The sequence below is a fragment of the Aplidium turbinatum genome, chromosome 1, assembly GCF_918807975.1.
Source record: "Aplidium turbinatum chromosome 1, kaAplTurb1.1, whole genome shotgun sequence".
NCBI lineage: Eukaryota > Metazoa > Chordata > Ascidiacea > Aplousobranchia > Polyclinidae > Aplidium > Aplidium turbinatum.
The window spans coordinates 56,258,599-56,320,069 of record NC_137472.1 but is presented as its reverse complement, the minus strand read 5'-3'; the positions used below and the strand labels follow the sequence as shown (position 1 = coordinate 56,320,069).

The following is a 61,471-nucleotide window of genomic DNA, read 5'->3' as shown; positions in this document are numbered from 1 at the left end:
ACGGGAGATGGTAAAATCTAAAAATCACAAATAATGGATTTTGATCGTTATGCACCTGGACTCTTAACTTATAAGAATAAAATAAAGGAGGCCAGGAGGGTGGTCCAACCTTGTCACCCGAGCCGCGGACGGTCTGAGAGCTCACCATAAATGTCGGATTTTTCGGAGCAACATCTACAAGTGTTAAAATACATCTATTGTTTACGTAAATGCATTGAATTATACAATACAATGAAACAAGACAAGCACAAATGAAATTGAATGAAAAACATGATTTTGTACTGTAGATTATCCATCAAATGTATTATTCAAGCGCCCCAAATGATGCTTCAGATGACGAAAAAGAGGCAAGGAGAAAAGCTCGAGAAATGATAAGAAGAGTTTTTGATCACGACTATTATGTCTACATCGGATCTAAAAAGGTTCCTGAAGACAAAGTGTCCGAAGAAGAGAACACTGAAGACGTTAACGCTGTAGAATCAAAGGTTGATATGTGGATAGTAAGTGAAATACCTGATTTATGACTTTTCATTTGCATATTAAAATGTCAAATAAAATATTATATGTTTATTTTTTTTATTTTAAGGGAGATCATGAAAGCTTTGTTCCTTTGTGTATCATATTAATGTAATAATGAATATATACAGATCTAGTAAAAGGGGGGATAGCTCCCTAAAACACAGAAAGTAACTATGTTCATGGTGTATTTGCAGGACGGATTAATTTAGACCTATAGGCTACACATCATTGTATTGCGTTGAAATCACTTCCCTCCTCCATAAGGCAACATGCTGGATCAGCCCCTTTGATGTATGCGGTTGAAATTAAGCTATCTTAATTTTTTGGCCAGATAGCATTGCACTTTATTCAACGTCCGCAGACGTTGAATCAATGTAAAAATGACGAATTTTCTTGTTTGGGTAGCCTGTACTCTAGCCTTGGTATACCTTCGTTCACTTGTATTAACATTATCAAAATTTATTTCTGAAACTTGCATATTGTTTATTCAGGAGGAAGAAAACAACTCCTTTGAAGAAATCTTCAAAGGTTTGGAGGACTATTGGGCTTTCCCGTTAGAGGCAAGCACAACGCGATCCATTGGTTGTTTAGCGTTCATTTACAAGACGATATTGTTCGACACATTAGACCAGTGGTTCCCAACCTTGGGTTCGCGGACCCCTTGGGGGTCCGTGATTACCTTGATGAATTTTAGAAGAAGAAAAAACGAAAAGCGATCTTTTTACTTTCATTTTTTTCTTTAAATGCAAATGTGTCAAGCTCAAGCCCGCGAGAATAAACTGTACCGGTATGCATTTAAATAAATCTATGCTGCTGCCTACAGTGTGTACATTGACCTTAAACTACATCTGCCACAACGCATGTCGATTGCAGTCAGATCAGGTTGGCTCGTTTATCACGTAATAGAAAGCATGCGGTGCAACCAAAGTTAATTGAGTTTCAGACAAAATTTAGGTAGGGGTCCGCAGAATTAATAATTTGTCTAAAGGGGTTCGTGGCAACAAAAAGGTTGGGAACCATTGCATTAGACGCTTGCATTCCGTACTCGCGTTGGTATGATTACAGTTAACAAACAGTTTTCGTTTTGGGAATATCGAAAAATTTAATTTTCCGTATAGGACTAGTAAGTACAGCAAAGAATTAATCACAACCAGTAGCATGTAGCTAGAGGTGATTGTAATAACTTTGACAATAATATTACTATTTCATTATCATTATTACTGTTGATCGAAGTATCGTGTTGGCGTGAGAAACAAATGGCGACTTCAATACAATATTTGTTTACTCTAGTAAGTTTTTCCGCAAATAAAATAAATTTAACCTAGAATCAGCATTAAGTAGCTCATGTTGTACAAACATTACATAACGCAGCATACAATGAGCCTATACCAACGGTGGGCAAACTGCGGCTCGCGAGCCGCATGCGGCTCTTCAACATATTTCTTGTGGCTCTTGTATTGAATCGTAATATTACAAAAAAATTAAGATTATGCTTTATAAATATATTATCTCGGACTGTCAACCAAGCAGTGGCGTACCTAGGGTATAGCAGGTATGGCTCGAGCCATGGGCGCCACATTGATAGGGGCGCAAAAATCGGTTAGTATAAATTAAAATTTGTGACTTAGCCTACATTGTCTTCAAAATCTAATGTTTGGTCGAATACAACACAAAGATCAAACAAGAGTCTCTCTTTTACTGTAGCCATTGTTAAACAATGGAATTGTGACTTTGCAAAGCAACATTGTGCCTCTCCTGGTTCATTTTGCGTTCAGTCAGCAACAATTGGAAGTTTAGTAAAGTCGCTGTAAGCAGCGATTAGTTGAAGCTTAGAAGTAGTACCAGAACTTACTTATTCATTTTTACAAGAATTTACAACTTTGTAAAATCAAAACATCGTGCAACCTTGACTAATGAACACTTGGAAGAATTAATTCGCACAGCATTAACAACTTATCGGCCAAACTTTCAGAGATTAGTGAGTCAAGTACAAAACTCATACGGATAAACAATCGTTGTGCTTTTATTGCTGTTATGTTATGTCAAATGATTTTGGGGTTCGCTGGTGTTTATGGTTTATCCGCGAGCGGCTCTTTCTTTGAACAACTTTGCCCACCCCTGGCCTATACACTTTAATTTTTCGAGACCCAATTTCGGCTTTCTGTAAACTGAAATCAGCTGCAAAACTTTCAAAACATTGGATGCCGACAATACAAACTGACAAAATATTCTGCCAGTCAGGAAACAAAAACAATATAAACTTAGAAGCCTTAGTTTGTATGCCAACACTGTACATCTGTTATTGTTTTGAATTGTAAGCAATTAAAAAGCGATTACATGCTTGATTTAAACTTTCAGTTATTTTCATTATTGTTTTAAATATATTTTCAGGAAGCATATTTTCATTATGGAATGCAAAGTATAAATCCAGTTGAAAATTACGTATTTTATTCCAAAAGTGGAGACGAAGAGGTGAAACCTAAACGGATCAAAAGAGAAGAAGTCTCCCATATGCTTCCAAAGCATTTTATTGCAAGTTTGAATAACAAGTTTACTACAGTTGAAGTATAAGGTCTATGACATATCGGCTTACCGCACAATCTGCCTCGGTAAAATAAGCGTCTTATGTTAACCTGGCCAAGAAACTTAAACGGCAAGCTCCATCAGGGGCGTAGCCAGCAAATCATTTTGGAGGGTCGAGCATATAATTGTTATTGCACATACCAGTGAGCCCGGCAATGAACCGTTGAAGGGGTAGCACCCAATGGGCGGTCTCTCTTACAAAATTGTAAAAACAACATCTTAAAATTGCGCATTCTGAACATACTTTTACCTTAAATCAATATTAAAACTCTGTTAAATGACGCTGTAACAGAGGGTAAAAGCAACCTGAGCTTCTTAAGCTACATGTATGTTGTGATTGGTATCAACTGCATAGCGCAGTCAGTTTGAAAAAAGACAATTAAAAAAATAACTTTTCAAAAGCAAGTCCATGCAATAGCACCAGTAATTTTTTTCCTATCGATCGTGTATTTCATAATATTGTGGTCTCTTCTTTACTTCGTGCACCCGTTATTTTGCACCCCACTTTGAATAAAATTGTAAAACCTATAGAACATACTCATAAAATTTCTTGGCGTATTCCAATATCAAAATATTGTTGTTTATTTTAATTTTCAGGATGTTGAATTGGAAGTATATTGCAAGTCAAAAGAAAAAGTGAAAGAATTCAAGATGAGGTTCAATGAATGGAAAAACAAGTAACGATACATGTTATTACGTGTCACAATGGTCTTCTTGGTGGATGATTGAAACAATGAACAAACAATATTCAAACGCAGTAATATTTCCAAGAAAAGACACCTTCAAATTATGCTGAAAGGGACCGTTAGTGAATAAATTGGTTTTCAAAAAATCAGTGCTTGCCAAACATTTTCTTTTTCAAATCTTCTTCTTTAAAAATAGATCCCCATATTGTTATTGCGTATATGGGGATGCACAAACGAGTGATATAACTGAAGTCTGGTTTTCACAAGATTAGAAGATTTCAATTAAGACAAAATGCCCACGGACCGAACAAGTTTCGATTTCAGAGCATCGATGTGGGGTAAACGAAAGTTGATGGTCAATAATTACTCCTAGATATTTAGCATGATGGACTATTTCTAATTTAACATCGTTGTAGAGAGCATGAATTTTATCAAGATTAGGCTACTGCATTTGTTTTTTGTGTTTTTTACTTTAGGCATCTGAGTTTGCATGGATAAAAACTATTTACAGTTTACTTACACAATTGCTATTATCCTCAAGTAATCAGAGGTAAAAATCACATAAACGTTACGGAATAGCTAGCCCTGGAACCAAGCATAGATAAAAAGAAATATGCGGAAGCTAAGTAAATCTTTTAGAGTCCATTGGATGTTCCAATAATAATCACCTGAGCACCGAGGCTACGTACGGAAAAGTAATTCAACTTTGTATATTTTGAGTGTATGATACAGAACCAAAACGTGATGTAATAGAAGAAAATTGACAGCAGTTTTGAAGTCAGCACACCAAAATCCGGCTAAATTAAGTGAAAAATCAAAATCAACAAAAAAATTATCAAAATTGTTTCCCTGTGTAATCCAACGTTGTTCGATACTCCGTGTAGGATCATAGTAAAGGCCTTGATAAGAATCGTGTTTCTGTTTATTAGCCCAATTAATATTGATGGAATGCATTGAGAGTAGTTCGATAATGTAGGTATGGGTATACTCGCCGACGCATCAGTAAGAATGCGTTGAAATTCTTTGACTTGTCAAGCGCAGAGAGCAATATATATCTGCAGTGGACAAAGCGCTTCACAAAAAATAAGCAAAATAATTTGTAGTTCTTGTTTGAAAATAACGGTATTTTTATTTTAGATTTAATGTGTCATAGACATAATTGTGTCAGTGAAATTTTGCAATTAAACAGATCCATTATTAAGCAGCCTATGGTTTGCATACCAAAGAGACGCGGCAGAAAATGATCAACATACTGAAAAGTAAAAGCAAAACAAATGCTACATTGTAAAATCTTGAATATATTAACAAATAAAAGAGGAGAATAGGATTACTGTGGTATGAAATCGAGGAAATGTTTGAGGGATTTGTAAATCACATTAACGCAAACCTTCATTTTTGTAATTTGTAGAAGTTTTCATAACTTTTTTTTTCTGTATGACAGCTTGATAAAAAATAAAACTGCATTAGGCCTAGTTGTTGCAGCTGTTCCTTTGGAGTTTCCTTTTTTTTGTTACGCGTGCTATCGAATAGAATAGATCCATATTCTATATTATACCTTTGATATAGCACATGTATAGAATCAAAAATGAAAATAATTTAATTTTCGAAACGTTTGCTGAACGTTGGTTTGTTCTTTAATTTTTCACTCATTTCCACAATTTATATAGTAGATTCATTGTTATTAGTAAAATTAGTAAAAACGTAAGAACTTATAACAATACCATTTCTCAATTAACATGAAGAACACCCAGCAGAAATATGACCACAACAAATTAAAAATTTATATTTTAAAATCTCATTGCCAGTTGGAGTTGCACTCTTGAACGTGGAAACTGATGAGCCACCAACATTCGCCCTGTTAAAAGCAGTGATGTACGCGTATACAAAAAATATTGACGCCGTCAACGTAAACGCAAACGTTCGAAAAACCATACGCCGTATGCGTCAACGTAACTTGTAAAAAAAAGTTAGCGGCGTCAGCGTCAGCGCATACACTAGCGTAAACTCATTTTGTTTGCTAGGTTCCAAACATTCACACGGTATAAACCACTCGAAACAAACAAGTTTTATTTGGAATTTCCACGAAGAAACACAAGCATCTGAAAGTGTTCATCTGACGTTTTTCTGCGTTTTAGTTTCGATATGTCTTTGCCTATTGAAAACATTCTTTCAACTGCAGCGCTGGAAGGTATTGGCGTGTTTTAGCGAAAAAAATACATTGAAAAGTATACGTTGACGCTAAAAACGGCGAAAACTTTACAGCGTAGCCTCAAGCGACAACTATCAAAAAAAAAATGTAGCCGTAAGCGTTATCGTAAACAAAAAGTCTACACCGCAAGTCTACGGTGTAGAATTTGCGGCGTATACGTACATCTCTGGCTAATAGCCATAGAGACTATAATATATCAAACAACCATTGATGCCATTTTTGTAAACTCTTAAAACGGCCTGCTTTGAAAATTAAAATAAACAAACAAAAATGTTAATATAATCAAAACAGCAGCAACAAGCAATCATTTCCATGAACTGAATTGTTTTGCTAACTGCACAGATACTGAGATTTCGAATTTCTCACTCGGTGGTATATAGAGCATACAAACGAGAAAATATAATAGAACAGCACAACTGCTTTGTTTGTAATTGGTAGCGCTCTTCTTTGACTCATTTGTATGTAGGTAGGCTACTTCACCGGATATCCTCTTTGCAGACAGAGCAGAGCTGTTGTTTTCTATAGCCTACGCTTTGTTTTGCTTTCTTTGAATGCGTAGGTTTAAACGTAAAGATGCAGCTTAGTCTTCTGTAATGTAACCATACCGTGGTGTTATGAATACACTGTTGCAGGAAATGACAAAACAACTCAAGTTTTAAAACTAAACTGATTCTTAAATCTTGATAGCAGAAAAACAACTTTAGTTTGGTATCTTCTTCGCTTTATAATTTTTTCTTTTCCACCTAATGGGTAGAGGGCTCAGCTTTTTTACGACCTTCGAGCAGTGGTGGTGATTTGACCTAGATGTTTGGGGGCAGGTGTTGAGCAGACATTAAATTGATTCGTCATCCAGTTCGTGTAGATCACGCACACCATTTAGTGCATGATAGATAGCACCGTTGAAGACGGTGTGATCTGCAATATATTCCTCCTTGTTGCACACACAATATATTCAATATATTACTCTTTGTTGCACACTCAATATATTTCTCCTTGTTGCACGTTTGCAACAGAAGCTATACTCTCACAACCGGAAGTGGTAAACTAAGCAGGTTGTTACGCCTTAAAAATGGTGTCCCTCAGGGATCTGTCCTGGCTCCCTTTCTGTTTAACATCTACACACACGAACTGCCAAACACGGTGTCAGCAAAGTACACCTATGCAGATGACTTGACCATTCCACATCTGTCGAATGTTTGGGACACACTAGAAGGGATTCTAAACCAGGACATGTCACGGCCAAATATGTTGCTATTTGAGAAAATTTCTAAGAGTCTTAATTGTTACAATCATAGCCATAACAAACCTGTCATTTTCTAACTTACAGACGTATGTAAAATAAGCAATATTTGCATCTAGACAATTTTTGGCTTGTTTTGGCGGAGATTAGATATGTACGTTAAGCACAATTTATGTAATAATAATGTAAAATATGTAAGATTTTCCAACTGCATTCTGGAGGTAGTCTCATAATACAGTCGTTAGGTTTCTTGTATAGCAGGATCTTTCACCAAAAGACTTATTTTTCTTGCAAAATTAAACTTGGCGAAAAACAAAACAAACTAAAATTTAAATTGGCACATCAAATGAACAGCTTACAACATAGAATTCACAAAAAATCCTTGATATTTTAATGGAACATGCAATTGCACCAAACGATACTACCTCCAGAGTGCAGTTGGAAAGTCTTACATATTACATTGTTATTGCGTAAACTGTGCTCAACGTACATACCTAATCTCCGGTTAAACAACCCAAACATATGTCTAGGTGCAAATAATGCTTATTTTACTTACTTCTGGAAATGGGAAAATGACAGGTTTGTCATAGTTATGATTGTAACCATTCAGACTCTTAGAAATTTCTTCAAATAGCAACATATTTGGCCGTGTTTTAGTAGGTCATGCCAGGACATGTCGACACTTTTGGCATACCTCCAGAGATTAGACCGAGCTGGTGCCACTACTCAAGGGTGGTAAAAAGCAGAGCCCCTAGACCTCTGGAGTGGCGAAGAAGGTCCACACGAAGAAGAAGACCGTTATGTCTAAAACTGTGCACAATTTATGAAAATCCTCGAATTCATGCTAATTAAGTAGGCTAATCTAGGCCTATTGTATTATTGAAAGTTCAATGTTTCTATTGATGCTTTCAAGAATGGGTAAACACAATAATGGTGTTTTTATTTTTGCTAATTAATTGAAGGTAAACTTTGATTATAGATTTTTGGCGTGTGTATTCATGATAAAACATGTTCAAAATCAACATATGTGTTAGTATTTCGTAATGTCATTGTCGCAGTGCAGATGTCCGTTTCAGGTTGGGTAATTTCCAGCGTGGGTAATCATTAACTGAACAATAATTTGAGACTATAGAGCTACTACAGTTAAATAAACGTTTTTTTAATTTAAAATTTACTATAAAAAAACAAGTTTTGCTATATATTGTTTCAGTTGTAATTTAACAAAACACGGTATCAGCAATAATTTGGCTACTGATGGCTTGGCTTAGTTTTCACCAGAACGTATCATTTTGTGGAACTAAATGCTTAGTAAACTGCCTCATTCAGTGTTTAACTCACTACTGAGTCTCATATTTTCTAAATCGTGAACTTGAATATCACAGGAATGTCTTCTGAACAACAGAGCACGAGATTTACTCAAATTTATAAGCAGAAGAAAATAGACGTCTTCAGTAGACATGCTGCAGTAAATGTGATGGTATAGGATATAATATACACAAACCTGTTTTTCTAATTTTTCCTTTTTATTCTAAATGCAACAGAAGCTTGCAACAAGATCAAAGCGCAACGTTTACGATTTGTAAGTGTATTTTTTTAATGATGCATCAATTCTAGAAGATTCAATTCTTTTTTAATGATTCATCAATTTTTTGCAGTTTCAAAAAATAAACAATTAAAAATAATTTTATTGCACTGCTGAGTAAAATGAACCCTGGAAACATGACAAAACTTGTGGAATCGGCGTCAAATATGCCACAACAATGCAGAATCCTTCATGCTTCTGAAAACTACCAGACAGACGTTCAAACAGCGTTTATGCAGCCCAATACTTCTACGGAAACTAATTTCAAAGTTCATATTCCAACTGATCAAGCACAACTGATCATGCTCAGTCCAACACAAGGAGCCTCAGTCCACAATGAAGTGGTTACAACACAACCAATAATTACACAGGCCAACAAAAAAGATAAAAAATTTTGTGTCTGCAATGTAAGATGTGATTTGGGGTATATTGAGGCTGCTGATTTCAAAAATCACATCAGATTTTACCCATCACATCAGGTTTTTGAGATTTTTGCATGATATTTTTTCTCATAATATTGGCTTTTTGGCCGAATTTTCTCTTACTGTTACCGTTTTATAAAACCTTATGAGCCAATAGTGTTTGAAAATTTGTCATATTCATGGAAATGATTTTATTTTGTAACATTTGGAGATGTATGATGACACCATGACCACTGGAGTGACCGACCTACCTTCAGAAGGTACACTAGTCAGAAGCCCCCCTAGCTAGATGGTCCACTGGTCAAAAGAGTCACCTAGACCATCTGGCTAGTGGACCATCTGTCTATGGTAGACCATCCAACTTATATACCTTCTGAGAACTGTCCATAAACCACCCCTTACAGGCTGGGTTACATTCACTTTCTCCTGAATGCTTAGTACCATTCTACTTTTTGATATATAACATCGGTTTTATCTTTTTCGCTCAACGTGGAGATTTAAGCTTATGTGAAACTTGTCTATGACTCATTCTTATTTGAATTTTCATGTATTCAGATTTTTTCATATTAGCAAGGTATTAATTCTGTTTTTGGTGTGAATAAGTAGCAGAATGACATCTTCAAAAAAGTGTGAAAATAAGCCTGATGTTCTTTGTTACATATGTGGCAGTTATAGGCTACTGTTCCTAACCAAAGGCAAACCATAACAAGTTTTGTGAAACAAGCATATCTTACATACTTTAAAATTCGCCTAGGTGATCAGGACAAATCATAGGCTCCACACATGCTGCATGTAAAGCTTGTGTGGAAAACCTAAGACGATAGATCAATGGAAATCCTAAATCCACTCACAACATTCACAAAAATCATGCAAGCAAAAGTTTGTCCAGAGTAACGTTTCCCAAATGTGCATGTGAATTTCCTTTTTTCTGTAGAATTGAACCTATTTTTATATGTCTATTCTATTCAATTTCTTCAATTTTATTTTTCTTTGCTTGCGCAAACATAATAGTGAATGACATTACAAACACACAACTGTACCACCAACAAAAGGAAAAGATGGCAAAACCAAAAGGTTTAAAATATGTATTGGGGATTTGCAAAGCCACCAAACCTACTTCTTAACACGAAAAAAATAACAATGTAGCCTACTCTTGTAAAAAAAAATGACGTTGAACGTTTAGTGTTAGCAGATAAACATTGAAGAATTAGGTTCAAGTTACCATACTTCAATAAAATTAAAAATAATAAAAAAATAAAACAGGTCTTGAAATACCTCAATGTTTTCATTAATATTATGTTTGTATCTCTTGTGTAGACTTTAGACTTTATCGTGATGAATTTAGACTTTATCACAGACCTTGTTGACAAAAAAGAGTTCAAATTCCATGAAATTCCATTAGTCTACCAATATAGATCAGGAGTCGATTTTACCCATTTTTACCAAAACAGCATTCAGATATCATAAAATCCTGATGTGATACAAAAAATCTGATGTGATTTTTGAATTCAGCACCCAAAATATACCCTAGAATGACATTTACTATGCTGACACAAAAAGTGTGTTGGCTTGTGTTATGCATTTTACAAAAACTTCAGCCAATGGAGTGTTTTGTGCCACTTGCAATGATGTTGTTTCCACCGTGACGAAAAGTGAATATAAGCCAGATGCTTATTTTTGGTGTTTTTGTTTTTTCTGTTTTGCCAGCCCATTGTGTTGTTGGGTACCGTTTGTGTTGGATGACATGAAAGAAGTCAATCACAATTGCCAACGCTGCAAGAAAAAATTGGGAACATTTCGACCTAAAACCTCTTGCCAAAGTGGCAGCATCATTTTTTTGTTTCTTATTATTGGGATCGTGTCATCTGTGGTAGCTATATATTTTAAATTTATAAACTACACAAGATACTACTAAAAGAAAGATTTAAAACACAGCTTGCTGACATGTGGATAATATAAATAATATGTTTGCAGCCATTTTAAAACTATACATTCGCTGCATCTTCACAGCTGATTACATCTTTTCTTAGAAATAGTACAGAAACTTGCGGGGCTTTAAATTCTTGTGTAAAAATTTTAATCGCACCCCAGACAACAATCAACCGTTACGTTGAATCAATGTGAAAAGCCGTTGGTTTGTTGTCTGGGGCTATGTACAATTGTACATCTTTTTAAAAACTATATTGTGATCGAAAATTTACATTCTATGTTTCAATGTGCTTCTTGAGGTCAATCAAAGTGTTTTGGTGATTACACATCAAAATACTGAAGTAAATATATTGAAAGTGTTCGGTATTTTGTGGTACAGAATGACCTTGATTGAAACGTGCTTGCCTTTAAGGCTTCAGGTATAGAGATGTATATTAAACGTTTTTTTTTTGTTTTTTTGTTTATTTTACCTATTTTGACATTAAATGTCACAATATGTAGCAATTAAGGTAATCTCATTGCAATAACACAACAAATTATTCATCTGAGGACTCTGATCTTGCATAACTACTTCGTAGCAGACAAATAGACTCTTACTACATCAGATTTTTGTTAGTTTCATTAAAATTTGTTCTTGTTCCCAAATAAAATAAGTTTTCATCTTTAATGTTTGTTTTGTATCTTTCTCCTGCATTGCGGGAATATGGGTAAAACTTTATTCTTGTCAGGAAAAGTATTATGAAGCATTTATTCACTCTGTAAACACTGAACAGTGCTGAAAAACTCCACTTTAAATGAAAAATTTCTTCATTCAGGTTTGTAGTTACTAAGTTAGCAATAGTCAACATGGGTGGTGGGTATTTGAAAGAAACATTCACCTAAACCTTTTCTGACAAATGCACTTACTTTTGACAGCTAAAAATATCAGTGATAAGATCTCTTGCATTATGTCACAAATGATCTGCAAGAAGCATCAATCACAACGTGTCTAAGACCTTACAACACACGAAAGGAATACTTCTGTTTCAATATTTATAAAGCTTATACATCGTTGCTAAGCTATCAGTTAACCCTTTGAGGACCATTAATTTTCCCGAAAATTTTTTTAGGTAGAATTTGTTTGTATACACTTCAAATGTCATATAAAAAACATCTATCAAAAAAAAATTGAAAAAATGTTTCATATGCCGGAGATATCGCATGGGACATATATGTCCCATCGGTCCTCAATGGTAATTTTTTATCCGCAATACTTAAACATTGGTTTTTTAATTTTTGCTCTTACAGTGACTGAAAAACATGGCTAAAAACACAATAGACAGAAGTTTTACAAAACAAATTCTTCTGTTTCATATGCAGGCTTTGTATGGTATGACAGTGTATGTCTACCACTACCAACCTGTGGTAGCCTACCACTTATAGGGTAGGCTACAGCATTTACTGCAAAAGAAGTAACTTTTAGGATGCGTACTCCTATGTATGCAAATTTTTGTACTGTAATTTCACAAAACAACAAAACAGAACATTGTAATACACAATGAAGAACATTAAGGGTCTAACAGTGTATCATTGAAAGTTATTGTAACATGCATTTACACTTGATGATAGCCTACATTCTGAAACAGTCACTGCCATTCATATAGCAAAGAAAAATATTGCACTCTTCACATTTATTGTTTGTCCTGTTTTCTAACTTTTTAGTTATGCACAGTAGGCCTACACCAGACAATTGACAGTCTAGGCTTACAGGTGCACCAGTAGGCCTAGACTTCTTCCATGTCAAAAAAATGGGAGCTGGAACATTCTCTTGTCAGTAACTGGCTTTCATTGACATCATTGAAGAATGATCTACCACATATGGTTCAGCTTGAGATGTGTGACCAGCTGAACTTTGTTCTAGAAGTTCAATAACAATCTCAACTGGAAAATTACCACCATTGTTGACAACATTTTTAAAATCATCTTTCAAGAATCCAATATCTTCTTCATCAAGCACCGAAACATCTTCATCATCGCCATCATTGCAATACTGAAGTTGACCAATCGATTCTTCATCCAAATGAAACATTTTTTTTTGAGCAATAGATGGCATTTTAGCAGTTTGCTGTTGTGTATGTAGTTATGTAGCCTATAATAAATTTCTGAATGAATGAAGTTGAAATATACTTGAAATAGGCTAAATCATATGAAAGATTAAGCACATTATTCGCCAACAGCATAAGAACAGCTTTGTAAACTGCATAATAACAGACTACTCTGTAATATACAGATAGCCTATTCTTGACAAAACATAGGCTAGTGTGTGCAAGGGCAGAACTTTTAGCATGTAACTGTACAAACTTTAGTGGGCTATTTGGGCAAATGCACTGATTAAAGATGTGCAGAGAATTGAACTTGTGGATGTATGAGATACTTTTTTGCATTGATAATGCTTGCTAGTTATTTGCAGTTTAGCAGCCTAAAATAGTGAATAGTCCTAATTTAGCTGTTAATGTTCTTTAATCAAAAATTATCATCTTCAATTGTCTGCAGAACTTTCAGTTGGCCTAACCATTGTGTTTTTATCCTGGAATATAGCAAATACACAGTCTCTTAAGAAACATAAAAAAATTACCGTTGTGGACCGATGGGACACATATTATGTGATGTCCCATGCAAACAAAATCTCCTTTCATGCCATAATATTCGCTTCTATCCTAATTCTAACTGGCATGCAACAACAAAAAAATCTTACAGACCACATTGCAACCAAAAAAGTTTTTTTTTTTAAATGACATGAAAATTTCTCAATTACGTCACTAAAAAAATGCACTTGTAACCTCAACTTTTCGGTAAAGACTAGAACATCACACAACTAAGGCGAAAGAGAAAATTGAATAGAGTGCTGTCTTTGTCATGAGTAACCAAGGGAGGTGGGGGACTTATATACCATTCCCAGGTATACAACTCCCCCCCCCAACCCCCATGGTAACTCATGACAAAGACAGGACTTAATTCAATTTTTTCTATTGCCTTAGTTAAGTCGTGGTTACAGCACAACCCGAAGTTGTTTCCTTCACAAAGTTTTCAGCCGATGGAGTGTTTTGTTTCAAGTGCAACGATGTTGTTTCCACAGTGACAAAAAGTAATTATAAACCAGATGCTTATTATTGGTGTTGTTTGTTGTGTTGTTTCAGCCTAATTTGTTGTTGGCTACCGTTTCTGTTTGACAGTATGAAAGAAATGGGGCACTATTGTCCACGCTGCAAGAAAAGGCTGGGAACATTTCGACCCAAAACTTCGTCACAAAGTTCTGGTGTCCTTATTTTTTGTCTTATTATTTGGATGGTATTAAGTGCTGTAGGTATATACTTCAAATTTATAAAGTATAGTCAGCGTTGGAAGTAGCGACTAGTTGTGACTATTCGATAGCGTTATTCGTTGCTTTCTGAATATCGAATGCTTATTCCCATTCCTTTTAAAAATAAATATCGAATGCGCGTAATTCACTGTTTTTTTTATGCAAGCAACGAAATCATTATTCGTTTTCCACTAATCGATATTTAGGAAAACTGCTAAATCATTTTTTGAACGAATTTACGAGATTTAGTTTTTGGATTACTACCCGACCTAGTCCCCTTCCGGTTTTTGAACTTTAAAGGATTCAAGAAAATTTTGCGGCAACACAGTTCAGAAAACACGGTCCATGCAAGTGAGGAAAAGACTAGAACATCACACGCCCAGGGCGAAAAAGAAAATTGAATTGAGTCCTGCCTTTGTCATGAGTTACCAAGGGGTGTGGAGGAGACTTATATACCAGTCCCAGGTATAACCTGTCCCCCCACCCCCCATGTTAACTCATGACAAAGACAGGACTCAATTCAATTTTCTCTTTCGCCCTGGGCGTGTGATGTTCTAGGCGTTACCTGCAAGTGAGAGTCGTTAACAGTGTTGCCAACCTTGCAGTTTTCCCGCAAGTTTGGGCTTGTAATTTTCGAGATTGCGTTTTTTTTTTAGTTTGCGGGTTGCTTGTTTTTGGGCTTGTTTTTTGGCCACTGGCCAGTCAAATTTTTTTAACTTGTATTTGACACTGAAGTTGCAAGGTTTTTATTGTAGTCAACATTATCCCTTCTTTTCAAGATAATTATTGCCTGGAAAGGCCTAAACAAATGTCATTCTTGAAATAACATTATGTATGGACTGCAAAAGTTTGTAGTGAAAATTTTGAACTGCTAACTGCGTGCTTTATGCTTATTGGTGTTGGTTGCAAATTATATTGAGCTTGTTTTTGCTTATCTGTGATGTTAGTAATTATTTATTATTTTTGTTTTAATTATTTTTAGTAATTGCTATTAGGCTAATTGCTTTTTTTAAGTATCGATAGCGGAAAGTCATTGCTTTTTTGGGCACTACCGAATAGTGACATAGTCATTGCTTTTTAACTAACGACTTCCAATCTTAGTAGGCCTATAGCAGATAGGCTACCACTAAAATGAATATTGAAAACACAGCTTGCTGACATGTGAATAATAGAAATTAATGCATATATACTGCCGTTTGTTCGCAGCAATTTTACAACTATACTTTTCCTCATCTTTGCAATTGATTTTTTTTTTTTATAGAACTGGTAAATAAAACTGGCGAGGTTTTAAATCGTGGTACAAAAACCATTAGCCTACTCGCTAAATGCATTTACTTAAAAAATGCGATAGAAAATCTACATTTTATGTTCGTGCTTTTTGTGGTTAATCAAAACAATTGGTGATCACACATCAAAATACTGAAGAAAATATCTTGAAAGTATGCTGGTGGTTTGTAGCACAGAACAACCTTGACTGAAAAGTGCTCGCCTAAAAGTTAACGATGGCCAGAATTCAAACAACGTTTTAGTTTGCCGTTTATAAGTATATATGTATAGTAGGGTGGCTCATTTTCCTTGATGTTCTTTAAAATTTTTGTCAGTTTGGAAAAATGTTCCATTTTGCTCACTGATATTTGTAAACCAAAATTTTTTGTTGGGTTTTGACCTTTGACCCTGGTTCACCCAAGGAGAAATTCTGAATTTTTCTGAAAAATTAGTAAATTTCGAAGTGGTTTAGCAGCATCTGAAGAGAAGATTTCACAAAATTTAACCACGTGATTTTGACGTCACTTCCTCTGTTAACTTCCACGTGGAACATCTTCACCCTACTCCAAGTCTGAGAGTCACTAATAGTGCATGCTTTTATGCTTTCTCACCTTAAACGGCCAAAGCATTAACAAAACTGATCAAGTAAAATATCTTGGAGTAACGATGGACCACAGATTGAACTGGAACGCCCATATATCTGACCTTTGCACAAAATTGAGTAAAGTATGTGGCATTGCTTACAAAATCAGATACTATGTCCCAATATCCACATTACGGTTAATTTACTTTTCATTATTTCAATCAAATCTTCAATATTCAATAATTAATTGGGGTAGGGCCAACAAAACGTTAATACACAAGGTAGAAGTGATTCAGAACAAATTTATTAGAGCCTGTTTGTTTGGTGACAGGAAAACCTCGACGACCTACATGTACAGCAAATTTCAGGTATTAAAAGTGTGTGACCTTGCAAAGCTGGCATATGCACAGTTCATGTTCAAGTACGAAAATAATTTTTTGCCAGCATGTTTCTCTGGCTACTTTGTTAAACTAGACGACATACATCAACATGATACAAGACATAAGGCTAAAACCAGATTTTTTCTTCCCAGGTTTGAAACAAACTTTGGCAAAAAAACACTCCATTTCTTGTGTGTGCAAGTGTGGAGTGAAATTTCACACGATATAAAAGATTTACCGTTCCAATGCTTTAAAAAAAATGTCAAAAACCAACTGTTACATGAATATACATGCGTACCTTAAGTGCTCAATACAAAGGATAACTTACCTTTACAGTATATCATCATATCGTACTTATTAATCTTTGTTCTCTATAGTTAGTATCAAATTGCCCTGTTTTTGTATGCTTTACATAAAAATTGTTGCAATTCGGTGGTGGTATTCACGTTTTTCCCCGTTATTTCAAGAAAACTTTCGCAAGTGCTGTAGCCTATTATAGCACACAATCACTTATTGGTCGTTGGTTAATTCTTGGTCGCTGGTTTGAATCTTCATCCTCGGCTTACTCAGTTTGAGGATGCAGATTCAAACCAACAGCAGTTGTTTTTCAATCTCAGTGGCGAACCTTTTTATTCAATGAAGTAGTGTGCCTGCCTCTGCACACTATTGTGTATGAATGTGTAGTTAGATTTACTGTGATGGGGTGGTGGCTGACTAGATGACTGCTTATGGTCTTTCGCTACCATCCTGATTGCGCCATAATCTAACCAACAGTTGTACAATGCATTGTTTTTGACAACTACATTTTACTCTGATTGTTTGTTAATATATGGCGCTGTTAAAACAAAATAAATTGACTTGACTTGACTTTTAGTGTCATTTTAGTTGTTTTTACAGCCTTTTCGCAGTCAGTGAATCTATAACATAGACCAACAACAAAATTTTGGCACAAAAGATGAGAGTCATTTTAAAGTATTTCAGGGCCCCTGATTCCGAAAATGCACTTAGTTTTTTCGAATTGGCTCTAGTTTTCGAGATATTCGACAATGAAAATATTTTTGAAATCGTTTCTTAAAAGCTTTCAATTAGCAAATTACTGATTTTTAGCCCTGTTTACCATTATGAAGTCATAATTGCACTTGTCTAGTTCAATTGGTTGATATTGCACGAAAGTTCAAAACGCAAGCAAAGGTTGAAATGAACTGTGTAAATTTAAGGGAGACATAAATACTCAATGAAAACAGTTGTGAATCAGTAGGCCTACATCACAAGAAAAATATCCCGAAAGTCATGTGTTTATGAATGCAGCTTTATATTGAAAAGGTAGGCCTACTGAAATGGATACTTGTACAAATGAAGTTTTATTCTAAGCCTTTGCTAAAAGTCTAAGACTAAGTTTTTGCTGCAAGAAGTTTTTTTCTGGTCTATAGGCTAAATAAATGGCATATAGGCTAATAAAATATGCCTTTGACAAGTAGGATGCTGTACAAACAACCCCGATATATTTTGCTGCATGAGGCAACGCAGAGGACCAACGCATTCTGCGATAGATACAGCGCTATATAAAAACAAGCATTATTATTATTACTTTGACATGAAGCTGGGTGATCAAGATAAGTCCTGGGTTCCTCCTAAAGTATGCAAACATTGCACTCAAACCCGTTTCTGGGCTCAAAGCTAAGAAGTTCAGAGTGCCATGGCATAAAGAGAGCCGTGGAATCACCATGAAAATTGACAATTCTGCACGGTGAAGATGTTCGAAGGAAGTTGGAACATCATGTTTACATGGAGTGTGCAAGGCAGTCATTGCATGGACGTTGCTATTTCTGTTTTTTGTTTGCCCTCTCTAGTTTCAAGTGGTGATTTGCTTGAAACAATAGGAAAACGGGCATGACTGAGAGTAACCTCAATACCTTCAGTAATGTTTTGGAGCAAGGTCAAGTTTTTTTCTCCAAACCATTTGTATCACTTACTGTAGTTAAAGATTTAGTTATCAAAAGTAGCAGCTGGAATCTTGGCTCGTCATCTTGATCAACGTGGCATTCTTGATTACAACCAAGGCCAAGATTACGTTCTTCCGCAGCAAGGATAAAATTCTAAGTAGCTACTTTACTGAAGAACATAACTTTGTATTCTGTAATTATATAAATGGCCTTCGTACCTTGATGGGTGTTGCTCAGTAGGCCAATCATAATAAAGAGTTGCGTTTGTTCATCGATAGCTTTGTTTTGCTTATTTGTCTAGTTTGTTAAGCAAAACAATGTAGGCTATGCATTTTGTTTGTACTTAGTAGCTTAGTTAGTAAGTCTGATACTGTTGAAGTCAACAAATATATTAATGCAAAACGCAAGTTAATATTCTACATCTTGTATCCTCAGGCTTACTTCACATCATATTTTGATTGTTACTAGGCCAGTAAACGTTAAATAGCTGTTTGTTTGGGTTGTAATCAACGTGATTGGTTCCAAATAGCGTTTATACAACTCAAAAATACAACTCAACTCAATCAACACGACGTTAAATCTATAGGGGCTCAAAATTGCGAAAAAAATATTTTTGCTGTACCGGTAACTCAAAAACTAGTGCCAATGCGAAAAAACTTATTGCATTTTCAGAATCAGGGGCCTCGAAATACCTTAAAATGACTCTCACATGTCCTGCCTTTATATAAAAAAAAGGTTTGTTGGCCTGTGAAAATCGACAAACATCGTCAAATGATTTAAGAAACTGAAAGCAGTAGATATTTACTACGTGAAGGGTGCACAAAGAAAATCATGTCTGAAATGTGGTAGAATTCGACAGTTTGAGAGTAATACACGTGTCAGTATTCATGGAGTTGCTAATTAAACCACTTTGCTTGATACAAGTTTGTGTTACTGCCTCTTATTGTGTCCATTAAGATGCTAGAATGCATTAGAAGATAGCGGGTGAGCAGTTTCAGGGATAAGCGAAAATTCGATATTTTGAAAAAATTCAAACCAAGTGAACCAGGGTCAAACGTTAATATTTTTTTGTGAAATTTGGTGTAGGAGATACATTTACCAAAAGGAACAATATTCCAAACTGACGAAAAATTTAAAAGAAAAAAAAAATTTTTCCGAGATTTTGCGCCAGCCTAATGTATAGGCTATATACCAATAGCAGCTTAATTTGGCTGTTGTTTGGTGTTGGCTACATCAGCGGTCCCCAAACTTTTTCCTATCACGCACCGGTTTGAAATCAAAACAACCTTGCGGACCGGCAATAGGAAAACGATGTTTGGTTGGTTTTGAATCTTTATCCTCGGACTGACAAAGCCTTGATTGGTTATTCCTGGTAGTTTCGCATACTTGTAGAGGCTCTTGACGCAGGGCCGGTGGGCCGGTTACTGAGATTTACAGAGTGAAGTTTTCCGATTGTTGAAGAGTTGTTTCCGGGGAATTATTCCATTCACTAGTTGCCGTTGAATGGAGAACAGTCCTGAAATGCGTTGCTCAATGCTGAAGCGCACACCCCGAGAATCGAACTTGCGCCGCATGATCTTGAGCCTGGCGCGTGGTTCTAGAATCGAGTTATACTTTTCCTGTTTAAATCGAAAACTTGATCTCAGTGTTCATGGTCATTTATTTTGTCCGGTCTATTACGTTGTGATGGATTTAGCTATTTCCGTGGTCGTTTTTTTACGATTTGAACTTCATGACAACGGTTTTAGACGTTTCATAATCAAAATTAATTTAAACTTTGTATTACTGCCACATTTTTGTGATTGTCAAACTGTAAAATGAATGCCATTGTTATTTATCAATTTATCGATTCCATGTGTTTTCATTATGTTGAAATAGAACGATGTTTCATACCAAACCCAACATCACAACACAACACTATCCGTGTGGTTTTAATTTTTTAAATTATCCGTTCTATATCTAACTGTTTTGTGTCTCTGTCTCGTCTGATCTTGGCACAGTAGCTTTGTCAGGGGTCCAAGGGGTGTTTTTGTACCTTGGCTATGGATAATTTTAGGGTGGCGTAACCTTTCCAAGAGGCTTGGAAACTTGAAGAAGCCACGCGTATTTTTTGACATATTGCGTTTTTATTGGAATTGTCTTGATTTGGGGCCGGAGGATTTCATGAGTAACCGGTCAAAATTATCATTTCAAAAGCCCCTGATATGGCATATAACATTTCAGTCAAATCCTACACAACTGTTCATTTGTGTATTACTACGCGTGACTGCCCAACCATTATAGGCCTTAATCACTTTTCATTCTCCACCAGGTCTCGTAACCTGTTTTGATATGGTCAGCTTTACGAAATGTTATTGTTTCATTTCATGCCATTGTCAGATGACTCTGCTTTTCAAGCGAAGACGCAGAACTTCATTGTAGGGAAGTAGCCACGGTGGCTCTTGAGGGCAATCACCCATAAATTTTTATCTTGCCCCCAAAAAAATGTTTTAATTCGATTATACGTTTTAATATTATTGCAATACAATTCATGTTGAATGACGTTTGCTCTACTCAATAGCTGCCTTTGCCTCCCCCAAAATTTTCTTTCTCGCTACGTGACTGCTTTACTGTATCTTTTATTGGATCGCATGTTGTACAGTATATATTGCCTGAATGTTAATAATAAACTTTCAGCCTTTTGTTGCCACTACGAAAATTTTTCGAGCTCACGGTACTTCAAAACTAGGTTATGAACCAGTTTTACATTGATTGGTTAAGAAATTACACTAAGAGGTTAGATTGTTGTGCAAATGCCAGCATTTGATGAATGCAAAATATCAGTAGCCTACTATGTAGCCTATTGTATTTATAGAAAATATGCATTTAACTATGATCAAATAGGGCTGCAGCCGTCACACCTGTCAGCAAGTATATAGCAAGTATATAAGCATATCTAGAACGCAAATGCCAAGGTAGTTGTTTAGGTTAATAACACTTATAGTGGCAGTCAACTGCACAGTATTCTGGAGACTGGTCGGCTATCGCACTGCTTAGCCCAGTTGGAAACTGGTGTAGGCTACTTTGGATCTAACCTGCAATAAATCTCGAGTCTGTCTGTCTAACACAACATTCGACTACACCATTAAGCACAAAATGTTTACAATTAAACAACACAAGAAAATCGATTATAAAACTGAAAAGTCATCGAAAAGAGCTAATTAACATCATTTTACCCAGGGGGGCAACATTTTTGCAGGGAGACAAAAATCGAAAAAAGAAAGGCATAAGAATGAAACAGGCACAGCAAAGCAGAGGAGAGGCAAAATAACATGACGCTTTATTGCCTAGGTTAGTAGCTTAATTGCGTGTTACACATGACTATATAAAAGTATGTTTCTGCAATTTGTTTTGCTGTTGTTTGAAAAATCAGGAAAAGGTTGGTCGAGTTCATCTAACTTGTAATTAGCCTAATAGGTAGCCTGAAACAGAAGATAAGTATCTGCATAGATTTGTCTATTAAGCCATATCGCTCTTTAAACGGCATTGACGATTGTGAAACAAGTAACTGCATTCAAATTACAAAAGCTATTTTCTTCATTATCTCACTGGTCAATATCGCTGACGTAGCTTAAAAATAGCAGTTTACTTTTAGTTTCGTCCTGGGTACGTATGTGATGGAATCGCATGATCGTACGGTGTGAAAGTGCAATGTTTTGTTGAATGTGTTCATACAGTAGGCGCCTGTGTTTTGTTTGCCGATGTTAGACTTTAGCTAAAACGTATTTATTTGAAATGTGGTTCCTAAAAAAGCAACATATAAATTAGCATTGATATGCTAGGTATCGAAGTTCGCATGCGCATTTCAGACTGGGCAGTTTACAGAACAAAAAGCAAAAGCTAACAAATCACTTGTGCCACTTCAGGTAGGCTATTTTTCATGACGTTTTACATTTCATATCCTTATGAACAACCAACTTTAAACTCAACTTTATTTAACAATTGATGGCAAGTTTACTTAAACAGCATGTCATCCAAAAGAGCCTACTTTGTCACTGGAGCCCGCTAAAATGTGTAAAATTAAATATTTATTAAATGGACCTTTATATGTTTTACTCTTGAATAAAATATATCTTGCTTGATAGGCCGCAGAATTGCTGGGCGTCTAGTTTTGTTGGAAAAGTTTCCGCGTTTCATTGCTTTCTGCAACAATAAAGTCTGGGTAGAGATTTTTTTCTATATCCAGACCTACTATTAATTGGTTGTTCTGGTTTATAAGGCAGTAAATTTGTGACTCCTCTTTTCGATTTTTTTTACTAGAGCGCTACTTTATTGCTGTGTCGCGAATTATTTGTGTTTATTAATTGTGTTTTGTAGATTTTTGTTTATTTGCCAACTGAATCAAAATAAACTGAAGTCAACTTCATCATTGGAGTCTGCAAAATTCGCATTTCCGGTATGCAGTACCTGATCTAAAACCTGATTGTTGTTGATCATCCTTTGCTTCTACTGTTTGCAAAAAAGCAGCGTAGTAGTTTTGACAGCCATATTCCAACACTGCGTAGGCTATGCGTACAAAGCAGTGGCCCTTAATAGTTTTAAGCCTCATCACATAGTAACTAAATTAGCAGAAATCACAAATCTTCCTCGTGATAATCACTTGCAAAGGATTCGAAATGCAAACAATCGCAAGTTGGTCAATAATGCTAAACCTTTTTTCAGTGATGGACTTTTATCATATTTAATAACCCTAGAATTTCGATTAAAGTACTGTAGTGAAAACGTTTGCCTTTGCAGTAGTGTTCACACTCAGCATAGTGCCTCGCTCAACTTCCGTGTAGTATCCTGTAACTCAGATAAGACTAATATCGGTAGGGAACAGCAGGTAAGTTATAATAAAACTTTGGTAGAAAGTTCTCTCTGTTGAACCATAGACAGACAAACAAAGTAACTTCAACGGGTTTAAAATATTTTATCACACAAAGGAATATAACATAATTAAACAAAATTAAATAAACTCGAACTCTTTCGGCATGTAGCAAAAATGGTTAAATTTATTTTAATTATGTTTATTCCTTAGTGTAATAAAATAGGTTAAACTTAAGTTACTTTGTTTTATCTAATTAAGTTAAAATAGCAGAAGGAAATATATAAGCAAATTGATTTTACAGGTTGATACAGAGACTTATTGTTAGATAACAAATAATGTATGAACGCAACCTATTGTGAGCACCAGTGGCGGCTTGTGTTGTTTGTGAGCAGTCGGGCTGCAATATATAGTCCGGGGAGCGAAGCCCGTCGCTGAGTTCGCCGAAGGCGAACGACTTCGCGGGGGTCTGGGGAGTCTCCCCCCAGAAAAATTAAAAAAATCACATTAAAGTTGCTGCCTTCTGAGCACGTTATTACCCCACATATTGAAAAAATGCATTCAAACTTTGTTGAAAAGTAAATTTCTAAGCTGTAATTAAAAAAGACTAACAGTATTGCTTTGGAGACAAACTTTACTAGTATTGAGCATAGTCGTGACTAGCCTAGCCGTTGCAAGGTGCAAGTGATTTTGAGATATACCCTATAGGCTGGTCTAGCACTTCCTATAACCTGTTGAATACCCTAACTCTACAGCTAACACTTCTACATTCATGGCTCATTGCTACACTGCGAAATAAAAACTAACTTTAAAAAGTCTGTAAAGTTATTTGGTTAGGTGGGGCTGTTTTCCATGCAGCCCCAACAGATTCAAAAATTATTGTAAAATACCAAAAGAGGCGGAGCTTCAAGGATAATTTTTAGCCAATCAGAGCGCTTGAAATCCAGAATCTCTAGCTGCAGAGAAGTTTGCCCAAAGTCGGTGTTGCCAAATGAAACTTTTGATATTTTAATTTTCGATCCGCAATTCTTAAGTGAAAAAAGTAACCGGGTCGGACAAACACAGAGCATATTTTCCCTCTTCTCTTTCTTTCAGGTGGGGCTGCAGCCCTGCATCCCTGCATCCCATGGCACGAGCCACCACTGGTGAGCACTGTAGGTTCCTAGTTTCTAAATTCGATAGCCAAAATTGGAAATATTTTAAAACTGCCCAACACTACAGTATAGGCAGGTATGATTTGCTGTCGTAACACTATACTTGCAGGGTGCAACTAATGGCTTGAACTAGTTATAATGCCAGTTGCGTTTGAACATGTTTTTTTATAAGTAACGAACAGTTAAATTTGATTGAAGCAAAGTTTTTTTCATCGACATATTGTTGCAAATATACAGTAGGTTTACGCAATCAATGACGTAAAAACGTCAATAGCTTCTAAATTAAAACACTGAGTATGTTCTGAGTGCAGGCGTGGAAGGTAACAAGAAAAAATGTGGGATGTATAAAACAGGGATTGCTTGTGTTTAACTTTTTCATTCAGGCTACTAAAGACTGTAGCAAAACAGAAGAAAGTTTGTTGCGCTGAGAAGGCCAAAAAGCCGGAGCGGAAGTTGCCGAAAAAAGAAGCCGAAAGTTCGGCAAAAAAAAACCGTAACGGTGTGCTACTGTCTGCAGGTGTAGCCAAAATGAAAAGTTATTTAGGGCTAACTGTTTTCCGTTTGTTTTGCAATTGCACAATAATCAAAAAAACTTTTTGTTTCTACAACAATCCTGATAACAAACGATTGGAAATTAATGCAATGGGAGAATTTCCAGCAAAGAAAAAAGTAAGACGGACTGTTTCTCAGTAAGACAAGCAAACTTCATCAGACTTGTTTTCAGAGATATTGGTTCATGGTAGCTGTTAACTATAATTACCACACCAAGCTTGAACTTAAAGACATTGGATTATTTATTATTTAAATTACTTTGTGATAGGCTATGACATTCATGAAGAATAATGTTACTTTTGCTTCAGTGCTTCAACGACCCGATTCATAAACACATAGAGCTCGATTCTTTGTTGGTGAATTTCATCAACACCCCTCAATTTCAAAGACTAAAAAACATCAAACAACTTGGAGGAAATTACTTTCTTTACCCAGGAGCCTCTCATAACAGATTTGAACATTCCATTGGGTAGCTAGTTTACTGTGAAATTATTTATTTACTCTGTGGTATATTGTTTTTTGCCACATTAAAAAAGTAGTTTTTGCAATCACACATCTTAAAGTGGATATATAGTTTACAGTTTACACCATGATGAATTGATGATAGCCTTCGTCGGTTTTAAGTTTTGTCGGTTACATGAATGCAGTGTTTTTTATTAAGGATGCATTACCTTCAATCGTTACAATAAATTTACATGAAAAGCCTATACAGTATAGCCTATACTATAGGAAGATTTTCATAATCCTGTACACTGTACATTGTACAACAGTTTCAGAAAAATATTGGTCAATCTAAACTCTGCAACTTAGGTTGTAAAACATCGTGTTTTTTTACCTACGTTAAAAGCTAAGATGCTTCGAAATTGTTTCAATTTTCTTTTAGGGCTAGTCATCTAGCTGGAGAGCTCGTTCGACACTTACAGTCCACACAGCCAGAGTTGAATATCGATGAAAAAGATGTTTTATGCGTTGAGTTAGCTGGACTGTGTCATGATTTAGGTTTGTTGTAACAGGATTTAGGTTTGCTTTTATTTCAGGATTTAGCTTTTATTTCAAGGAAATTTTCAACTATAGTTGTTATGACATCATCCAAAGTCAGTAAGAAATGTCTTAAACTAGATAGCTACAATGGATCAAATCAAAAACGTTGAAAGCAAAGTGGCTTTTGAGTTACCTTATGGACTTTACCACATTTTAATGTCAAAATTTTGTTTTCAGGACACGGACCTTTTTCTCACATGTTTGACCACCATTTCTTGAAAGAGGTAGGAAATACAAACCAGGAAGAATACTGGGAAGTAAGTACTCAGAATGGCTTTATATTGCTAGATTGACATTCAGTAGTTAACAGTTACTTTGCAACTCAAAAGTTCAGGCTATGCTTAATATTTTGCAAAGTTGCCAGCATTAACTTGAACAGCCATTTGCCTTATGTCAATAAATTAATTGCGTTTGGACCTTTACGTTCAGAGTCTAGGCTAGAATTGACTCTAATGTTTAAAATAAAACGGGCCATGTTTAAGCCTTAGTAGTAATAGACTATTTTGTTTCTGTATGTGTTTGCCATACTGTACTATGATTTCCTCAGAAAATTTTCGCTTACGATGTATAGGTTTATTGATTTAAAATGTAAGCTATACAATATAAATATTAATCTATCCAGAAAATAATGCAGTGGGTATAAATCATGGTAAGGCAAAGAATAAAATTAAGTGACGATATATTTGATAACACAACCGCTTAAAGCTATAATTTTGGAAAAAGCAGCAGCACTAATAAATACTTTTCTATATGTTTTCATTTCTGTTCGAAATACGCACACACCCATCAATTTAGTAGTATAGCCTATCCCAAGCAGTTTTACACTCATGGTAGGTTACAAAGGACTAAGCAAAGTAGCCCACTTTGCGTAGATTATTTTTACATCAAAACAATATAACCCAGAACTAACTTTCCACTACTGTAATTTGAATTTACATCTCTTTTCAACCATTGTCTTTTCATAAGCTTAAAAATACAACCGTTCTTGTGATATTAACTTACTTTAATAACAAGCTGCATAAGACAACACTCTCATTTTGGGCATTTCAATGATTTGATTCTTTTTGGATTAAATTGCGTTTCTTTTAGCATGAAGAGAGATCTTGTCTTATGTTTGATCGCATTCTCAAAGACGATAGAAACAATAATGTTAAAGTGGAATTCAAGAAACGTTTGGGATGTGATGAAGACGGATCTGACGTCACTGAGTGGCGCAATGTAGTTTTCATAAAAGAAATGATCAATGGAAAGCAAAAACCGAGTCCTGAAGTAAGTCGTTTTTACTATTAGGGTTTAGCTTGGGATAATCAGGTTTGCAAAATTATTTTTTCAATTGACTATACAGCAAACGAATATTTTTTGAAAGTTGGCTGATTAATTAAAAACTTTATGTGATGAACTGAAATGGTGGTATTTTATTTTTGGTCTTTGCCAAACAAAATAACATAAAATTGCTTATGACAAATTTAAAGTATAGCTTCATGCTGATTGTAAACTGTGAAGTGGTAGGCTATACGTATAGAATTTGATTCTTCGAACTTAAACTGGTCATTTTTCTGTCGCTTTTTTATTAAGTTTTTTTTTGATGTTTGATTGATAAAATTTAATTTTTTTCATAGGCTACAGTATAGCTTCCTCTTTGCGTGCCAAGTTTTTTTTGGCACTTAATTTTATTTTCACCGGTGAGTTATATCACAACACAATGGTTTCGTGTTCTGCAATATTAGACAAGTCGCCATTGCTTGTTGCAGTCTCCTAAATAAGTCGGTTGTCGTCAGAATAAATGTGGGTTATCGCTTGCAACATATTGTAATAGTTTAACTTATTTTTATAACAAAAGCTTGCTATGGTTTTGAATTAGATGCACGATGGACAGTGAGTTAAATGTATTGCACTTTTTCCAGTGTCAGCCAAAAGACATCCTTGAAACCTAATACTGCTCAATTGTTAACAATTTTATGTCTAACCTTCTCTCACAACTGAGTCTATTTAACCCATTTACGGCCGGTGTCCTTTCAAAAGGACATCGTTTTGAATGCATCAGTATTGCATCATCTTATTTTGATTGAATCATTTTGGACTTGCTAGTAGTTGTTTAGGGTCTGTTTTGGAAGGTGTTGATAAATATTTGCGAACAACGTACTTTTTCTGAATTTTGTGAAAGTTTGAAAATTGTTGAAAAATGAGAAGAGCCCGATGAAGTGAAGTGAGGAGGAACATGCACGTTTTATTGCCTATTGGTAATATATATGAATTATGTCTCTTCATAGTTTAACACTCTGTAATATTGTGCTTCCTACTACACTCTAATTTGTGTAAGGTTTTGCTTCTTTTATTTGTTTATTTTGCTTTATATTTATTGTTGCCTTTTAAAAGGACAGCGGCCACATGGCCACATTTTTTTGGTTGTTTGTAACACTGTCAAAGAATATTGAACATCGTGTAAAAGCAGCACATTGTGCCTATGGAAGACTTAACCATCGTGTTTTCAATAACCATGCTATATTTATCCGCACAAAAATTATGATCCTACGGGCAGTCGTTCTATCCACTCTTCTCTATGCTTGTGAAACCTGGACATTATACCGCCGTTACATCAAACGTCTTGAAAATTTTCAGCAGAGGAAACTGGGTCAAATTCTATGCACTCGTTGGGAAGATTGTCTCACCAAAGATGCAATCCTTGATCGTGCTAGGTTTCCCAGTTCAGAAGCCACCATATTGCAACATTGCCTTCGCTGGACAGGACATGTCATGAGAAGGAACAACGAGGAGGGACAACTAGAGACAGGAAACCCCCCCAGAAGACCAAAAATGAGATACAAAGATCAGCTGAAAGTCTCCCTCAACCATGCAAACATTGATCTGGATTCATGGGAAAACCTTGCTAGTGACAGATTACTCAGGAGAAAAAGATCTAAGGAAGGCACGGAAATTTTTGAAAAAAAAAGATACAAAAAGCCCAAGAAAAACGAACACTAGAAAAGCTGAAACCATCACGTCCCTCCATACAATCCTTACCCTCCATACAATGTGACTTTTGCCCACGTCTTTTCCATCATATACTGGCCTCCAAAGCCATATATGACATCACCATCCAAAGCCAAATTCGATTTGATGACGAAACCAATGCTCGGTCACGAGCTGGAGCCGACGACTGTCAGTGGCGTATCGCTATGGTTTGTGCCGCTCGCGGCGGACCATGATTTTGCATCCCTGAACGCGTGAAGTAGGAACCAGCAAATATAATTCGATCCAAATCCATTTCAAAAAAGATTTTGACTATGCTTTTTCGTTTACGTTTAAAAATATTCTACTTCCACAAGCTTCCGACCGGGGGGAAGACTGCCTACTGGGGGGACACCCTCCCACTAGCTACGCCGATGGCTACCGTAAATATAATATGTTCATACAATAACTTTGAAACGTCCTTCAAGAAAGATCTGACAAATTTCTACCGAAACAAACTCCTTCTTATGTTAAGGTATCGCGAGATTTACATTTGACTATGTGGCCAGTGTCCTTTTAAAATGCAAACAAAAAAATGCATCAAAAAAGCAAAAATGATCAAATTTTTTTAAACTCATTCAAAACTTATGACAATAAAACTTTGTGGTTGAAATATTTCCTAAAAAGAGCAATGGGAACTTGTGGCGGCTTTTATTGGGTTAAAACTGATTTTCCTGTGAAGCTATAACTGTAAATTTCATCCAGTTTGTCCTTCAAAGTCGTTACAGTTTTCAGTTCTTCTACTTTTATTTACTATTATTGGTAAGCAGAGTTTGTTTACAACAAATTGAAATAGGCTACACCCATAACAACTTATAAACTTCATAGAGCTATGTTATTTTTAGAGGTGGAGGTACAAGGGAAGATCAAGAGATAAAAGTTTTTTGTATGAGGTAATACTAGTTACAAGAAACCGAAAAATGTAAGCTTATTCCGACACATAGTTAGTTATAGTTTAGTGGTCAATTAAAATATATTCAAATATAGTAAAATGTAAACTAAATGGAAATTATTCTGAAATAATCGAGTGTCTAAATTCGAACAATTGTGATCAAATTGTTAATACTTTCAATTATTTTAATAGCACTGTTGAATTTTATGCGATTGAAATTTTTCAAACGTTTGCCTTTACTGTTTTATTTTTAATATCTCAAATGCCTTTGCAATCATGGTCTTCCAAACTTCTTAAATGTCCAACACGGCTTCGAGGATCATTATGAACCAACCCTTGTATCACAACAGGCACATGATCATGATTATTCTTAATACATTTTTAACTGGTAACAGGTTTTCAAACAACTTAACATTTATTCAACACGTCAATCAATGTGTTATGTAACAATAATACTGACTTTGGTGACCTTTTGGTCTTTCGCTGCCATTCTTACTGTGCGAATTATTTGTGTTTATCGTGTTTTGTGTAGGCTATTTTTAATTATTCGCCAGCAGAAAAAAAACTAAATTGAACTAACAGATCGTTGCAAACAAACGGAATGGAGTGGATGTTGACAAGTGGGATTACTTTGCCCGCGACTGCCACCAGCTGGGCATATCAAACAGCTTTGATCACATTCGATTTATGAAGAACATGAAAGTGCTCAAAAGATGTACCCGACAACAGGAATGTGACAGCGGCACTAATGAAAGCAATATCAATGATGCAGGTGATAGAATGGACATAGACCTGCAGATTTGCGCGAGGGACAAGGTAAGACAAATTATTTTGTACTATTCTATCACCTACTTTATGTTTCTATATTCACAATTGATGAAACCTGTTGCCTACTACGTTGCCTTTGCAGGGCGGAAAAGTTAATTCTTGTATCATTATTAAAAAGAAACTTTATTTTTATTATTAAAAAGAAACAAACAAGCATTTCTCTTACGTTGCAAAGCGCAAACCTACATATGTTTTAATATTTATAAATTCAGAGTTAATTATGTCTCTATGTTTTCACGCATGTCAGAATTGATAATCTTTCATAAAGCAGTTTCGCTGTTGTTACGTTAAACGATGTTGGACAGGAATGCAAAAACCTGTACGAGATGTTTCACACCAGAGATGCCTTGCATCGACGAGCATACAAACATAGAATCAGTACTGCAGTAGAGGCCATGTAAGTATACATGCAAAAAATCATTTTAGTTATACAGAGAAAAACTTTACAACAAAAGAAGCTGCAAAAACAAATCTTTTTGTGACAATAAGTTTTGGTGTTGATAAATAAAAGTTTCGTGTATAGCGGTTATGTAATTTTTATAACAACAACAATACGTTATCAAACAAGTGGAGGGTAAAGTATTGCTAGATATCTTTTAAATTTTAGAAAGAATTAAAAAACATTTTTTTGACATTTTTAAAGCATTGGTAGAGAGTTTGCTTAGTTGAACTGTGGAGAAATAAAATATAAACGTGCACTGACAATGTCTCGATCGACCAATTTAAAATCATCTCTCGTGGCAGATCTGAATTTCAGACTAAGATCATGGAAGCCTTAATAATCAAACGTAATAATCCGCTCTCAACCGGCAGTTATTCGCCTGTGGCTCATCATTCCTTATGTGTGTGTTCTAATTGTTTGTCAACTGCCTGTACTTTACACCTCATGTGATCTTTTTCCCACCGTATAATTTACTTGTAATTATTCTTGTATAACTTGTTCACTTTGTGCTTGTCAGTCTAGACTCTAAAGTGTCGTTACTCGTTAGTATACAGTTACAGTTGTAGTGCAAAGTCAAATTTACTTTACAATTTTCATTTTGTATATTGCAGATATGTAATTCCTGATGAGGACACACCTACGTGTCGAAAACCTCAGAGTTTATTTTTAATTATGTTATAGTTGTGTATGTAATACATCCTGTTAAACCCGCTAAAGTTACTTTGTTTTATTTCTCTATTTTTAAACCAATGGTCACCCAAAGCTTGCCTAATTAAAACTAACCATAAGTATTTGCACAACATAGGTGTATTTTAAGTTTATTAAATGTTTTTGTCTTTAAATGCTTCGTAATATATTTTATAAACGTGCAAGTTTTATTTGATTTAAGTTTTGCGCGAAATGCAAGGCAACACAACTCATCATCATCATCCGTTCAGTCGTTTACGACTCTCGGTCACTCTATACGTCATCTTTCTCCACATCTCTCGATCCCACGCAGCCTCCTTCAATTCATGCACTCCCATGCCACTGTCATTTACAATCGTGTCAAGCCATCTTGTTTTCGGGCGCCCCCTTCCTCTTCCTCCGCTCACCAAACCAAGCATGATGTCTTTTTCCATTGATTTGCTTCTCATTATGTGGCCAAAATATGAAAGTTTCTGCCTGACAATTCTAGCTTCTAGGGATATGTCCGGTTTAATTTGTTCAAGAATTTTCTCATTTGTTATTTTGGCTGTCCAAGGAACACGCAGTAATCTTCTCCAACACCACAATTCAAATGCGTCAATCTTTCTTCTGTCTGTTTTGTTCATTGTCCATGTTTCGCATCCGTAAGTTGCAATTGGGAATATTATAGTTTTGATCAGCTTCTTTTTTGTTTCTAATTTTATATCCTTGCTCTTCCAAATGCTATTCATTCCAACAAATGCATTTCTTCCCAGCGCTATTCTTCTCCTTATCTCTGGTGAGTTATTACAATCCCAGCTTATTTTTGAGCCTAAAAATATGAATTCATTCACTGTTTCAATTTCTTGATTTTCGATCTTGATGTTTATATTATCTGGTTTACCAGTTGTTATAATTTTTGTTTTCTTGATGTTGAGTTTCAATCCAGCCCTTTCACTTTCCTTTTTCACTTTGATGATTAAGTCTTCAAGATCTTGTGTGTTCTCGGCCAAAAGGGTAGTGTCATCTGCATATCTCAAGTTGTTTATAATTCTGCCACTGCCACAATGCAACACAACTAAAAAATGCTTTATCTCAATTTTGTGCAACTTTAATTTTCTTTTCGGGTTTGTTTTACACAAGCAAGCTTTGGGTGACCACTGCTTTAAATATGTCAAAAAAACAACATTTTTTAAACTTTTCCAAAAAGTTTAAAAAATATCTGGCAGTAGCCTACTTTACCCAGTGCTGTGTTAAGGGGAGGGCCAATGGGAGCCCGGCCCCCGGGCCCACCATCTCAGGGGCCCACAAATAACAGACATTTGCGTTTCAGTGAAGTTTTTTTGATTTTCTAAAGTTTACTGCATGTACTTGTCCATCATTAAGATGATTTAGGTTTTATTATACTACAACATCTCAAATTTGGGCCCTTACTACACTGAAACATCTCTAAAAACAAAAGAAAGTTAAAATGCGATAACCTTAGTTCCGGTAACATGATCTGCAGAAATATATTTAACATATATATAACAGGTGGGATGCAATTGAATATTGAATTCAAGAAGGGCCCAGTTGCCACAAAGTGTTTTTGCACAACCGTATTAATTATTTTGGTCATTTACTTTTGTGGTGAAACTTCGATAATGATTTTATGCTTACTGGTAAGAAGCATCATACCTAATAAGTTCACTCGGTGAAGATTCTGTGGAGAAAGTTGAAGTGTAATTGATGTAGTTGGGCCCATTTCAAAATCAATGGAAATATTGATAGGGTATTTTTTATGTGTTTATCGATATGTTTGAAATATTTGGCTGTTTTTTAGTATAATTTACAAGATATTGAAAAAAATTGGAAAGCACATTCTGTGGAGAAAGTTGAAGTGTAATTGATGTAGTTGGGCCCATTTCAAAATCAATGGAAATATTGATAGGGTATTTTTTATGTGTTTATCGATATGTTTGAACAATTTGGCTGTTTTTTAGTATAATTTACAAGATATTGAAAAAAATTGGAAAGCACAAATAGTGAAATGAAAAAAATACTAGAGGGCCCTTTTTGAATTCACATACCGGTATTCCATCTCTTTTGATTGAAAGAAATCGGAAAGCACAAACAGTGAAATGAAAAAAAATGGAGTTGGGCCCTTTGTGAATTCACATACCTATATATTCAATTTATTTTATGATTTATCATTTCATGTTTAACACTTACAATTCCGTAATTATATAAATATCCTTGACTAGTGATGTCACGAGCAGAAAAAACCTTTCCGCTGCCGCACTGCACGTGTCTTCCCGTACACTACAACGCAAACATCTCGAAATGTCATACTGCCTCTGCAGTCTGCACCATGAAGAATAAGAGTGCACTTGTGCAAGTGCACATCAAATGCAAGGGAATCTATTAAGCAAAAACAAATTTTGGAAAAAATTTAGGGCCTATTTAGGCAATTGAGGAACTTGCACCACTTGTTATCCACCTTTTATAGCTCATCTGAGTTGCTTTTTATTGAATGCTAGATACTTTTAGCAGAAACTTTCTTCTGTATATATTTACTTTTTTCTGAATATAGCCTATATGCACATGAAATTTCTCTTATCTTCAAATACCTTATAGGCCTGGCATGTAACATGTTGTATGGTAGCCCACTAAAATTGCTTTGATCCAAAATAAAAATCGTTCTTTCACAAGTGACCTGTTTAAGTGTTTATTCTTGACACTAACTAAGGCTACCATACCTAAAAGCTTTAATTAACTTGAATGCCTGCATAAAATAATGAAAGCTTTGCCTTGGAATGAAATAATGTTAAATAAAAATAATTAAACACCTGGTTATCAAAACTCTTGACACTGTTTTTGTTTACAAATTAAAATTTACAATCACAATCATAATGTTTTTACCTTGGTTGACTGAACAAGTAGTGTTGCCAGATAAACCATAAAACTGGTGAAAAACAATAATGTTACCAGACCAGATGACCAAATCTGAATGAAAATTAATAATTTCTTCAGTTTTGGTTTTATCCTCAGAATTTATCCCGGTACCGCTACGCAAAGTTCAAACAGTCAAAATTCTGCGCGGTACGGTGGTATTACCGCGTCGTGACTATACTCCATTGCCAGTATTTTTTTTATTAGAAATTGTTAACACTTTTGGCTTTCATTCCGAGCAAAGGTGTAGCTAAGAAATGATAGACCTGTGTTTGCGGTTACTTACACTTGTGTTGTTTTCTAAACTGGTGAGAAAGTCTATTGAAGTGAACCACATTTCCATATCAATGCAGTGAAAATATACACAATACTATAGGTCTGCTTGACGATAGAAGGCCCAAAATTATTCTGGCCCCGAGGCCCACAAAGGGTTTAACACAGCACTGACTTTACCCTCCACCTGTCAGATAATGTAGCCCAGTTGGTCATCTCGTAATTTTATGAATCTCCAGTCAAAACAACAATTTACCAACATTTGACGTTTAAAAGCTGCATGGCCGCGTGGTGAGAGCCCTCGTTCGACGTTTTATAGGACGATAGGACGCCGGTTCAACACCGCTCAAGAGCATGTGATTGTGTATTTGGCAAGACACTTAAAGGCACCCGTCGATTGCGGAGTGGCGCCCCTTTGACTATCGGCTTTGATTTCTCTCAAAATTATGAATAGTACGCTGCTGTATAGAAAAAATGCCTATGGCTCTTTTTGGGCTATGGATGATCGTAATGGTGCCAACATCTTAGTGATAATTTTAAACAGCATTTTCTAGCGTTGCGCGTTGACATTGGTCTTATAATCTGTAATCAAAATATTTGCCATAAAATACATTTTTATGAGTTGAAATTATGTTTATAGCTTAGTTTTAAGAATGTAATTTTGCACTTTTTTTCATGGCAAATTTTATGTCGGATAAATGCACTTATTAGTTGGTATTAAGACTAGGTGGTATTAAGACAACTACTAGAAGGAAAAATGAACGGCAAACGAAATAGGGGCAGACCACCAAGAATTTGGACCACCAAGAATTTGGACTAATGATTTGGTCAGTGGTCAGGCCTTAATTACAAAACAGAAGTAGAAAAATCTTAAAACAGAGAAACTTGGCGCCTCATTGCCTCCAACCCTCGACGAGAGGAAGGAACTTAATGATGATGATGAGTTGGTATTAAAACTTTAAAACAAAAGTAATGGACCTTGATGCTCTTTAATCTTTGTCTGGTTGCTTCATATTATTGAAGATGCAAAGTTACACAAGGATCCTTAAAATTTTTGTATGCACGCTTGTTGTAAAACACAACTTGTTATAATCTATCAATTTCAGCAAAACTAAAATGGCACCCAAAAAGCTGCTGAGCTTTCACGATTATTATAGATCCATAATAGTGATGATAATATTGATTGTGTTTATTATAATTATTGTAATTATCGTGACGTCACACGTGTTGCAAAGAGAATTTAACTTTTCAGCCTCCTCTGAAAGTCCTTTCTATAGTTTCATTTATTATCATCAAAAATATTTGATTTATTTCATTACAGGATATGTGATGCAATGGTGTTGGCAAACGACTACATCACATTTAAGGGAAGGAACGGACAAGACAAAACAATGGCTCAGTCTGTTGATGATATGGAGGCCTTTGAAAAGATCACTGACAATGTAATCTTAGAGACTTACACTAACGTTTGTATGCGATAGCCTGCGTGCGAGCTTATACAAACTAACCGAATGCATTGCTTGAATCTATAAAATAATTTAGTAATAGCGTATGTTTGTATAACAATCATTTTACTTTAATGCCAAGAATCATATTACACTGGACAACAAAAAATTGTTGCATTTTCAAATTCACTTGGTTTTGGGTAGTTTTGGGGTGCTGAATCCGAATATGACGTTATTTTGGTCTAGAAGCTCTAGATTTTTTGCAAATTTTGATTTTTTTTTCTTTTTTTGAGTAAAAACTGAATATTTTTCAAAAAAAAATATATTTTAATGAATAGGAAAAAAAATATTTCACGACTAAAATAACTGCTTAACTGTTTTGTCTATAGCTTAGATCTATACTTACTGATAGAAATGCACCGAAATATTTGAAAAAACATTACAAAATCATTCGAAAAGCGTTGTAAACAAAATTTCAAAAACTATATAGGCTATATACATAACAAACGAATCATTTCAATTACAGTTGTAACCATAGCACTGCATGCATTGCCAGGGCCGGATTAACCATTAGGCTAATAAGGCTATAGCCTTAGGCCCTGGAAAAATTCGGCCCTCATTTTTTTTAAGGTTAAATTTTCGTAAGGCTGATAGTGATAGGCCTACAGATCCAGTACCAGTAGGCTACAGTTTTTGTTTAAAAGCGAATGACTGAGTGAGTCAATACATATGAAGAGCCCATTTCCAAAGCCACGTAGGTCGTAGGCGCCACTTTTACTGAAATTTAGTTTAGAGCAGGGGTTTTCAACCTGGAGGTCGCTAGTCGTTTTTTGGAGGGTCGCGAGGCTCTTGAAATTCCAGTGTATTGTTTTCAATTCTTTTTTGCCAAAAAAGATTATAACTGTGTGTTTTTTTCGCAATCGACCATTCCTTTACTTGAGGTTATATCGTTTAAGCTTTCAGACGTTGCAAGGCTTTAACTATAGGAATGCATTCGATATTTTTCACGAAGTTCTTGTACGTTGCTTTGTGCAGACTGAAGGTAACCAGACCAGTGATCAACCACACTATGGTAAAAAAGCAAAATTATGTAGATTGTAGAATCCTATCCAAAATACATATTTCTCAATTCTCAGTAAGCTATCGTTTTCAATGGCATTGAAAAAAACTAGTGTCTGCTATTTTGTTTGAAAGTTCTTTCAGCAACAGGTGCGCGCAATGACAAAGTTTTTGCAGCACCAAACATCTCACTGAAATTAATTTAAATAAATCCATAAAAGATTGCAATAAACTCAACCGGTGAAAGTGCCAAAACGTAGATTATTCTCATTATGTTTTCTCCTATTATCCAGAATCCAGCTAAGATTGATAGAAAATGGAAATAACAATCGGAGGAAATGTAATAAAAGCCATAATAACATAAGTTTTTCCACCTTTTCTAATTAACATAAGTTTTGCCACCTTTTCCCGTTCGTTAACGTGCTGGTAGGTCTATATCGATTTTTGTAGTTAGTATCTTTTTCGTCCCGGACGCGTTAATGACGAAAAATAAAATGATTGATTGATTAACATTGCAAAAAAACGTTTTTCGTTTCAGAAGTTTACGTTGGAACAGCAAAACTAAACATAACTGGATGTCGACATGAATCAAATTTGGTTAAATTTTGCATGAAATATGCTTTTGTTGAATACTTGTATGGGGGGTCGAGAGACCACATTGATTGCTCTGAAGGGGTCCGTGGAAGAAAAGTTGAAAACCCCTGGTTTAGAGTGTCATTAGGTAGAGTAGTAGGCTACCATAGGTACCTACTATCTATTTCTTTCCAAAATCTTTTCCATCTGCTGCAAATTCGACACTAAAAATTGCGTTTGTTTCCAAAACCAATTACGCGCCATCATTAGCCATTTTTCTGTTATGTTGATGTTATTTTGCAGTAAATAATTTCAATTTTTCATGTATGTATTTTTATTGCTTTTTCTATAGCTTGGTTTGCAAAATTAGGCCCTTCTCTAGTAAACATCCTTAGGCCTACAGTACCCTTAATCCGGCCCTGCCTATTGCAATTACAAGCATAAATAAGCTCCTTTAAAAGTTTGATGTTGTGAGAAAAGTTCACTGGCTGAAAATAGAAAGCGAAATCCACACTACATGCTGGGCAAAAATTGGCGTTTGAGGCTCTTGCGTTTGTAAGCTTTTTGGGGGCAGTCTCGTTTAATGCTCCAGCAGTAATCTGCCATCATGTGTCGATTCCATCGGCCTTGGCAACGTTCTTCTACTTTCATAAGATCCTGGTGGAACCGCTCTCCTTGTTCGTCACTGACAGCTCCAAGGTTTTCTGGAAATTTGTCCAGATGACTGAATAAGAAATGCACTTTAATGCTCATTCTGCATCCTAAGTCGCGGAAAGCAAAGAGCATTTTGCTCACAAGAACCTCGTACGGTAATTGTGAGCTTTTTTGTTTCCAAGGAAGTTTTTAGTGACATCCACAAAGGACAACCATGCTGCTCTCTCTTTGGTTTTCATCTTATCGGTGAACTGTTGGTCTCGCACAAGGCTTCGAATTTGTGGTCCATTGAAGACACCAGCTTTAATCTTTTCGTATGAAATGGAGGGAAATGTGTGAACAATATATTGGAAGCAGTCGCTATCAGGGCTTAAAGCTTTTACAAACTGTTTCATCAACCCTAACTTGATGTGAAGAGGGGGAAAAAAATTTTGTTTCTACTTACAATCGGATCGTTTAACATGTTCGGCATGCCGGCTTCAAGTGTTTCACGTATGCTGGGCCAATCCTTTTGGGTCCAATGCTTGTCATAAGCTCTGCTGTCCCACATGCAAAGATAACATGGAAACTTTGTGTATCCTTTTTGCTGACCAAGTAAAGAACCAACCATTTTCAATTCAACACATAATATTATCCAATTGTGCTGATGATATTTCAGCAAGTCAATGACTAGCTTAATATCATCATGTGATTCTTTTAAGACAGTTGAATGATCAACTGAAACAACTCCTCCATTATGCATTACCATTGTGCAAAAGAATACACTTTAGGCTTCGCCTGGAACTGTCTATAAATAAGCGCATTCACTTGAATCACATGAAGAAACTCCTAGTTGGACGAGAAGGCCTGGAATATCATTGCAGTAAATTAACTGCTTTTCCTCTGAAAAAAAATACATAAACATTTCATCTCGTTTCCTAAAAAACGAAACCTTTGTGGAACGGTCCAATACGTGTATTTCACTAAGCCTTAATGCTAAAAGCTCAGCAGCCTGCTTGGATAAGTCCAAGTCTCGTACCAAGTCATTTAGTTCTGACTGGTTAAATTTCTGAATGGTTTCAGAATTAGAGCCTTCTGAGTCTGCATCTGCTTCCTTAGTATACTCGCATTCCATACTACCGTGGTAAATCTCAGAGTCTGTTTCTTGATCATCGGAGGATGCAAAACCATTAAATACTGGAGGTGGAAACGTTTCAGAGTGAAGGACAGGTCGAATAGCGGAAGGAATATTTGAATAAGAAATATTTTGTCTGTTTTTCCTGCCAATGCCCTTGGTGTTAATCAAACAAAAGTAACAAGCAGTGCAGTGGTCCTTCGGTTCACGCCACACCATGAGGACACCAAAAGGAAGTCCGTTACGTTTTTTCTTTGTCCAGTCTCTAAGCATTTCTTCGCAATTATGGCAGACAATATGTGGAGCCATTTCTTCTCTTGATCTCCCAGAGGAACTTGAAAATAAGCTTTGTATGCCTGCTTCACGAATAAATCGTAGGTTAACTGTATATCGAGGTTAACTGCCGTGGTAACTAGAACTAAATAGTTGGAATTTTGTTTTAAATTTCAGACCAAATGCTGCAAGCCTCAAAATATCCACTGGTGTATTGCATAAAAACTAGAGCTTGCAGAAAAAATCTGATTGCAGATTTGGCATCAGTGGCTAAAACTCATTCAGAATCGATCAAAAAATTTCTTGCAACAAGATTTTTTTTTTTGACCAGTGATTATTGAATTTGATGGCGGAATCTGATAAACAATGGAAAGATAAAGTGAGGTTAGCTTTAAATCTCCTGTATTAGTAATTTATTTTATTATTAGTATTATTACTTCTATGATTATTATCATGATTATCATCATTTTACTATTATTACAGATAATTGAACAGATTTGTGATTCAAATGACTCTGACAATGAAAGAGAGAGGGGAAACATGAAAAAGGCTCGAGAAATCCTGAATCGAGTTTCCAAGCACGACTACTACATCTGGCTTGGAAGCAAAATTGTTCCACAAGACGTGGCTACTCTGCACAGATGTGTTGAGATTAAATACGCTGGCAAAAAAATTCCCGAAGCTAAAACTGTACGAGAAAAAATAAAAAAATGGAAAGTAAGTTTAAATTTTTTTGCTTTTCTAAACCGCCTCAGTGGCTTAATGGTTGGTGCTTCCGCTTCTGAATCAGTAGGCAAATAGGCATGGGTTCGATACCCTGTCTGTTCATACTAAAGACTTTTTAAAAATGGTGCTGAATCTAATTCCTGTTTGGCACTGAACAATGAAATGGATTCGAGTGATAATGTACTCAGTTGCGCCTCCATTGACACTGTCTGCTTTATAAAGAGCTGAGGAGCAGCAACACATTCTGCGATAGATTAAGCGCTATATAAAAACAAACATTATTTTTATTATATTATAGCCTAAACAACGGATTTATAATGTACAGTATGTAATTTAAGCATTGTAAATTTGTGACTTGGACTATTATGAAGTAACCGGACTGTTTACCTGGATTGAGCGATGCTATCAAAACTCTTCTTGCGTTCTCAACTGTACATGGCGATTGGCTGTCAAATATGATTATCCCATTTGGTGATTGTGGAATGGCGTTCCTTGCTGGCAACATGCAAAATTAGTCGTCTAACGTAACGAACGAGCAATTTTTAATATAATTTCTTCGCATCTACAATGCACTACCAGTTAGGCTACACATCAACTCTCATAATGATCTAGTTGTCAACAATAATCCCAACTACGTTACTCGATTTTATATTTTTCTATGATAATATTTCGAAAAAAAAGCAAATTTTTTTGTCAACTTTTAAGTTATATGGCGCGTTGATTGAGATTTTTACAAATGAATTGTTACAAATGAAAAGATAATAACAAACACTCTAATTAGCAAACAGATCGATTTTCGATTGGGCGTTGAAGTTCAGGTTTTCAATTCAATTCAATTCAATTAAAAAGATGTTGAAACCACTATTAGTTTTAAAAATGCTTTTGCTAAAATGTATTTAGTTTGTATGCTACAATAAATTTGAAATTATATTTGTATATGTACTGTAGGTACTGTAGGTAGGCTACTGTACAACATAACACTGTTTGTGAAAAACTTAAACCAACCTAAAAAGCCCTAGCTAAGTCAAAAACCAAAGCCGATGATCATATCGTTGAAGACCGTATCGAAATCAAAAGGTTATGTTTAAGGCAACTATTTTAGTTTGTAAATATTTGCTGATGATGAACGTGCATCGCATTTTTAGACCAAATAAGAATATTATTACATATATGGAAATCTCAGCTTTTCTGAATCATTAAAATTATAGCTTGAGTTTATGCATATTATCTGCATGCGGTTCTTTACAGTAAAATTAAGTAGCGAAGGCGGGATAAGTGACTGAAATAAGTTAAAAATGGGTTTATATACAGTATGTAAGTTGTTGCTATCTAGGCTAATCACAAAACAATGTTAATTTTTCTTCGATGTATTTAATTGCTTTAATGTTAACCATCTTTGTTATTTGGATATACTCAGGAAGAAGAAGAAGAGAGCTTTAAAAAGATTTTTGGACAACTGGCTCAAGACAATTGCATTTTGCTAGTACGTAATTTAAAAAGTAGCGTAACTTAACGGCTGCATATTCGAGTGGTGAGAACCCTGGGTTTACGTTCAACAGAGCGCAGGTTCGACACCGCTCAAGAACATGTGGGTGAGTTTTCCTAAAGTCACTGAAAGGCGTGGAATCGCGCCCCTTTGACTATTGTCCTTGATTTCTCTTTTGATTATGAACAGCAGGCTACCCTGCTCTAAATAGAAAAACCTACGGTCCTTCTTAGGACTATGGCCTGTTGGATTAAAGTTTTAAAATGTCGGTTGATCTGCAGTTCTAACATTGAATTAAACAAAATTGTGAATTACGATAATGCGTTTGTTAGTGATGAACGATTTTTATGAAAACAATCAGCACATGATAGTACCCATTGTCATAAAATAAGTTTCATTTGTCAAACCGACGATTTATTTTATACAAAACCACATAAGGTTTACATATCAATGTTCTGGTTGAAATTAAAATATGTGTTTCAGCTAGGGATGTAGCCATTGGAGGAGTGTGGGAAGGAAATCTCCTCTTCAAAAAATAAATTTTAATATTTTTAATCCCATTGTAATTCAAGTTGAATGATATTTCACCCACAAAAGTTTCTTTTGCCCTCCTCAAATTTTCTTTCTAGATACGTCACTGGTTTTAACTTGTATGTTGTTGCAAGATTACAGGTAGATAACCAAGCACTCTTAAGTTGGAAGACATTGATCATTGAACAATTTTTAATACTTTTCAACGGCAGGGATTCCTAAAATTATGTTACTTCTAAAATTCATGGTTACCGATTAGCTACGCAAACCATGCTATACTTCTAATTAATTGTGTTTAGTTACCGCTATATCTTCATGAAGTAATAAGCCTGCCGATTCATTGATCTTTTGATTATATTTGACTGTTTGTTACTGAGGTACATCCAGTGGGGTAGGCTATCTTGTGGTCAGAGGAGATTGGGCCTCCAGTCCGGCAAAAACATAAAAAATCACTTTATTTAATGCTGTCATATTTAGTTGTGTGGTGTGGCCTGATGTAATGTATAAGATGTTTAAAGTTGTCTTTGCTACATTACTTTTGCTTTATTACACCATCCGCCCTCACGTTGCTGATAGGATTCGACCCTGGCTGTATCAAATCTATCTTCTCGGTATAGACATTTCCTAACAAATAAATAAACTCATAAAACACATCGCTAAGTTTAAATCGAATTGAAGTAGGTTCAATAGCCCATTCAATAGTTTTACGCATAATAATATTGGTAATGATGACGGTGTCGAAAAACACAACTGAAAAACTCTGAACAGTTGTATTTCCAAATATTTGATTGGGCCATTAGTTGATAAAAGCAGCCAACTTTGTATTTACTTCAGACAGTTGTAATGTATATACGTTCACAGGCAAAGACGTTCGACTACGGAAGAAAAGATGAGGATCCAGTTGACAAGTTCTTGTTTCATTCCAAAAAACAATCAGAGTGTGCTAGGCCGATGGATAAAGAGGAAAGATTTCATATGCTCCCTAGGAAGTTCATGGTATGTAAATCGTCGCTAATAAGCTGAACTATTGTAACTCTATAGTTCATCGTTCTGTATCATCAAAACTAAGATAGATGAAGTTGCGATTCTTTAACAAAATAAACTGTTTGTCTATAAAGATACCAAGTCAATCAAAAACGCAATTTTGAAAAATTTGGACTTACGATAGTTCAGCTTATTAACGACGATATGTATTTGATAAAATTATTTCATCATCATGAAAGTATGAATTTTTTTTTTTTTAAATGAAAGTATTTTATTATCGTTTAACGATTTTACTCAAGTCTGATTAGGCTACTTATGCAACCCGCATTGGTTGAAACTTGTGGTGTGTTATGCAAAGCAAAATTTTTTTATACCTTTTTTGTTGCTTTCTCTTGCTTTTTTATTTTAAGACTAAATGATGTAATTCATGGTCACAGGACGTAGTGTTGGAGGTTTATTGCAAGAAAAAGGAGTTAAAAGATGAGTGTAAGGCGAAGTTCGATGAGTGGAAGAAACTAAAGCATTGATCAATATCAACTTTCGAAAATATAGATATTATCCTATTAATTAATAACATAAAACAATACTAGTAGTAAAATTCTATTAATAATTGCAATTTTACAAACACTTGTACTATACTATTTGTAATCAGTTGCACAGCATAGTAGCTTAAACTTTTAGTTTGTTATTTTAAGTAACTGTCATTATTTCGTTGTGTTTAATTAGACAATAAAGTACCAACTGCATTAATAATTCTCATAGTAAAATTAAAAAAAATTAAAATATATTGGTTTTATGCTGATGGAAATCAAAAGCGTGAATAAAATCAACCATCTAATTTAAGAGATTGAATCTATTTGTCTGTGGGTCAGTAGATTTGTGCAACATTGCTATTGCTTGACACTTTTTAAGCATCAATATGTGTTATTACTATTCTTTTACCAATATGTAAAATTTATGTATTTAGTTTTTGTGTACTTTAATTATGTATGAATAAATTTTTAATTTAGTGTAAAATATAAAAGCTAGCATATTCTTACGCGAAAAGTCTTACTTTATATTGTACTCACTTCTGAATTTTCATGAAGATTTATTTCAGTATTACGAAAAAGATGTAAATGCTCATTGCACTATAAGGACCAAACACCCTTAAAGTTCTTAAACAATTTTTGTGGTAATGTAATTTTTGTTTTGTTTGACTGTTAAGTTATAGAATCGATATGTGAAGGATGTTTTAATAAACTTGTATTTTTTATTTACCAACATTAGCACTTTTATATGATAAATATTGTCATGGTTGATGATTTATTGACTATTAAAAACTATAATCCAATAAAATTCAAAAATGATTTGATAACATGTTCATTGACATTGTGTTGATTATTATAGTTCACTTTATAGATTTGTTTCTTGCTACGCATGAAGAAGAACGCTGCTGGCCAATATACAGCTTTGAACCCCGCGCGTTCAATCAAAGTGATCGAAAGTTGTTGAGAAGGAACGATCTTCCTGGTGTCACAACAAATCAGCAAACATTGATTGTTGGGCCAACGTTGGCCATTTGTTGTGTGTGTTGGCACAAGGTTGGCAAATTTGTCCAACATTGCCAACAATATGAAGTTGCCTTCCTGATGTCACAACGAGGTTTATGATAGAACAGCGCACACTGCGCTTTGCAACCATACGGTGTAGCCTCCACGTTAGGCATCAAAACTTTTCCAAAAACAAAGGTTTCTCGGCAGCCTAGTTTTGCAAGAATTGACAGCGATTGACACGCATTTTGTCCACAAGGTTCATCCGCATCACATCCGATGAATTAGTGGGGATGTGGGGCCATCTTAGACAGCAATAATTAAAAAAGTAGAGAGTACCACACTTAATCGGCAAATTCAAGTTTAATAAATTGGAATTGAAGTAACTTGAAGTTGCCAATTAAGTGTGGCAATCTCCAATTTCTATATCGATATAATAGGCTAAGTCCTATATCAGTCGACTAGACTGCAGATTCACCAATTAGATTAAAGATCGTTTATTCATCAAAATAGGCTATATTTCTATACACAATGAAAGAAATTAACAAGCCAATAAGAGAAGTTAAGACGAGCAACAAAGGAAGTTGACTGTAAACAGAGTCACTAGTGGGATCATTTCCCTTGGATTTATCATCTAAACCAATGGTTCCCAAAGTGGACGCCAGCGCCCCCCTGGGGGCATTTGCGACCATGGAGGGGGCGCTGGCTATAAAGTGGGCGGTTGGGGGGCGCTGAGAGTAAATCGGGGCAGTTACAAGAAGAGGATTGCAATGTATTTTTTGTCAAGTTTCACTTCAAAGAAATACAAACGAAGATGGTGACTATAAGAGCTTTGTGGCAGGATATTGTGGCGATTATGTTGGCAACGTTGCTTCGCAGTGCCTTGCAAGTTTGTTCAGGTTGCAACGCATGACTTACTTTGAAGCACTGCGATTACTTAAATCCGATCTTTTGAGCGCTTACTACTCCACACCGAAGTAGCCTACGATGGCTTTCCAAGGGAAATTGCCTTGCACTATTTTATTCGCTGTTTGAAACTGTCGTGGAATTTCTACAGAGTGGTGACCCTGGCCTTGCGAAAGACTTCCTGGTTGTGCGAAATGATATCGCCTACTTGTCAGACATATTTTCCAAATTTAATGAATTGAATTTATCCCTTCAGGGTAACGAAGTAAATCTAATTAAGGTGAAATCGCCACTGTCTGGGTTCAGTAATACGCTCGTGTTTTATCTGCGAAATTTAGCTAGACGAGAATTTTTCCTATTTTCAAGCTTACATCAACTTGATACAAGTGACAGAGGCATATTTGACGTTGATGTAGAGACGTACAGCAATCATTTCAAGAAGTACACATTACACAAAGACGCGGGAGTTCGATTCCAGGATGTATTCGAGTTAGAAATCCCATTATGTGATATTTCCGAACATGGAATTCTTGAGAAGGAACTGATAAGATTGCAAAGTTATTTTGCACTCAAACCGAAGTTCAATATCTTATATCAATCGTTCTGGCTACAGAATCAAATCAAAGAGAAATACCCTCCCTCACGTGTGGAATTGGGTCAAAGTTTTTATCATAGCCGTTCTCAGCTCATACTTCGTGGAGCGTGCTTTCGCTGCCATGACAACGCTTCTGGATAAGGATAACAAAAGAAACCGTCTTGACATAGTTAGATTGGGAGACTTAAGATTGTTCCTATACAAACTGGAACCCGATGTCAAGAGGCTGATGACATTGCACCAACCTCATCTGCCTCATTAAAGTTGGACTTTAAGTTGTAATGAATGGAAAATAACTTTGGTTTTACTTTTTTTGTCGAAGGGGGCTTTTGATACTCTGTTCGTTGTCCAGGGGGGCGCTATTAAAAAAAAGTTTGGGAAACACTGATTTAAACAGTCTTCATCCTCATCATTGCAGCACTTGAAGTTGGGTGGCTCATTGGTGCCACTTGCTGAGCATGCGGCTACACTTGTCACTAATAGAGCTTAGTCAAAACTATCGAGTAAACCAATTTATAATAAGTTCTTCAGCAGCTCCATTTTGCAGTTTCTTTGCAATTCTTTGTTGTGATAAATAAAAACATTTGTTTATTGAGAAAATATACGAAATAAATAGAAACAGTATAAAAAAAAGTTAAAGAACGTTAAAATAACGATTAAAAAATCAAAGACAAAAAATCGTTTTTCATGATACGCAGTCTTAACATTTTATAACCATTTAAAAATTAAAGAAAAACAACAATAAAAAACCCAAGAAAAATAGAGTAGTAAAGTGAAACTTTTAACATTTATATGAGTAATAGCCCGTTAAGTGCGCAATTAATATTTGCAACTCGCGTTACTGTGCGCATTTGACAACTCTCAATATTTTTCCTCGCATTATTGCTTCGTAGAGTGTTGTGGAGTCCGCAGCGCAACAAGCTTTTCTTTTAATTCTGTTTGCTTCCTTTTGTGTTTTTGACTATTTCTGATAATTCAATATTGGTCTATTACTCTATTCTTTACTTACAGTGAAAGCGAATGAGTCGAACACATCGAACACCAATGACCGCAATACGCACTTAACAGGTTAAAACGAAAAATAGACGGTTGCATTGTTGCGATGATGTGGTTTGGCCTCGGTAAATCCAAAGGTAAATTGCATTTTGCCTTTGTGCATATTATGTTGGACTACTATTATTTCATTTATAGGAGTATAGGGAGAGTTTAGTTTTTTGGGGTGCAAAAAAAATCCTTGCCCAAATATAACCTAATTAATTGCCTCCAAATATTTTTAGCAACAAAGCATAGACCACCTGATTAAAAAATTCTAAACTGCTACCGATAGTCTGGTATATACTGTGAATGTAACTAATTAGTCAACTACCAGTATCGCCCAAACAATGAAAATCTTTATAACAATACTAATAACTCAATCAAGGAAAACATTTCACATCAATAAGATAATAATAAGCTTACATCTACTTCAAAATACAAATTGTCATAATGATCTAAAATCCAAGCTAAAAAGTTATTTCTAAAATTTTATAAACTAAACTTGTAGACTACAGTTTCAGTTGAGTATGTAGACATCGCAAGTTATGTGTTCAAAGCATCACTTTAAAATTCAATATTGGGCACATTTCATATTAGAAAACTTTTTCATAAAATTTGCAACCATCTGGATATTTTTAGATGTTGAAAATAAGTTGAAAAGTTGTTTCAAATTTTAAGAACTAAACTTGCAGGCTACAATTTCAGCGGAGCATGTTGATGTTGTAAGTTATGCGTTTGAAACATCACTTTCAAATTCAATATTGGGGCACACTTCGATTACAATGTAGTGGTAGACCTACTTTTCATATAATTGGTACCTAAACATCTGGATATTTTTTACGCAAATTTTTCAAGTTTTCAAGAAATTCCACACGATGGCATGCTACTTGACTTAGCGGATGTACTGATAATAAAAAACACAAAAACGTAAATTCAGTCACAGTCATTACTTTTGTGTGCAGCGTAATGTTATACATAGAGCTAGCATTGTTGCAGATAAATTTTATCTAAAAGCGCCTGCGAGCGTGTGTGTTTGCAAAACCTTCTGGAAACAATTATGACAAAAGCAAAAGAATATAACGTTGTTTGTCCATACATATCCCCTGCAACCAAAGCTGATAAAAACCAAAACAATGTATATTCTTTTGGTTTTCAAAGATGAAGAATATACGCATCATTCCTGCTTCATCCAATTTTTGAACTTTTCTTCAACTTTATTGTACACTTCCATTTCGGAGCGTTCATCGTTCTTGGAAACCTTTTCTTTGTAGTAAACCTCCAACTCATATTCCTGTGTCAATCAGGAAATTAGATGAATGATTCAGTTGTTATACAACAGAACAGTTTTTTTATTCATTACCACAATCCATACAGCGAATTCGTTGCTGTATAACATAAAGTCGTCAAAAGGAAACAATAACACAGGTCAACATTATTTTTGTATATGGAAAATTGTAAACCTGCTAGGTGTAGTGGTGCCCTACTTGAACTCTGAGCATTGCGCAAAAAAAAACCTTTGTTGCATAAGATTTTTAACGGATTCCGTATGAGTTTGGAATACTGATTCCAAATCTGCAGTCGGTTTCGTTCAGCATGCTCTTGTTTTTGTACAATCGACAATTCAAATTTTTCTATGTGTGGCATATATTTTGTGCTTGAGCGGTGAGATGGCGAAGCGGATAAGGCGTTTGCTTTCCAATCCTGCAATCCTCGTTCGACTCCCGGCTTAAGCTGGTCGTTGAAAAACACTACAATTTGATAAACTAGGGCAGATACGAAGTGCAAGGCTCCATGACCCAAAGTGTTGCCTCAAGTGCATCGCTAATTATAAGGAAAGCGGAATGTTTACATAATGCAGAATTTTCGTGAGAACTGATAACAACTTCTTTTTTTAAAGCAGTTTAATAACTTTCATACAATATTATCTTAGCATAATATCTTCTTAATTGCAATGGAGACTTTTTCAGTGGTGAGAAGGGGTGAAAGTATCATTTTAAACATATAATAGCAGCCAACAGTGTCAGCATTGAGCTGTCTATGATCACTATTGAACCATTGAGTCAGCATTGAGTTGTCTACCTGTTAAGTCATTATTGAATCTTTTCTGACTTAAGACTTAGGTTTGCCGCTTTTGGTTTTAATATTGTGTAACCATCTATTTAAAATATAATTTTTATCGGTGTTGATAATATCGGAGTTTGTTTGATTTGTTTGTTTTACGTATTTCGCAATTTGTCTTTTGTACATGTAGGCTACTATAGCTAGCTGAAGATGCTGTTGCTATAACGAAATCGATTTCTAATAAATTAAACTAATAGGTTAGATTGTTGTGCAAATGCCAGAATTTGATGAATGCAAAATAGCAGTAGGCTATATTTTGGATTTGAAATTATTTGGTAAAAATGACCGAAACGTCATAGTGTAAGGACATAAAATATACATTGAAAGAATTTTATTGTCAAATATTTTATTTGATAAAAAGAAAAATTGAATGTACGTGTTTGTCTGTTATTAATTACATGACAACCATAAAATATCTATACAGTCATTTGGGGTTCTAAATATTGGGGTAAAAATGGGCCGTTTTTACTTGATAGGGTTTTCAGACCCCCATAAGATCTTTTTTAATGACACCACAACTGTCAAATTCAAATCGGTACAATACAAGCTTTGAAATATTACAAGTATTATGTTGTAAACAATTATTGTAAATGGTTTAAATTGGGTGTTGAAAGCATTTAAAATTTGAAAAAACATAGCATTTTGATGACACACCTTATACCTATTCATAGCCGAGTGGTGAGAGCCCTGGAACTGTAATCAAAAGAGCGTCGGTTCGACACCGCTCAAGAGCATGCGCCTGTGTCTTTAGCAGGACAATTAAAGGCATGCTTGAAGGTGGACACGAAGATTGGCTTCCTTCCATTTAATCTAAATCTTCAACCACCGGGTGCAAGCCTGGATACGACAAACAAACACCTATGCATTAAAAGATGTTTTTTTTTTTTTGTTGAATTGTGTAGTGCAGTGTGTAATGAACTCATACAGAATTTTTAGTCCTCCGTCACATTTACAATAGAAATTATAAGACTCTGTAAATGAACTCACACAATATTTGGCTCACACAATATTTCAATGATCCAACACACTAATGTTTTGAACACCCCCCATAAAGTTTTTAAACTCAAGCAACAATTAGATTGTAGTAACTATGGTATTTATGTAGCAACTTGTAACGTATGTAAGGAACAGTACGTCGGCCAAACTGTGATAAATTTTCTGTTCGTTGGACAGGCCATCGTAATATCTGGAATAAATTACACCTCTCTAAAAATAATGACAGTGCAGCTTTACTTAAGCATTTCGCCAATTTTCATGATCTGAGCAATAAGCCGCCTCTGTCCAACTGTTTCAGTGTTACTTTTCTTGAACAACCTAGTTTAGACCGGCTTGATGCTTGTGAGGACAAATGGCTTCACAAGATCAAATCCACCATCAATATTCAATCCATGATTTTACCTGCAGTGAAATAATTTGTCTATTTTCTACAAATTATTTATTTACTTTTGACCTAGTGTTGACTCCACTACTATGCATTCCCGTGGCATTCACGCCTTTGTTTTATTCTTATTACGTCATAGTGCGTATATTTTCATTTTCTTCGCACGATCCGTAACTTGTTTCATACTATAGACCAGTGGTTCCCAACCTTTTCGTTGTCACCGACCCCTTTAGACAAATTATTAATTCTGCGGACCCCTACCTAAATTTTGCCCGAAACTCGATTAACATAGCCTACTGTTGACTATTGCAAAGAAATTTATTTTCACACGAGTCAGTTCAATTACAGTACTATTGACTGTTGTAACAATTATGCTACTCAACTAAACTGTACGGTGTCATATTGCATTGCCGCTGTGACTCCTGCGGCAAATATCAGGTTAAACAGTTGCTCAAATAAGAAAATGAATGAATTGTTCAAGAAATGTCAGCAGTATTTGAATATTAAGGTGACCCAAAGTACCATGCCGAAACTTTTTCAACGTAAGCATGAAATGGTTGTTGTTGCCTTTCCTGAACTAAACGACTGAACTGCGGTTGAGTTTTTGACAATGCAACACGCATGTCATATTCAACGTCCACTATGTCCAGGCGATTTCGCTGTTGTTTTTGTTGTAACAAGAGCTGAGAATCCTGCCTCGCAAAGGTTAAGTGGTTATGAATGGTAACAAAACAATAATCGCTTGCTTTGCCAAGAAAGGGTACCGTAGGTTTGCAGTTGTGAGCACCAAAATTCTTTCACAGTTTTTGAATGAAACTCAATGCGTAATAACTCTTTTGATCTCAAATCAGTTAGGTCATCTTTACTGAGATCGTCATAGCTAATGTTGTTCAAGTCAAAAAGAAAAGGATTTCGAATCCATGTTTCAACTTCGTTCAGCAGGTGTTCTAAATTAAAATAACGTTGAAATAAGATTTGCAGGGCACCACATTCACAGGAGGAGGAAGAGGCCATTCCCCATTGGTGCATGGTTGAGCGGAAAAGCCCGACGCCCGTACGGAGACGGTTGAGGCGCACCCGTGCCTGTCTTAGTAGTGTTAGGCCGATGGAGCGTGTGTTGGCGTCGAGGATGAACGAATAGAGTCTGTACGAACTCCATTATTGGTCCGCCCAAGTAGCCGCAGAGATGTCCTGTACATCAGCTTCGTTGATAAGAAGTTGAGCGGCTGGCACGAATGGGTGTCTTGATTTCAGTCGACGGGGGTGCTCGTTTGGGAGAGCAGAGATCTTGTGGTGAAGAAGGTGGTTAGGCTCCAGTACCCGTCGACCGAGGGACAGAGTGGCTTCTTCGCGACGAAGCTCAGCGGGTTGGAAGCCAGCGAGAATGGGGAGATTGTCCAATGGTGTGGGACGCAGGCATCCGGTAACTGTGCGCAGGGCGCTGTTTATGGCAGTGTCGATGTTGTGGCAGTGAGCACTGCGGCACCAAACAGGTGCACAGTACTCTGCTGAAGAGTAGACAAGGGCTAAGGCTGCTATACGCAAAGTGTCAGCCCACGCCCCCCAGCTAGAGCCTGCCAGGCGTTTGAGTAGCGCAGCGCGGAATGTGAGTTTCTTGCGCAGTGACACCAAATGGTGGCGGTATGTGAGCGATCTGTCCAGTGTTACCCTAAGATATCTTGGTTCGGGGCAGAAGGACAGAGATTTGCCGTTGTTCTGGACGTGTAGCTCACGATCAGCTTCCCGATTATGGAGGTGGAAAGCTGCTGCCACAGTTTTGGTTTCGCTGAGTTTCAGTCGCCAGTTTTGGAGATAGGCTGTATTTTTCAGCTGCATCAATTATTGTCACACCTGGTCCTTGAATGCCATGATTAACATCGTTGACGTGACCAAAAATATTGGCTAAGTAGGCCATGCCGTATAGAAAACTTTTACTCCCGAACAATTTTGAGAGGGGCCTTCCTATTGCTTTCAAAAGAGTTGATACCTTGTTTTTTAGCTGCTGCAGTCGTTTTAAAACTTCCCTAGATAACCAACGTATCTCAGAATGATACAAAAGTACTCCGTAGTCTGACCCTACTTCTTGACAGAGCGCTTTAAAAGTACGGTGGTTTACAGCTCTGCTTTTGATGAAATTAACGACTTTCACGCAGTTCGTCAGAATTTCTTTGAGACTTGCTAGTAGGCTAAAGTTATAGCTGCTAAGGCGTACCTGTGCAAGAACCAATGGGTAACAACCACGCGAGGTGCTTCGTCTTTTACTAAAGCAGCAAATCTGGATTTGTTCCCGAGCATAGCTGGTGCTCCATCCGTGCATATAGAACAAAGTTTTTTTTCCAAAAATCATCAAGGTAATTACGGACCCCCAAATGCTTTCTCACGGACCCCCAAAGGGTCCGCGAACCCCAGGTTGGGAACCACTGCTATAGACTGACAATGTGAGGGCTGCAGCCTCTCATGAAATCGATTTCTAATATAATACTGAGACTGTTGACCGATCCTTTGATAATTAGACAGTGCAGACAGACTCTGTAAACGACAAACATTCCTATACTAATCCCCCACAAGCCAAAAACGAGGGTAGAGCCGGATATGGAAAGGGTCGTCATGGGAGAACCGTTTGAGATATTGATCTAAAACTTGGAATTCGGACGATTGGTAACCTCTAAGGAATAATATGACAACTTCAGCAAAATCTGACAGCCGACAGGTACTTATGGGTGTATGAGTTAGTATGGAATGACCCATATAGTAAAATTAAAAAGGCTAGACTACATTTTAATTTACTGTACAAACAATATAGAACTTATTCTGTAAGAACAAGTGTTGGCAGAAATGCAACAAAAACTTTGTTAACCTGTGAAATTTGCGTTTAACTTGAAAGACACTCTGCAAAAATATGACAGCAACAAATCAAAAATCTGTATTTTGAAAGTTCATAGTCAACTAAAGCTACTTTTCTTAATTATGGAAACTGGTATAAAGTTTACATGACAAAAATATTTTTAGGAAAGACATAAGAAATAGACAAATAAAACAAAGCAACCTTAGCGGGTTGAACATTTTTTATTACAATTAAAAAATCAACCCAAAGGTTTTCGACACGTACGTGTGTCCTCATTAGGAATTACTTAAATCTGCAATATACATAAAATGAAAAGTTATTAGATAAATCAGAATGTGGACTATCGATCTGATTTAAGTACTTCCTGATGAGGACACACGTTCGCGTCGAAAACGTTTGAATTGATTTTTTAATTATGTTATATCTCTTTGTAATAAAACATGTTAAACCCGCTAAAGGTACTTTGTTTTGCTTGTCTATGATTCATCAAAGCAAACTCTCTACCAAAGCTTTAACATAAGAAATAATAAAAGCAAATTAATCAATTGGTTTTATCTCTATTATTTTACAGTTTTTATCCATTATATTCATCAATACTTACAGAAACTAAGCAATCTTATCTGATGAGTCACAGATAAAGTTTATTGATTGAACAAAATCTGAATTAAATTATAATTCAGTTCAACAAACCAGAAATTGCTGTGGAAGTAAATGAGATGCTTCTTCCCTATTCATGTTTATAGGAATATCTGGTTCATCCTTTGTATAAAACCCAAACAAATCAACAGGGTTCTAAGCCTTTCTTCCATAGTCGTACTTTTTCTCCTGCGCAAAATTGTTTTAGAATATTTTGTTTCACCTAATTTGTATATTGATCACAAACGCAGTCTAACGGGAAAATTTATTTTATTTTGTGGTTGATGGGCAAACAGAAAAGTTAATGCATTTTTTATCTATAAAACGTTTAAGGTTTTAATGCATTCGTATTCAAAAGGATAAACATTTGATAACATAAAACCTTTTGTAACACCATGGCTCACTTGTTCAAACAAATAAAATAAAATCAATACTCAACCAATCAAATCAATACAATCATGGAAAAAAGTTAGAATACTGGGCTACACATTTCAAGGATATTTTTAGAAGTCTAAGATCAGTTTCAAAATCTTAAAACTTAAAGTCACTGTTTAATAATTTTTGTATTTTAAAAGGCGGATCATTTGTAGCTTTTGGAGGCATTTTCCATGCTGTAGTGTCGCAAATAGCTAGGATTAGCCCGGTTAAGTCTAAGCCAGGGGTTCTTGACCATGGGTGCATGCTCCACAAAGAGGTGCGAGACCTACTACAGGGGTGCGAGGAAAATGAATTGTTTGGCGTAGTTATAAAATAACGTAAGAAACTACATGGAACTTATTCACCCGGACTCAGCACTTTGAATTGTAGGGATAATTACTTTTCAACTATTCTTAGGAGATGTGCAAACATTGATTGTTGATGGCAATGTAGTGCCAACAAGGATAAAGGTTGAAACCACTGGACTTTAAGCAAGGCATTTTTTTTGTTCTCAAGTAATAAAGATACTTCAGATCAATCAATAAAGTATAATTCTTAAACAAAACATGTAATTTCTTTTGTTTTTTTTTATATACGTTGCCAAAAGTCGTAGGACTCCAATGACAACAACATCAACTGTGGATTAATGTAACTCATATGCTTTCATTGCTTTGTACTGTACTTACACGATAAACTACATGTTCCTCCAAGCCTTTAAATTCCTTCTCAAAATTTCTCTTTTGCTCTTCCTGAATAATTCAAAACTTTTCCATGTTTTATGTGCAAGTAGCCAACTACACAACTTACCACGACGAGTTGCAAATGCGACTTGATTTGTCACATTTGCAGACTTTGCCGACTGTTGTTAACTGTCTGATTAATTTTTTATTAATGTTTTAAAAAAAAACGCATTTTCAGTGTATCATCAGTGCGTGATGAAGTTATAACCCATTATTATAACCCATCAGTGCCAGTGCGTGATGAAGTTATAACAACTGGAAAAGACAGAGAAGAATAAAAACTTATGTTTCAACAATTCCAGTCAGACATTTGCAACAGCATATAGAACTACAAGTAATTGTTGAGTGCAAACTTAAATGTGCCTCAATCACAAAATGGTGATTTTGGAAAAAAATTCAATGATTTAGTTTAGCCTACAACCGAATTTAAGGTTGTCGTAAAACATAAAATGGTACTGAAAAGTGACAAGGCTTATTGGTTAATTTTCCCAGCTAAAAAATTTGAAATCACATTTAACATTCCATAAAAGTTTTATTCCTGCTACTGCATCCAAATCAACAAACTTGTGAGTTGCAGACTTTTAAAACCACAACTTGAATGCAAAAGATAGCCGTACAAGTACAGCAGCTTCATTATTATAAGAAATTATTTATAAGATGTTATTATTAAAAACAATATTCTGTCTCACCTTCCAATCATCGATCGTGTTTTGAAGTTTAGCTGGGTCAACACCATATATGCTTTTAGGAACCTTTTATTCCCAAGTGCATGGCCACCTAGAGATCCGGCCTGATTTGTCACATTTTGCCAGAGGTGGGCAGTAACTAGTTACAAAAGTAACTAGTTACTGTAACTAGTTACTTTTTGAGTAACTGTAACGGTAACTTCGTTACTATTTTCCAAAAGTAACGAAACGCGGTAACTAGTTCCTATTTTAGCACTTTTTCAACAGTTACAGTTACAAGTTACTTTTGTATTGAAATTTATGTTTCTAATTGCCGTCCATTACTCTGCACATGTTTGTGTCATGCTTTATGCGTGTTTGCTGAGCGTTGCTCAATAATGCATTCTTCTCGCAGCTGTATCGGAGCAGCACTGTTCATGCGCGGCGCTCTTGTTTTGTGATCTTATGGAGCAGAATTGCCATATTGGCAAATTCATCGCCAATATCCAGAAATCTGGCGATTTTTTAAGACGTTTGGCTTCATATTTATGGTTTGGCGATTTGGTTTTTTTTAGCGCTTTTTGAGAACTGATTTGGTTAAATTAATTGCTTTTGGTGATTGATCAGTATGTGACTTTCTACGCAATGTTTAGCAAAAGTGTTTGGCGACACTTGATAGCTCAGTTCATGCTTGTCGTATAGCTGCCAGAGGTGTACGTACAGAAGTCGTATTTTTGGAGTATTTAGGACCCGGAGTCTCGGTGTTACGTTCAGTGTTCGCAACCTTATTACATCATTGTTTTCTCGATTCAAAATTGGAAGTCGATGTCTAAGTAACTCGAGTCATAGCAGAGAAAACAAATTATTTCCTTTGTTTCGAGCATTTAAAGAGAATATAGTTTCGGGAGAGAGTTTTCTTTTTTGTACCAATAGCCTATGTTTAAACTTTTTGAAAGCAACTATAACTAACTGACTATAAGCATCAAGAAACACGCAACGATTATAAGCAATAGTGTGGAAAACAGACAGACGGAAAACAAACTACATTAGGAAAAGGCAACTGCGTAACTAGAAAAGAATTTGCACCGCAGGGTGCGTGATACATCTAATAAATGTTGAGGAGAATGGATGCGCCTCCCGCAAATAATTGTTTGTTTAAATTTGGATTACGGCGTTTATGTTGAGGTTTATGAGTAACTGTAACTAGTAACTGTAACTAGTAACTGTAACTAGTAACTGTAACTAGTAACTGTAACTAGTAACTGTAACTAGTAACTGTAACTAGTAACTGTAACTAGTAACTGTAACTAGTAACTGTAACTAGTAACTGTAACTAGTAACTGTAACTAGTAACTGTAACTAGTAACTGTAACTAGTAACTGTAACTAGTAACTGTAACTAGTAACTGTAACTAGTAACTGTAACTAGTAACTGTAACTAGTAACTGTAACTAGTAACTGTAACTAGTAACTGTAACTAGTAACTGTAACTAGTAACTGTAACTAGTAACTGTAACTAGTAACTGTAACTAGTAACTGTAACTAGTAACTGTAACTAGTAACTGTAACTAGTAACTGTAACTAGTAACTGTAACTAGTAACTGTAACTAGTAACTGTAACTAGTAACTGTAACTAGTAACTGTAACTAGTAACTGTAACTAGTAACTGTAACTAGTAACTGTAACTAGTAACTGTAACTAGTAACTGTAACTAGTAACTGTAACTAGTAACTGTAACTAGTAACTGTAACTAGTAACTGTAACTAGTAACTGTAACTAGTAACTGTAACTAGTAACTGTAACTAGTTACATTTTTGAAATCGGTAACTGTAACGGTAACTCGGTTACTATTTTGGCCAAGTAACTGTAACTGTAACTCAGTTACTTTTGAAAGTAACTTTGCCCACCTCTGCATTTTGCAGATTTTGATTACAGCTACTGCTAGTGCTTGACTGACATTTTTTGAGATGTTTTTACTTTTTGCGGTTTCCTAATGACATAAAACTTTTTTGTTGCCTTGGGGAAGCAGTAGCAAATGAGAAAAAGTAAGTTGAAAAACGCAAAATCAGACTGTTATTGAAAATTAACAGTCTGACTAAAATCTTCGAAATCAAATTTTCTTTGTTTTTCAACATGTGAGAATGTTAAAACCTATTGTGTCATCTGTGGAAAAGAATAAAGAAAGCGAAAAAATCTAATTATTAGAAAAATTTATTTAAACGTTCGCCCAAAGTTAGAAAAACATGGAAATTTCTGCAAAATGTGACAAATCAGGCCGTATCTTTAGGTGGCCATGCCAAGTGGTAGTAGTAGTCGTGTGTGAGAACTCTTTTCAATATCTGTCTGGCTTGTTCCATTGCAACCGACGAATCACTTGAATAGTAGATTTGTTGCATCACCTAAAGTAGCCTACATTTTCAAAACCTCAAAATTGTTACGATTCAAAATTAATTGTTTTCTTCTATACTTTCTTATTACAGTACAGTTGCATAGGTATTTGTGTGCAGTAAAAACAAAAATAGCTAATTCAATCATCACTCATCAGTAAGTAATCATAGAACAGTGAAATTTTAATATCAGTTCACTGCAAAGTGTTGAAAAGTTTACAAAACTGACACAGATAATCTCCTAGTAAACAGTTTTTTTAGAAATATGCTAAAAATTGTTTTAAATTGAATTAAGTAGTTCTGAAAAAATGAATAGCAGCATTCTCATATTTTGAACAATCCTAATTTTGTTAAGTTTGATTACTGTGTTCTTTATCTTGCTAAAAAAAAATAACATAACGTTAGCAATAGCCTATAGGGCTGCTATTTTTCTGTTTTTTATTTTTTTTTATTTATTTTTTTTAATAGCAACTCTCAACGTAGCCTACGTAGGCCAGCACGCTCTCAAAATATGTATCAAAGCAGTGACGTAGCTAGAAAGAAACTTTTAAGGGGCAAACGTAGCTGTTTGAGGGGGAGGGTAAACGTAACTCAACACTTAAGTTATTAAAATGATACTAAAACCTTGTAATAGTATAGAAACATATTTTTTTGGGGGCTATACGTCTGTGCATTAAAGCCTGTTTGAATCTATATAAGTACCGGACACATAACATTGTGGCAGCATTACATTGTCAGTGATCTTTTCAAAGGCAACCATGTCATCAACAGACTGAGCCATTGTTTTGTCTTCTCATTCGCTTCCCTTAAGACACTTTTGAAAACGGATAAAGATGAAGATGGAACTGACATTACTCAGTACCGAAATGCCATTTTTATCAAGGAAATGATCAATGGACCGATAGAAGAAGACACAGAAGTAACTAAAAATGAATTAAAAAATTTAATTCCATTGATTAGTAGACCTGTCTCTAACATAATAAATTAATAACTTACAAAGCGTAATAAAACTCACGAGATATCCTAATACTACTAAGCAGGAAGTTTGATTGATAGCCTACAGCTCATTTTAAACTAGATGTAGCCTACATATAGCCTATCCACCAACCATAGACAATTAGACTGTTTCGAACTTTTCAAGTCACATCAGAGTCAAGAACGCATCAATGGTTAGACTACTTTAGAGTTTTTGCTGAAATAAACACCAATTTAGAGGTAATGAAATATCTTCTGATAGGTGTCAAACCCACAACAATGCTTGATATGAACGACTCGGTTACATGTCTTGTAATACAAAGGAATTTATTTTCACACGAGTCAGTTCAATCATAAACAGTTGAAAATCGATGTCGATCACCAAGCAGCTAGATCATCTTCAGTTAAGCTTATTCAAACAGAATCAATTTAGAGGGATATTTTTCTTTACAAGAGTTTTGCTTTGAAAAACACTCCACACATTATGCCATCAACAACTTTAACTTCCTTAGTCTATTAGTAGAAGGTATATCTGCTATGATGGGACTACCTGCTGGCTGCTCTCTACTGTATAGCAGCCTCTGAATATAGTCAGAAAAACATCTCCAATTAGGCTGGTAAAAAGATACATCTTATAGATCCCCGAATGCTCAAGCGAAGAAATCAATGTTGTCCAAATTAGGAAGTACAGGCTGATAAAATTTGACAAAATCCTTGAATAAAGTTTATTGAACTACTAAACCTCGACGAAGGCAGAGCTTACGTTTGCCTATCATCATAATGTCATTTTTATCAAAAAGTACAGTGTTGCAATGGAAGGAGAGCAGCGGTTCGACACCGTTTGGGAGTAAGCTGCTGTACCGTGATGCTTGGCACATACAGTAATGAAATCCTAACATGAGAGTAGGCTATATTTGATTCGGTATCTCTATATGGTAGCAGTCTCACAGAATTTTTCCCGATATTCAAGGGAGTTCGGCAGGGATGAATACTATCACCAATATTATTCAATTTGTACAGCGAAGCAATAATCAAGGAAACATTAACAACACTAAGCAAAAACGGAGTAAAAATCA

General features: G+C 35.6%; 1 protein-coding gene and 1 pseudogene across 1 annotated transcript; one reads left to right on the top strand and one right to left on the bottom strand.

Moving 5' to 3' along the window:
* Positions 1 to 25,210: 25,210 nt before the first annotated feature.
* Positions 25,211 to 45,512, top strand: LOC145783423 (deoxynucleoside triphosphate triphosphohydrolase SAMHD1-like). Its single transcript, XM_082595300.1, has 13 exons — positions 25,211 to 25,351; positions 25,543 to 25,703; positions 26,118 to 26,233; positions 26,453 to 26,532; positions 27,365 to 27,544; positions 30,130 to 30,177; positions 30,759 to 30,992; positions 31,310 to 31,401; positions 36,638 to 36,758; positions 40,918 to 41,151; positions 42,578 to 42,643; positions 44,039 to 44,173; positions 44,599 to 45,512. Exons 1-13 carry the CDS (start codon positions 25,211 to 25,213, stop codon positions 44,686 to 44,688), a joined length of 1,698 nt encoding a protein of 565 aa, XP_082451426.1. The 3' UTR covers positions 44,689 to 45,512.
* On the bottom strand, positions 38,865 to 39,442 carry LOC145783466 (uncharacterized; annotated as a pseudogene).
* Positions 45,513 to 61,471: the final 15,959 nt, after the last annotated feature.

Excerpts from the sequence above, each read along its gene's own strand:
- LOC145783423 (XM_082595300.1), top strand. The coding sequence starts at position 25,211 with ATGAAAAGTTATTTAGGGCTAACTGTTTTCCGTTTGTTTTGCAATTGC. Across the intron at positions 26,533-27,364 it reads ACCAGGAAGAATACTGGGAA|CATGAAGAGAGATCTTGTCT; the intron begins GTAAGTACTCAG and ends CGTTTCTTTTAG. Across the intron at positions 27,545-30,129 it reads AGCAAAAACCGAGTCCTGAA|AGGTGGAGGTACAAGGGAAG; the intron begins GTAAGTCGTTTT and ends TGTTATTTTTAG.